The sequence below is a fragment of the Equus quagga genome, chromosome 10 (genome assembly GCF_021613505.1).
Source record: "Equus quagga isolate Etosha38 chromosome 10, UCLA_HA_Equagga_1.0, whole genome shotgun sequence".
Taxonomy (NCBI): domain Eukaryota; kingdom Metazoa; phylum Chordata; class Mammalia; order Perissodactyla; family Equidae; genus Equus; species Equus quagga.
In genome coordinates this window covers 100595066-100667154 of record NC_060276.1, presented here as the reverse complement: position 1 = coordinate 100667154, position 72089 = coordinate 100595066, and positions in this window count along the sequence as shown.

The window sequence follows — 72089 nt, the reverse complement described above, 5'->3', positions numbered from 1 at the left end:
TTGTGTAAATTAATCTTATATCAAATTGCTAAACTTACCTATTATTTCTAAGTTGTCTGAAGATTTTGGTTGTCCTGTAAATGATTGTATCATCTCTAAATAATTTCATTTCTTCCTCTCTAAGCCTTTTGTCACTAATATATCTTACCTGCGGGATTTTACTGACTACAGCCTAGGGCACAATATTTAATTGAATATAGTAGGCACCCTTATCTTATTTCTGGTTTTAAAGAAGTGTTTCTAAAATTGGCCCACTTAGAGTAATTGTTGTCTAGTTTTTTGGGCTTTGTTTTTTTATTGAACTCATAATAATTTATAACATTGTGAAATTTCAGTTGTAAATTATTATTTGTCGGTCACCATATAAATGTGCCCCTTCACCACTTGTGCCCACCCTGCAACCTCCTTCTCTCTAGTAACCACTAAACTGTTCTCTTTGTCTGTGTGTTAGTTTATCTTCCAGGTATGAGTGAAATCATATGGTGTTTGTCTTTCTCTGTCTGGCTTATTTCACTTAACGTAATACCCACAAGGTCCATCCATGTTGTTGCAAATGGGACGATTTTGTCTGTTTTTATGTCTGTGTAGTATTGCATTGTATCTATATACCACATCTTCTTTATCCATTTATCAGTCAGTGGGCACTTGGGTTGCTGCCACTTATTGGGTATAGTGAATAATGCTGCAGTGAACATAGGGGTGCATAAGTCTCTTTGAATTATTTATTTCATGTTCTTTGGATAAATACCCAGTAGTGGAATAGCTGGATCAAATGGTATCTCTACTTTTTAATTTTTTGAGAAATCACCATACTGCTTTCCACAGTGGCTGCACCAGTTTGCATTTCCACTAGCAGTGTACAAGGGTTCCCTTTTCTCCACCTCCTCCCCAACACTTGTTGTGTCTTGTCTTGTTAATTATGGCTATTCTGACAGGTGTGAGGTGATATATCATTGGAGTTTTGATTTGCATTTCCCTAATATAATGGTTTTGAACATCTTTTCATGTGCCTGTTGGCCATCTGTATATCTTCTTTGGTGAAATTTCTCTTCATAACCTCTACTCATTTTTGCATTGGGTTGTTCCTTTTTTGTTATTTAGTTGTATGAGTTCTTTATGTATTTTGGAAATTAACCCCTTGTCAGATATATGGTTTGCTAATATTTTCTCCCAGTTGGTGGGTTGTCTTTTCGTTTTGTTCATGTTTTCCTTTTCTGTGCAGCAGCTTTTTAGTCTGACATAGTCCCATTTGTTTATTTTTTCTTTTGTTTCCCTTGTCCAAGTACCCATGATATTCAAAAAGATACACGTAAGATCAATGTCAAAGAGTGTACTGCCTATATTTTCTTCTAGGATTTTTATGGTTTAAGGTCTTATATTCAAGTCTTTAATCCATTTTGAGTTAATTTTTGTGCATAATGTCTTTCATTCTTTTACACGCGGCTGTCCAGTTTTCCTGACACCATTTACTGAAGAGCCATTCCTTTCTCCATTGTATGTTTGTGGCTCCTTCATTGAAGATTAGCTGTCCATAAATGTGTGGATTCATTTCTTTGCTCTCAGTTCTGTTCCATTGATCCATGTGCCTGTTTTTCTGCCAGTACCATGCTGCTTTGATTACTATAGGTTTCTATATTTTGAATGCAGGGAATGTGACACCTCCAGCTTTGATCTTTTTTCTCAGGATTGCTTTGGCTATTCAGGGTCTTGTGTGGTCCCATATAAAGTTTAGGATTATTTGTTCTATTTCTATGAAGAATGTCATTGGGATTCTGATTGGGATTGCACTTAATCTGTAGATTGCTTTAGGTAATATGGACATTTTAACTATGTTTATTCTTCAATCCATGAGCATGGAATATATTTCCATTTGTTTGTTTTTTATTTCTTTCAATAATGTCTTAGAGTTTTCAGTGTATAGGTCTTTCACTTCCTTGGTTAAATTTAGTCCTAGATATTTTATTCTTTTTGTTGTAATTGTAAATGGAATTGTATTCTTGATTTCTCTTTCTGCTAGTTCGTTGTTGGTGTATAGAAATGCAACTGAGTTTTGTATGTTGATTTTTTACCCTGCAACTTTACTGTATTCATGGATTATCTCTAATAGTTTCTAGGTGGATTCTTCTAGGGTTTTCTATATATAGAATCATGTCATCTGAAAATAGTAACAGTTTTACTTCTTCCTTTCCTATTTGGATCCCTTTTATTTATTTTTCTTTCTTTTTTTTTTTAAAGATTGGCGCCTGAGCTAACATCTGTTGCCGATCTTCTTTTCTGTCTTCTTCTTCTCTTCCTCAAAGCCCCCCAGCACATAGTTGTATATTCTAGTTGTAGGTCCTTCTGGTTGTGCTATGTGGGGCGCTGCATCAGCATGGCTTGATGAGCAGTGCCATGTGCGCACCCAGGCCCCAAACCAACAAAATCCAGGGCTGCCAAAACAGAGCACACAAACTTAGCCATTTGGGCACGGGGCTGGCCCCCTGTTTCTTCTTCTTGTCTAATTGTTCTGCCTAAAACTTCCAGTACTATGTTGACTAAGAGTGGTGAAAGTGAGCATTCTTCTCTTGTTCCTGTTCTCAGAGGAATAGCTTTCAGTTTTTCACTGTTAAGTATGACATTGGATGTGTGTCATATATGGCCTTTATTATATTGAGGTAATTTACTTATATACACATTTTATTCAGAGTTTTTATCATAAATGGATGTTGGATCTTGTCAGATGCTTTCTCTGCATCTCTTGAGATGATCATGTGATTTTTCTTCTTTATTTTGTTAATATGGTATGTCACATTGATTGGCAGAAGTTGAACCATCCCTACATCTGTGCAATAAATCCTACTTGATCATGGTATATGATCCTTTCAATGTGGTGTTGTATTCGGTCTGTTGAGATTTTGTTGAGGATTTTTGCATCTATGTTCATCAGTGATATTGGCCTGTAATTTTACTTTTCTGTGTTGTTCCTGTCTTGTTTTGGTATCACAGTGCTGTTGGCCTCATAATATGCTTTAGAAAGTATCCTATTCTCTTCAGTTTTTCAGAAGAGTTCAAGAAGGATATGTATTATATCTTCTTTGAATCTTTGGTAGAATTCACCAGGGAAGCCATCTGGTCCTGGACTTCTGTTTTTTGGGAGGCTTTTGATTACTGTATCAGTCTCCTTACTGGTGATTGGTCTGTTTAAATTCTCTACTTCTTCTTGATCCAGTTTTGGAAGATTGTATGTTTCTAAAAATTTATCCATTTTTCTAGATTATCCAATTTGTTCGTGTATAGCTTGTCATAGTATTCTCTTATAATCTTTCGTATTTCCAAGGTGTCCATTGTAATTTCTCCTCTTTCATTTCTGATTTTATTTAGTTGAGCCTTCTCTTTTTCTTAGTGAGTCTAGCTAAAGGGTTGTCAATTTTGTTTATCTTTTCGGAAAACCAGCTCTTGGTTTCATTAAACTTCTCTATTTTTTTTTTTTTAGTCTCTGTTTTGTTTGTTTCTGCTCTGATTTTTATTATTTCCTTCCTTCTGCTGATTTGGGGCTTTTTTTGTACTTCTTTTTCCAGTTCCTTTAGATGCACTGTTAGATTGTTTATTTGGGATTTTTCTTCTTTGTTGACATAGGCCTGAATTATGAAAAACTTCCCTCTTAGAACCACTTTTGCTGTATGCCATAGATTTTGGCATGTCGTATTTTCATTTTCCTTTGTCTCGAGGTATTTTTTTATTTCTCCTTTGATTTCTTCCTTGACCCATTCATTGTTCTGTAGCATTTTGTTTAATCTCCACATTTTTGTGGCTTTTCTGATTTTCTTCCTGTAGTTGATTTCTAGTTTCACACCTTTGAGGTCAGAAAAGATGCTTGGTATTATTTCTGTCTTAAATTTATTGAGACATGTTTTGTGGAATAATATGTGATCAATCCTGGAGAATGTTCCATGTGCATTTAAAAAGAATGTGTATTCTGTGGTTTTTTCATGGAATGTTCTATATATATCTACTAAATCCATCTGATCTAATGTATCATTCAATACCAATGTTTCCTTATTGATCTTCTGTTTGGATGATCTATCCATTGGTGTAATTGGAGTGTTAAAGTTCCCTAGTATTATTGTGTTACTGTCTATTTATCCTTTTATGTCTGTTAATAATTGCTTTATATATTTAGGTGCTCCTATGTTGGGTGCAAAAATATTTACAAGTGTTATATCCTCTTGTGCATTGTTCCCTTTATCATTATGTAGTGTCCTTTTTTGTCTCATTACAGTTTTTTTTAAAGGCTGTTTTGTCTGATATAAGTATTGCTACCCCCGCTTTCTTTCCTTTCCCATTTGCATGGAGCATCTTTTTCCATCCTTTCACTTTCAGTTTGTGAGTGTCTTTAGGTCTGAAGTGTGTCTCTTGTATGCAGAATATATATGGGTCTTGTTTTTTTATCCAATCAGCCACCCTATATCTTTTAATTGGAGCATTTAGTCCATTGGCATTTAAAGTAGCTATTGATAAAAATGTATTTACTGCCATTTTGTTACGTTTTTTTTAAGATTTTATTTTTTCCTTTTTCTCCCCAAAGTCCCCCACTGCATAGTTGTATATTCTTCATTGTGGGTCCTTCTAGTTGTGGCATGTGGGATGCCGCCTCAGCGTGGTTTGACGAGCAGTGCCATGTTCGCGCCCAGAATTTGAACCAACGAAACTGGGCCACCTGCAGCGGAGCGCGCGAACTTAACCACTCGGCCACAGTGCCGGCCCCTTGTTACTTTTTTTCTGGGTGTTTTAGTAGTTCTTCTCTGTTCCTTTCTTCTTCTCTTTCTCTCTTCCTTTGTTGTTTGATGGCTTTCTTTAGTAGTATGTTTGATTTCTTTCCTCTTACTTATCTGTTTACTTATTATAGGTTTTTAGTTTGTGATTACCGTGAGGTTCCTATATAATATTCTACTTATATAGCAATCTATATTGCGTTGATAGTCTATTTAGTTTGACCTCTTTCTAAAATATCTACTCTTTTACTCCCCTCTTCCCATATTTTATGTTTTTGAAATCGTATCTAATCTTTTGTTTTGTGTGTGTCTATCCATTACCTTCTTATCGTTGAAATAGGTAATTTCAGTACTTTTGTCTTTTAAACCACATATTATCTTCATAGGTGGTTGATCTGCTACCTTTACTGTATTTTTGCCTTTACAAATGATTTCATTGCCTGCTTTGGTTTTTTTTTTTGATAATTTGCTTATCCCTATGTGGTCTTCTCTTTCCCACTTAAATAAGTCCCTTCAGCTTTTCTTGAAGAACTGGTTTTTTTGTGATAAACTCCTTTAATTTTTGCTCATCTGGGAAGCTCTTTTCTCTCCTTCCGTTCTGAATGATAACCTTGCTGGATAGAGTATTCTTGGCTGCAGGCTTTTGCCTTTCAGCACTTTAAATATGTCATGCCACTCTGTTCTAGCATGTAGGGTTTTGGCTGAGAAGTCCGCCAATAGCCCCATGCACTTTCCTTTCTATGTCACTTGTTGCCTTTCTCTTGCTGCTTTTAGGATTCTCTCTTTATCTTTAATTTTCAACATTTTAATTATAATCTATCTTGGTGTGAACCTTTTGGTGTTCATCTTGTTTGGTGCTCTCTGTGCTTCCTGTACTTGGATGTCTGTTTCCTTCCTCACGTTAGGAAAGTTTTCAGCTATTATTTCTTCGAGTAGATTGTCTTCCCCTTTGTCTCTCTCTTCTCCTTCTGGGACACCTATAATACGAATGTTAGTGCACTTGATGTTGTCCCAAAGTTCCCTTAGACTGTTCTCATTTTGTCTAATTCTTTTTTCTTTTATCTGTTCAGCTTGGGTGATTTCCTCTAGTCTTTCTTCCAGCTCTCTGATCTGTTCTTCTGTATCATCTACTCTGCTATTGAGTCCCTGTAGTGAATTTTCATTTCCAGTATTGTATGCTTCATTTCTGATTGGTTCTCTTTTATATTTTCCAATTCTTTGTTGACATTCTCACTGTGTTCATCCAGTCTTCTCCCAAGATCAGTGAGCATCCTTATGAGTTTTTCTTTGAACTCTTTGTCAGGTAGATTGTTCATTTCTGATTAATTTAGTTCTTTTTCTGGGGTTTTGTCCTGTTCCCTTACTTGAAATGTATTCCTTTGCCTCCTCATTATGCCACTGTCTCTATGCTTATATCTATCTATGTATTAGGTGAGTCAGCTGTATCTCCTGATCTTGGAGAGTTGGCCTTATGTAAGAAATACCTTATAAGGCCCAGCAATGTGCTTCCCTCTCATCACCAATCCAAATGATCCAGGAGTGACTCCTGTGTCCTTGTGTCCTGCTGTGTCAGGGTTGCTCTTACTGAAGGTAACCAGGGAGTTTAGCCTTTCTTTCCCTTGCTGGGTAAATTGGGTTTGGGAAGCCCCAGCACCATTGGCTACAACGTCTAATAGCACACTCCTGTTGCAGTTTTCCTGTTAATTGAGTAGGTATCCAGTGTAGTTGGTTGCTAGGCTCAGGGGCTTACAGCCGCTGTAGTTCTCAGGCCTGTTAAGCTGTTGTCAGCTCTCTCAGGATTGCAGCTGAGTGGGGCTGGCCCTAGGCATGGGAGCACCCAATTGTTTCAGGCTTTGGAAGGTAGGGCCGATCCTCTTTGTGGCTGTTTGTGAAGCACAGGTCTTCTGCCACTGAAAAGCCCCACCCCCCACTGGTCCACAAACACAGTGAACACAGCCCTGGTCCATGCACGCTTCCCAATCCCCTGGAACATACCCAGTCACCCCACTGCAGAGGCCCCCACCTCACTGCCAGTGCCACCCACAGTTCACCTGGTCCTCACACAGGCCCTGTCCCACAGAAGTGGACACACTCGCTTGCCTCTAGAGGATCAAGGCACCCAGTCTATGCAGGCCGACAAGTAGCCTGAGGGCTTGCTGTTGGGTGGGGCTGGTCCATAGTGCAGGCTGCCTACCCTGGCTGAACTGGATTAAATCTGTACTCTAGTGGATGTGGCAGACCTCTGGGCTAATAGGCCACGGGAAGAACTTCACTGGTGTCTGCCAGGGTCTGTGTAAGCATCCCCATACTAGATTATAACAATTGCCACCGCCAATGTCTCAGTCTCTGGAGAGATGTCATCTTTCACCGAGCTGTACCTATAGCCTACCAGAGGAACCTCTTTGGCCAAAGGATTGTGCAGCCTTCTTTCTGGTGATTTTAGGTTGCTCCCATAGACAGGTGAATTTGTGCGTTGGCCCTATAAGAGCTGAGTTTTTCAGTTTTCGTCTGATAGCTTTTCTGTGTGTATCCCTCATTGCTGTTAATAGCCAGTGAAGCCAGATAGGATACTCATCTCAGTTGTGCTGAGTCTGAAGGATGCTTATAGGGGTAATGTGGCCCTGCTAAGGTCCCCACTTCACCAGGGAGGGCTGCGTACCTTAGGGTGGCTCCTGCCTGGCTGGCTGTGAAGCTCTGCAGCTAGTGAAGGGGGCGTTTTTCTCTGCAGAAGGAATTTCTGCCTCTTCTCCCTCCATCAAGATTGTCTCTTGTTGTGGGGATTCTTTTTATCCAGTTTTCAATTTTCTCTCCAGGGCAATTTTTCCAAGAATAGTTGTAACCTGGTTGTGTTTGTGGGAGGTGGTGAGTTTAGAGTCTACCTACCCTGCCATCTTGATGAGATCCCAAATGAGATTTATTTTAAATCAAATTATCCCCAAAGATAAAAATGATATAATTAAATTTTCCAGAAATGTTTGACATCAGAAAATGTTCACTATGCATTTTGCCTTTAAAGAATTAATATTTCAGATTGTATGCTGCAAAAAATGGTGAAGTCAAGATATTTTGACTGACTTTATTTCTCAGTACTATAACAAGTGGTTCTTGAAATATTTCCCTCCACAATCCAAAAATCTTTGTTTTATTGTATGTTAATTCTATAACCAGAAATTAGTTTTAAATTAATTTTAATAACCTAATAAATACATATTTTATAATACATATTATAAAATTATTTCCAGAGACTTGTGTAAATCTGGAGTTTGTCAAAGATATTATTGTATTCTGATCAGAGTGTTTTAATCCATGAAGCAAGATAGTTTGATTATCTTTCTTAATTTGTGGACACTAATGTCTTATATAAAGAAAATTTCTGTCCAAAACAAAAGTAGTAAGCATGTCATCTACACATGCTATGGGAAAAGCAAAGAAGTAATTGAATCTATGCAAGTTAAACATTAGTTACTGTGCCTAGCATCTTTATTTTGTAGGGGTGGGGAGAGTGGAGTAATAGTGTTCAAAAGCTCTTGGGATAATTTTTAATAGAAAAATATTAGAAACAACCTAAATATCCATTACTTTGGGAGTGAATAAAGTATTATGTATTTGTACAAATATTATGTATTTTCTGCATTTAAATTTTAAAACATATATAATGTGTGTAAAACGTGTGTGTGTGTATATATATATATATATAAATGTCAGCGAAAAATCATTGTTAGGATAAAGGTGAATTTATCAGTTAATCATTAGTTGTATCATATCTTTGAGAATAAATTTTAGGCACATATATACTTAAAATTTTTATCTTTCTGGTGACTTGTAACTATATTTTTGACGAAGATTAGCTCTGAGCTAACTGCTGCCAATCCTCCTCTTTTTGCTGAGGAAGACTGGCCCTGAGCTAATATCCATGCCCGCCTTCCTCTACTTCATATGTGGGACGCCTGCCACATCATGGCCTGACAAGCAGTTCATAGGTCCACAGCCAGGATCCAAACCCGCGAACCCTGGGCCACCGAAGTGAAGCATGCAAACTTAACCACTGTGCCACTGGGCTGGCCCCAAGGCGAGTTGTAACTTTTATTGTCAATCTATCTCTATCTCTAATTACCCACTCCATCTCTAATAATGCCTTTTTCCTTAAGTTCTATCTTTTTTTGATAGTAATATAGATATGTCAAGCCTTTTGCTGTTGTTGTTGTTAGCATTTGGCTAATATGGCTTGCCTATACTTTTACTTTAAACATTTGCTTTTCCTAATGCTTTAGCTTTCATTCTTGTTAATAGCATAAACATGGACTTTTAAAGCCAGTCTGATAATCTATTTTAACTAGCCCATTTTCATTTTTGATATATTTGGTCCTGCTTCTACCACATCACCATGTCTTACTTTTCTATAGTTCTTTTATATATACGTGACTTTTGTCCTCAGAAAGTTCCTGCTCCTGCTAGAGATATGATTTTTTTAATAAGTATTTAAATAAACATTAAAATAATCTTATAGAAACCAACAGAATATTGTATCTTTAGGCCATACGTTTCCTTACCAAAGGAATGTATCCAGAGAAAATGCTTATAAGGGTATAGAGGGGAGAGAGTCCGCCATCCTAAGCTAGGTGTTCAGTGAACAAGGATTGATTTAGGGAATGGGTTTTAATTTGCTTCTTATACACTGTTATAGAAATGGGAATCCAGCTAAGTTACCATGATTTTTTTTCTTAGATTCTCAATATTTCAATATATATTTGTTTTATTGAATTGTAACTGGCCAGTAATGAAGTACTCTCTACAGTCTATCTGAAAAAGAATTTGGGAGTGATGTCACCAAGATCGCAACATAGGTCATTCCTGACTTTGCTTCCCCTCATGAGAAGAACAACTAACAACTACTCATGAACCATACACCACTTAGAAAATCCTACAACATGAGGGTGAGACTGAAAGCACCCCTGACACCACAGAGACCAAGACAGACAGCATTCCAAGGGTAAAAGAAGCAGCTACACACTGATGGTGCTGCCCCTCCCCAAGGCCAGCACAGAGCACCGCCAGAGAGGTCTCCCTTGAGCCTTCAGTTTCTCCAGAGGGAAAACAAGGCCCAGGGGAACAGCCAGATCCCCCAGCATTGTGGGTCACTTTGTGGGAATCCCTACACTGATCTCCCCCCAGGGGGACTGCAGGGGACTCTGTGAGGCTCAACCACTGGAAGTCCGACTATAGCCAAGAAGGTGGGAGGGCCTTGCAACAGCCAGCACACAGATCTTGGCAGAGCAAATCCATACCTAAGGTGCCCAAAGCATAGTACCAACTGGCAGCCCTGCTCCTCGACAGAACCGAGTTGGTGGCACACTCTGACCAAGAACTCACTGAAGTGCAGATCTGCCTGATTTATGTCCTCAAATGAGGAGTTTTGCCAGCCCTAGAGACTAGTTTGCCCATGTCCGGCCAAGGAGCTGAGCCATGGCCCCACCCAATGGGGAGAGTGTCTCCCAGCAACATCTGGACATAGGGGCTAGTGAGAGCACCTGGAAGGGTGTAACCCAGTAGTGCTTGAGCTGAGAGGCAAGTGGGCAAACTAATCACCCCCAGAGCATAACCAATGTCGAGGGTAGAAGGTTCCCGTGCTACGCCTGGACAGTGGGGTTAATTCATAGCCAAAGCTAAGGGTTGCTTCTGGCCCCTCCCAACTGAGAAGTCTGCTTGACAAAAAAAATGAGTGTTGCCTGGAATGACGCCTCCCTATCCCACTCAGGCAAGTGAGCTAAAACATAGCCCCAACCACTGTGACTCCAGGGCCCCATCTGACCAGAAGGGCTGGCAAAAATACCTGGAAGCTGTGTAACCAACAATGCTGGAGCTGAAAGACAGGCAGGAAGAGGTGATAGTTTGCAGAGCAAAGCCCAGTGGCTCTTTTCAGCCAGGGAGCTTGGGGTGTGGATTGGCTGAGTTAAGATAACAAAGAGCTTTACCAGCTTTAGAGCTGCTTCTCCTGCTGTTCCAGGGCAGGCAAACTGACTCATAACCCTACTCATTGCTGAATATAGCCTTCAGCCTGCCCAACCAGGGAACCTAACCAGAGCACACAGAAAGCTGTGTAGTTCATCCAACAGCCATACTTACAGTGGCACTTGAACAGATTGCACAGCCAATAGCTTTCCCTATTTGCAGAGCAAAAACAGTGGCTTTACCTGAGCAGGGAATTCACTGCACACTCATGCCTGATTTGGATCCCCAAACAAGCTGTATAGGCTGTGGGTCCTGTCCTACTGCCCTGTGAGGGCAGGGAAGCTAATTCATAGCCCCATCACCAACTGAATATAGTACCTAGTCCCAACCATCTTGTAAGCCTGATCAGGGAATCCAGGCAACCACAGAGCCCATCCTACAACCCCACTTGGGTAGGGAACAAGTGAACAGTTCTATCCAACTGTTTTCAGCCAGTGGCACACCTCCCCATCCCTGTCCTCAGAAGTCAAATAGCTGCCTTTCCCACAATTAAATCATAACAGCAGGCCCCACCTGCCCAAGAAGGACATGCCCACAAACCAAAATTGAGGTGACTGGTGAAGATCTGTCTCCGCCAAAGCAAATATGTAAAGTCTGGAAGTGGAACCCAATAACTCAAATGTGCAGATACCAATGTAAGAAATCAAGGATCACAAAAAACCAAGTAAATATGACACCACCAAAGGAAACTAATTAAGCTCTAATAACTGATTCTAAAGACCTTTTCAGAGATCTGTGAACTGTAGGGTAAAGAATTCAGAGGAATCCTCTTAAAAAAGTTTGGTGAATTACAACAACATACAATTAAAATTAAGAAGACAATACATGAACAACACAAGAAGTTCAACAAAGAAATAGAAACCATCAGGAAAAGAAAAACGGAAAACGTAGAGTTGAAAAGTACAATAACTGAACTAAAGACTTCAGTAAAGAGTTTCAAAAGCAACTTGACCATGCAGAAGAAAGAATCAGTGAACTGGAGGGTAGGATATTAGATATTTATCCAGTCAGAGGAGCAAGAAGAAAAAAGAATGAAAAACAGTGAAGAAAGACTTAAGGGACACAGTGGTAAGAAACAATATTGGAATTATGGGAATTCCAGAAAAGGAGAAAGAGAAAGGGAAAGTATATTTAAAGGAATAATGGCTGAAAACTTCCCAAACTTCAGGAATGAAATGGACGTTCAGATCCATGAAACCTAAAGGATCCCAAATAGGTTGAACCTGAGTAAGGCTCCACCAAGACACATTATAATTAAATTGTCAAAAGTCAAAGACAAAGAATTTTAAAAGCAGCAAAAGAATAGAAGTTACATACAAGGGGACCACCATAAGATTTTTGGCAGATTTCTTAACAGAAACTTTATAGGCCAGAGAGAATTGGATGATGTATTCAAAATATTAAAAGAAAAAATCTGTCAACCAAGAATTCCATACCCAGTGAAGATGTCCTTCTGAAATGAAGTGGAGATAAACACTTTCCCAAACAAACAAAAACTGAGGGAGTTCATTACTGCTAGACCTGCCTTATAAGAAATAATGAAGTTCTTTGAATGGAAGTAAAAGGATGCTAACGTACATCATAAAAACATAAAAAGGTGACATAAAATTCACTAGTAATGGTACTTATATAGTCAAAGTTAGATTCCATAATTCGGTAATGGTCATGCATAATTCACTTACAACTCTAATTTAAAAGTTAAAAAAGGGAGCCAGCCTCATGGCCAAGTGGTTAAGTTCCTACAATCTGCTTCAGTAGCCTGGGGTTCGCCAGTTCTGATCCTGGGCGCAGACCTACACACTGCCCATCAAGTCATGCTGTGGCAGCATCCTGCCTAGGAGAACCAGAAGGACTTACAACTAGGATATACAACGATGTACTGGGGCTTTGGGGAGGAAAAAAAAACAGAAAGATTGGCAACAGATGTTAGCTCAGGGCCAATCTTCCTCACCAAAAGCATACCTTTAAAAAAAAAGTTAAAAAAATGTGGAGTGACATCAGCATCATGACGGTTTGAGTCATTCCTTTTTTCCCCTCCCCTTTGATTTACAACTAATCAGACTGCCATAACAGAAAAAAGCATCTCTGCACAGCATACCAGGACACCCAAGAGATCCATTCAATTGTGCACCTGAAAGTGGGTGAATTGCACCATGGAGGAGGCAAGGGGAATGGTGCAGAGGCAGTGGTGGCAGAGAAGGCAGTTGGTATGGCAGTGGGCCAGCAGGACTTTTCTGGCAGAGGAGCTGGAGGGTGAAGTAGGTGAGTGGGGGGTCTGCCTAGCCACACATTCTGTGGGACCCATTGCTCTCCCTGAGGAGAGACTACTGTGAATGAGGTGAAGGAAAAGAAAGTGGCAGACCATGAGAACTGAAGGAAAGTGTCTCCTACTGTCTGCCTGGAGATTCTGGCAAGAGGACAGCCCACAGACCTCTGGTTCTTACCCAACTGAGGATCCCCCTACTGGGCCATGGGCACACCCAAAGCCTCAAGTGCTATGTACTCACCTCCTCCCATTCCTCCTCCACTCATTTTTTTTTCTCCCTCCAGCTTTTTTGTTGTTGCTATACATGCACTCCCAACTTTAGCAGCAAGTTAATTCTGGTAAGAGAAACCAGAAACTTGTGCTATAGCACCACCTTTTGGGAAACAAAAGAAAGGCTCCTAATTACCAACCTGTTGATCTGTTAGAATCAAAGTGAACAAAGCCCTCCCTAAGTAAGAAAGGTGTTCATTGCTGAAAATGCAGCATCAGAGGCACTTTTCATCAAACACCGTCAAAAAATCATGGTAACATGGTATCAGAAAAAGAAAATAATTGTCCAGCAACCAAACCCAAAGACATAGAATATTGTGATCTAGCTTACAAAGAATTCAAAGTAGCTGTTATGAAGAAATTCAGCAAGCTACAAAAACCTCAGAAAGGCCTATAATGATCCTGGGATTAAAATTAACAAACAGAAGGAGCACTTTACCAAAGTGATTGAAATTCTAAAAAGAACCAAATTCTTTAGCTGAAAACGCAATAAATGAAGTGGAAAATGGATTAGAGTGCATTGGAAATAGAGCAGATTAGATGGAAGAGAGAATTAGTGAGCTGAAAGGTAGGGATCTACAAATGATTAAGGTAGAAGAGGAGAGAGAACTAAGGTTTTAAAAGAGTGAAGAAATTCTATGAGAGCTATCCGACTCCATAGAAAAGCTAATATAAGAATAATACATTTTCCAGAAGGAGAAGAGAGGGAGAAGGGTGAAGAGAGTTTTTTTGGAGAAATAATAGCTGAGAACTTCTCAAACGTGGGGAAGGAACTGGATATACAAGTCCATGAAGCTAATAGAGCACTTTATCATCTCAATGCAAAAAGACCCAGACCTTTTCAAGACACATTATATTAAAACTGTCAAAAAGTCAGTGATAAAGAAAAAGTTTTAAAGGCAACCAGGGAAAAAAGATAGTAACCTACCAAAGAGTCCTCATTATGCTATCAGCAGATTTCTCAGCAGAAACTCTACAGGCCAGGAGAGAGTGGAATAACATGCTTAAAATATTGAAAGATAAAAACTGTGAACCAAGAATATGCTATCCAGCAAAGTTATCCATACAATATGAAGGAGAAATAAAGGCTTTCCCAAACAAACAAAAGCAGGAGTTCACCAGCACTGGACCTGCCTGACGAGAAATTGTGAAAAGAGCTCTTCAAGCTGAAACAAAATGGCAAAAGGTACACAAAACTGTGATAAAGGTGGTAAACAGTCAGAATTAGAAAACTATAACTTTTTTAATAATACGGTCATGTGTTGCTTAACAATAGGGATATTTTCTGAGAACTGTGTCCTTAGGTGATTTTATCATTGTGTGAAGATCAGAGAGTATAGTTGCAGAAACCTAAATGATATAGCCTACTACATACCTAGGCTATATTGTACTAATCTTATGGGACCGCCATTCTATATGTGGTCGATCATTTACTGAAACATCATTATGTGGCACATGACTGTAATATATTAAACTCTTAATTATAACACAAAGGTTCAAAGAAAAGAGCATTAAAATTATCTATAGCTACAACAACTTGGTAATGAAATTACAGCATAAAAGATAATTTGTGACATCAAAAATATAAAAAGGGAAGAGTAAAAGGATGGAACTTTTATAGGCAAATGAAGATAAATTGCTATCAGCAGAAAAAGGACTATTTTGGGGGCCATCCCAGTGGCATAGTGGTTAAGTTTATGCACTCTGCCTCAGGGGCCCAGGGTTCACAGGTTTGGATCCTGGGCATGGACCTACACACCACTTATCAAGTCATGCTGTGGTGGTGTCCCACATATAAAATAGAGGAAGATTGGCACAGATGTTAGCTCAGGGACAATCTTCCTCAGGCAAAAAGAGGAAGATTGGCAATAGATGTTAGCTCAGATCCAATCTTCCTCACCAAAAAAGAAGAAAGAAAGGAAAAGGAAAATTTTATCTATGAAATGTTTTGTGAAAAGCTTATGGTAACTACAAAGCTAAAATCTAGAGCAGGTACACGAAGCAAACAGTGGGAAACTGAGCAAATCACCATGGAAAACCACCAACTTACAAAGATAGACAGAAACATAAGGAAAAGGAAACAGTGGAGAAACAAAATATCCAGAAGGCAAAAGATAAAATAACAGTAGTAATTTTTTACATATCAGTAATCATCCTAAATGTAAACAGATTGAACTCACCAATCAAAAGGCCCAGAGTGGCTGGATGGATGAAAAAAACAAGACCCAACTATATGCTGTCTGCAGAGACTCATTTCAGCTCTAAAGACATATATAGGCTCAAAGTGAAATGATAGAAGATGATATTCAAGGCAAACAGAAAGTAAAAGAAGGTGAGTATAGCCATACTTATATCAGACAAAGAAACTTCAAGCCAGAAAAGGTAACAAGAGAAAAAGAAGGTCATTATATAATGATAAAGTGGTCAGTACATCAAGAAGCTATAACAACTGTAAAAATATATGCTCCCAACACCCAAGCACAAAATAATCTTAAGCAAATAATAACAGATATTAGAGGAGAAATAGACAACAATCCAATAATTGTAGGGGAATTCAATACCCCACTATCAGCAATGGGTACATCATCCAGACAGAAAATCAACAAGGAAACATTGGAATTGAGCCACACTTTAGAACAAATGGACTTAATAGACATATACAGAACAACAGCAGCAGCATACTTATTCTTCTCAAGTGCACATGAAGCATTCTCTAGGATAGATCATATGATAGACTACAAAACAAACCTTAGCAAATTTAAGAAGAGTGAAGTCATAACAACTGTCTTCTCTGACCACAATGGTATAAAACTAGACATCAGCAAGAAGAAAGTGAGAAGATCTACTAATATGTGAAAACTAAACAACAGAGTTCTAAGTAACCATTGAGTCAAAGAAGAAATCGAAAGGGAGATAAGATCAGAAAGAAGACAAGGATGCCCACTCTCACCACTCCTATTTTAACATAGTACTCGAAGTCCTAGCAAGAGCAATTATGCACAACAAAGAAATAAAAGGCATCCAAATCAGAAAGGAAGTAAAATTGTCACTGTTTGCTGATGATATACGATCTTATATAGAGAAAATCCCAAAGACTCAGTCAAAAAACTGTTGGAATTAATCAACAATTTCAGTAAAGTGGCAGGATACAAAAACAACTTATAGAAATCAATTACATTCCTTTATACTAATGATGAAGCGTCTGTAAAAAGAAATAAAGAAAACTATCCCATTCACAGTATCATCAAAAAGAATAAAATACTTAGGAAGAAATTTAACCAAGGAAGTGAACAATCTCTACAATGAAAGCTATAAGACTTTGCTGAGAGAAATTGAAGAAGATACAAACAAATGGAAGGACATCCCGTGTTCATTTATCAGAAGAATTTATACTGTTAAAGTGGCCATACTACTCAAAGCAATCTACAGATTCAGCGCAATTCCCATCAAAACACCAAAGGCATTCTTCACAGAAATAAAAGAAATGATCGTAAAATTTGTGTGGAATCACAAAAGCCCCCAAATAGCCAAAGCAATCCTTAGAAAAAAGAACCCAAAGCCAGAGATATCATGCTTCTGGATTTCAAACTATACTACAAAGCCATAGTAATAAGAACAGTATTGTACTGGCAAGAAAATAGACATATTGACAAATGGAACAGAATAGAGAACCCAGAATTAAACCCCAGTATATGCAGTCAACTAGTATTTGACAAGGAACCTAAGTAGACCCAATGGGGAAAAAGATAGTCTCTTCAGGAAATAGTGCTGGAAAATTTGGAGAAACACATGCAGAACTGTAAAATTTGACTGCTATCTCACACCATTCATGAAAATTAACTCAAAATAGATTAAAAACTTAAGCATAAGACCTCATACCATAAAACTCCTGGAAAACCTAGTGAAGAAGCTCATTGATATTGGTCTTAGCAATGATTTTTTTAACATGATGCCAAAAGCACAAACAATAAAAGCAAAAATCAACAAATTGGACTACATCAAACTCAAAAGCTTCTGTACGGCAAAATAAAGAGTTAACAAAATGAGAAGACAACCTACAGAATGGGAGAAAATTTTTGCAGACCATATATGAGACAAGTGGTTAATATCCAAAACATATACAAAACTCAGTAACTTAATAACAAAAAACAACTGATTAAAAAAAATAGGCAGAACTAAATAGACATTTTTCATTAGAGGACAGCAGTATGGCCAACAGACACATGAAAATATACTCAACATCACTAGTCATCAGGGAAATGCAAATTAAAATGACAGTGAGATATCACCTCACACATTTTAGAATGGCTTTCATCAAGAAGATAAGAGATAACCAGTGCTGGTGAGGATGTGGTGAAAAGGGAACCCATATATATTGTTGGTGGGGATGTAAATTGGTCCAAACACTATGGAAAACAATATGGAGGGTCCTCAAAAAATTAAAAATCTACCATACAATCCAGCAGTTCCACTTTGTGTGTATACCCAAAGGAAATGCAAACAGGATTTCAATGAGATATATGCACTCTCATGTTTATTGTAGCATTATTCATAATAGCCAAGATATGGAAACAACCCAAATGCCCATCATTGGATGAATGGATAAAAACTATGTGGTACTTGTACACAGTGGAATATTATTTAGCCATGAGAAAGGAAGACATCCTCCCATTTTCAACAACACAGATGGACCTTGAGCCTATTATGCTAAGCGAGATAAGTCAGAGTACTCTATGATTATCACTTGTGTGTGGAATCTAAAAAAGTTAATAAGCCTTTGAAAAATGGAGTAAGATGATGGATACCAGGGTTTGGGGTGGGCACAAAAGTGATGATGTTTAAAAAATACTAATTTTCAAGAGTATAAATAAGCCATAGAGATCTAATGCACAGTATAATGAATATAGACAATAATATACTATACTTATGTGATAAATATTGCTACATTGGCAATTATATTACAATATATAAATTATCAAAGTAACATGCTGTACACCTTAAACTTATGCAATATTAAATACCAAATTTATTCAATTAAAAAAAGTCACAATGAGACGGTACAATATATATATATATCTCTCTTTAGGAAAATCCGTCATGGTTTGCTGATGGATTGGATGTGAAGCAAGTGAGGAAGAAAGGAGTCAATATTTGGATGACTTCCAATATTTTTTGCCTGAGGAACTGGGTGAATGAAAACATTCACTATAGTTTGTATGCAAAAAATAATAATTCTTTTAAATTTAAAAAAGTAATGTAGTAAATGTAGTATGTAGTAAATGTAGCCAAAATGTAGTAAAAATAACTTTACCTGCAATAATCTTATTAGTTACACAATATAAAAAATATAACAAATATATGAAAAATAAACAAAAATGTGAAGGGGAGGAGAAGCAAAAGGGCAGAAATTATATTGAAGTTATCAGCTTAAAAGAGGGTATTATAATTTTAAGGTATTTTTATGTAAGCCTCATGGTAATCACAAGGAAAAACCTTTAGCAATTTCACAAAAAAACATAAGAAAGAAGTCAAAGCATACTGATAACAAAAGACGTCAAAACAGGAAAAAACAGGATATGAAACAAGGAACAATAGATCTACAAAATAAACAGAAAACAATTAACAAAATGGCAATAGTAAGTCATTACCTATCAATAATTACTTTAAATGTAGACAGATTAAATTCTCCAATCAAAAGACATAGAAGGGCTGAATGAATAAAAAAAACAAGATTCAAAATATGCTGCCTACAAGAGACTCACTTTAGCCTTAAAGACACTCATAGACTGAGAGTGAAGGAATGGAAGAAGACATTCAAACAAATTGTGACCCAAAAAAAGCAGAGGTAGCTATACCTATATCAAACAAAATAGGCTTTAAATTAAAAATGGTAAAAAGAGACAAAAAAGGTCATTATACAATGATATAGGAGTTAATCCATCAAGAACATATAACCATTGAAAACATTTATACGCCCAATATTGGAGCAACTAAATATATAAAGCAAAAACTAATAGAGCTAAAAGGAGTTACTTCTCCTTTGTACAGCTGTACAATAATAGTTGGGGAATTTAATACCCCAATCTCAACAATGGATAGATCATCAGGACAAAGAATCAATAAGGAACAGCAGATTTGAACAACACTATAGACCAAATGGACCTAACAGATATATACAGAACATTCTATCCAACAACAGCAGAATACGCATCTTTCTGAAGCACATATGGAACATTTTCTAGGATACACCATATGCTAGGCCACAAAACAAGTCAGCAAATTCAAGAAGATTGAAATCATACCAAGTATCTCCTCTGACCACAATGGCATGAAACTAGAAATCAATCAATAACGAGGAAAAATGAAAAATTCGTGACTACATGGAAATTAAACAACAGTCTCCTTAACAACCATTGAATAAAAGAATAAATTAAAGGGAAAATATAAAAGTTTCTTGAGAAACATAAAAATGGAAATACAATATACCAGAATTTATGCGATGCAGCAAAAGCATTCTAAGGAGGAAGTTTATAGCAATAACCACCTACAGTAAGAAGCAAGAGAGATCCCAAATAAACATCCTAACTCTATACCTTAAGGAACTAGAAAAAGAAGAACAAACTGAGCCCAAACTTAGCAGAAGGAAATAATAAAGATTAGAAAAGAAATAAATGAAGAACAGAAAAACAGTAGAAAAGATTAACCAAACTAAAAATTGGTTCTTTGAGAAGATAAACAAAATTGACAAACCCCTACTAAACTAACCAAGGAAAAAAGACCACCCAAATCAACAAAATTATAAATGAAAATGGAGACATTACAATTGGTAACACAGAAATACAAAGGATCACAAAAGATTACTATGAACAACTATATGCCAACAAACTGGACAACCTAGAAGAAATCTCTTAGACCAAATGGCTTTACTGGTAAAATTTACAAAACATTTTAAGGAGGAATTAACACCAATCCTTCTCAAACTGTTCTGAAATATCAATGAAGAGGGAACACCTCCAAGCTCATTTTACGAGGCCAGCATTACCCTGATACCAAAGCCAGATAAGGACACTACTGGAAAAGAAAACTACAAGCCAATATCCCTGATGAATATAGATGCAAAATTTCTCAACAAAGTACTAGCAAACCAAATTGAATAGCACATTAAAAGGATTATTCACCATGATCAAATTGGATTTATCTCTGGGATGCAACATATGCAAATCAATCAATGTGATACATCACATTAGTAGAATGAAAGAATCATATGATCATCTCAATAGATACAGAAAAAGCATTTGACAAAATTCAACATCCATTCATGATGGAAACACTTAAATTAGGCATAGAAAGGACATAGCATAAATGCCATATATGACAAGCTCACAGCTAACATCATACTCTTTGGTGAAAGAATGAAAGCTTTTCCTCTAAATCAGGAAAAAGACAAAGGTGCACACTCTCACCACTCATATCCAGCATACCACTGGAAGTCCTAGCTGGAGCAATCAGGTAAAAAATAGAAACAAAAGACATGAGAATTGGAAACAAAGAAGTAAAATTTATCTCTCTTTGCAGATGAATGATTTTATATATAGAAAATCCTAACGACTCAACCAAAAGACTGTTAGATCTAATCAATGAATACAATAAAGTTTCAAGATACAGAATTAACATACAAAAACCAATAGCCTTCCCATATATTAACAATGAATTCTCTGAAAAAGAAATAATTAATTTCCATTTACAAGAGCATTAAAAGCAATAAAATACTTAGGAATAAATTTAGCCAAGGAGGTGAAAGCTCTCTAGTCTGAAATACAAGACATTCGTGAAAGAAATTGAAGAAGACACAAAATAAGTGGGAAGGTATCACTTGTTCACGTATTGGAAGAATTAATATTGTTAAAATGTCAAAACTACCAAAGCCATCTATAGATTCAATGCAATCCCTACTAAGATTCCAATGGCATTTTTTATAGAAATAGGAAAAAATCTTCTAAAATATATATGGAACCACAAATAGCCAAAGAAATCCTGAGAAAGAACAAAGCTGGAGGCATTACACTTCCTGATTTCAAGCTATACTGTAAAACTAGTCATCAAAAGAGTATGGTCCTGGCATAAAAGCAGACAAATAGACAAAGAACAGAATTGAGAGCCCAGAAATAAACCCAAGCATATACAGTCAACTAATATTTGACAAGGGAGCCAAGAACCTCAATGGAGTAAAGACAGTCTCTTAAATAAATGGTGCTGGGAAAACTGGCTATTCCCTTGTAAAAGAGTGAAACTTGACCCCTATCTTACCTCACTCACAAAAATTAACACAAAATGGATTAAAGACATAAATGGTAACACCTGAAACCATGAAACTCCTAGAAGAAAACATAGGGAAAAATCTCCTTGACAGGGGTCTTTGTAATGATTTTTTGGAAATCACACCTAAAGCACAAGCACCAAAATAAAAAATAAGTAAGTAGGGCTACATCAATCTAAAAGCTTCTGTACTGCAAAAGAAATCATCAAAAAAGTGAAAAGACAGTCAACAGAATGGGAAAAAATATATGCAAACTATAAATCTGATAGGGGGTTAGTATCCAAAGTATATAAGGAACTCATAAACTCAATAGCAAAAAAACAACTAATCCAATTAAAAAAATGGCCAAAGGACCTCAACAGATATTTTTCCAAAGAAGATACACAACTGGCCAACAGGTACATGAAAAGATGTTCAGCATCACTAGTCGTTAGGGAAATGCAAATTAAACTCACAATGAAAGATCATCTCTTGCCGGTTATAATGGCCATCATTAAAAAGACAAGAGATAACAAATGCTGGCATGGATGTGGAGAAAAGAGACCCCTTGTGCACTGTTGGTTGGAACATAAATTGGTATAGCCACTGTGAAAAACAATATGGAGCTTTCTCAAAAAATTAAAAATAGAACTACCATATGATCCAGCAATTCCACTTCTGGGGATATATCCAAAGGAAACAAAAATACTAACTTAAAAAGACATCTGCACCCCCATGTTCATAGCAGCATTATTTACACCAGCCAAGACCTGGAATCAACCTAAGTGTCCATTGATGGATGAATGGATAAAGAAGTTGTAGTACATATATACAATGGAATATTATTCAGTCATGAAAAATGAGGAAATACTACCATTTGGGACAATAGGGATAGACCTTGAAAGCATTATGCTAAGTGAAATAAGTCAGACAGAGAAAGACAAATATTGTATGATTTCAATTATATGTGGAAGCTAAAAAATGTCAAACTCATAGAAGACTTGTGCTTACCAGACGTGGAGAGGGGTAGCGGGGGAATTGGAGGAAGGTGGCAAAAAGGTACAAATTTCCAGTTGTAAGATAAATAAGTACTAGGGATATAATGTACAACATGGAGACTATAGTTAACACTGCTGTATGATATATAGGAAAGTTGTTAAGAGAGTAAATCCTAAGGGTTCTCATCACAAAGAGATTTTTTCTTTCTTTTTATTGTATCTAAATGAGATGATGGATATTAACTAACCCTATTGTGGTAATCATTTCACAATATATGTGAATCAAACCATCATGCTGTACACCTTAAGCTTATACAGTCGTGTATGTTAATTATTTCTCAATAAAATGAAAAAAATTAAAAACTTTAAAAATCAAATAAAAATTTGACTTCTCCTTCCACTTCTTTGGCCTCTTCAAAAGTGATTTTTCAAAAGGCTTCTTTGAGAAGATTTTAAAGTTCCTTTGCATTCAAATTTTATTTAAAAACAATCTATATCTGAAAAACAAATACACCTGGATAAAGAATTACATTTCCAAGATGATTTCTTAGGATTAAGTCTTGTCTTAAAATGCCGGTGTGCATGATTATGATTCTGCAAACATATTCACCACATGCCTCCATTCATTGTACCTTTATCCCTGTCCGCAAGAGCTCATGGAAGCAGATGGAAACTGATGGCAGAAACTGGGCTCAAAATAGCAGTAGAAGTGAAGGAGCAAGAGAAAGAAAGACTCTTGAAAAACTAGTTTTAGAAATCAGCTATAAACTGAAAGAATGTCTTTAATTTCTAAAAGAAACATATACAAATATTTAATGAAAATTTATCCAATCATTAATCGATCGGTGTAAGCACATAGTTTTGGGTTGCAAAAGCTGTTGGTGATAGGATAATTCAGTTTATTATTGGTATTAAATTCCCAGAATATAATGTAAAGTTTGAGGTCAGAAAAACACCAAGACATTAAAAAGGGAACAATGAAATGGAGCAAAGTTTCTAAAAGCCACTCATTTTTATCAAAATAAACAGGATGAAGCAATGGGTGTCTGTCATTTTTATGGAGTTCGTTGAAAATGTTCACATAATTCCTAGGTCCTAAACTGTGATATTTACTATTTTTCTGATTTTCTAGATAAAGGACAATATAATGCATAGAAGCTGAATATAAAGTATGGACAAACTGAGATCATTCATCTGACACACTAATTATCCCTAAAGCAAGAGCTCCGCTAGGGTATTCCCTTTGCAGCAGAGGGGTCATTTTATCTTAAGGTCATGCCTACCTAAATTTCCCCATTCCCTGATATTAACATCAATAACCCATGCTGGGATTAATACAGCGTATCTTCCTAAAATAACCTTCTATTACAAGGTTGGATAGTTCTCAAAACCGCCTTCAATATCAATCTTATGTAATGATGAAAACACAAGGTTAGAAAGTTTAGGTTTAATATGAATCTCTGAGATTCTTCTTCATAACATGGGATGATAATGACTCGAGGTAATAGGAGAATCTATACCTTACTATTGATTTCTTCAAACTGCAGATAAAATATAAAACTCACAAAGTAGGCAAACGCTTCATGAACAAATAACACAGACCTCAGCTCATTACGGTGCTGGAGGTATAAGTAAGCTCGCCTCAGGTTCTGTATTGTTTCAGAATTTTATTTGACAGTGTAGTAGAAATGGTTTACTTCATCTAATCTGGATAATTATTTATTTTATGCCTGTTTTGGGAAAGGTATACTACCAGTTATTCCTCATATATAAAAGAAAATGTTACATAAACCATGCTGGGATAGCAATATAGTACAATGCGAAGAGATCAAATTTGAAGCAAACACATTTGGGTTCAAATCCTGGCAAGACTTCAGACAAGGTGATTATCCAAGTAATTATAACCCATTTCTAAAGGGTTATAATGATATGTCTCTCACAGGAGTGATGTGAGGATTCAGTGAGATTATTTACATAAATCACCAAGCAGGTAATTGGTGCTCAAATATCTTGTTCTTTTTTAATATCATCAGTAACGCTGTAAGTTATTTGAAAGAGTAAATGGGTGTTACTATTTAAAACCTGTTGACAATTTAGAATTTAAGACTTTTTTGAAATGCAGAGGCAGTCTAAAAACTTTGAAGTGAATTGTGATTAGAATTCTTTCATATAATGTCAAAATGAGAGAATGAAAGAGCATCATCTGTAAGTCATGTTTATATACAAAAATATATACTATATCTGATCTGATTGTGAAAAAATTATGAACACAAAGATAGAAATACATTATATAAAATATTCTGTTTTGTGTATCACTTTCTATATACCACATATACACATTATATAAAACATACATTCCACATAATGTATTGTTATAATTTTATATTATATACAAAATATACATTATTATATACTATATAATCATGAATATATTATCTACCATATGGTATATAATTTTGTTTATTACTATATATCATACATTATTTTTATCACTTCTAAGTTATATTATGTCACATTTTACATTATATATTACATGTTATATATTATATACTATATATATTTGTATGTATACATATAGATTTGTATATATGTGTGTAAAATAACCACTTATTGCAGTATTTGCTCTTATTTTCCCCAATTAAAGAAGGATCCTTTATTGAGTGAGAAAGTACATTAATAGATGTTCAAATATTTTTCTTACACTAGTAGCTGCCATGTGTTAGAAAAAATAGGTTGAACATTTCTTAGAATTAAATGAAAAGAGTATCAGAATAGAATTAAGAAAGTTAAAATATATTTTAAATATATTTTAGTGATATATATTAATACAAAAGTGTTTTTATTATTTGAAAACAACACTTCTACTTTATATGGTTCTACTTTATATCTCTCATTTATTTTTTTTGTCCCTAATTCCACATTTTATACTTGATTTTAAATAGGAGTGGTGGAGTGGAATCTAGTCTGTCCATCGATCACAAAAATTCTCCCTGGTTGATGTGAAGATTTTCCATATTTGTGTATCAGAAGTGATAACTCTGTGAGCATCCTGTCTGTTTGAATCATTTTAATATTACCAAGTGCTGTCTGTGATTACAGAACATCTAGATAAATTTAGTGTTATGAACACAGACATTGTGTTCCTAAAACAGTATGTAGTGATAAAGCACTCATATTTCTGCCTTATTAATTTATTGAGCCATTAAAATCACACTTTTTAATATTATAATGTACAAACTTTATTTTAGTCTAACTTTCTAATGTGATTACACAAAAGCTTTCTCTTGCTGCTTCAGCATTGTACTTGCAGGCTTTCAGAATGGCTCTGACCCTAGAAAGGGTCAAATGTTAGCTTCCTGTACAAAAAGAAGACACTAATATATATCTAAAGATAGTGAATATAATCAAGAAAAATGAACAAGTGAGAATAGTTCTTCCAAACTACTGTGATTATCAGCTCACAGAGCTTCTCCCCTGCATCTCTGCAAACTCACAGTACTTACATAGGAGGGAACAGAGTGAGGTGGGAGAAGCACAGGCTGAGCGGTCAAACGGACGGGTGTTAGAATCTCATTCTGGCACTTGGAGGCTATGTGACCTTGAGCAAGTTATATCACCTCCGTAAGCCTCGGGGTGTATGTTTCTTTGTTCATTTCTTTTTCTGCAAAATTGAGATAATAACTACCTGAAATCTTTTATAGAGATAAAAAATGTGCAAAATATATGGCATAGATCCGGGCCTATAATCCTCAATGCATAAATTACTGTTTATACTCATTGTACAGTAGACTTCCACCTGGTCTCTGTGCCTCTACTCCTCCTCAACAATCCATCCTTTGCTGAAACTCCTTACTCTATAGTGAATTCTTAATAAATTTGAACCAACCAGCCACAATCTTTCTAACTTTATCTTTAAACATTCTTTTCCCCACAATAAACTTTAGATTGAACTACACGGGCCTACTCACTTTTCTTTCATTCAAGTAGGCAGTCATGGCTCATGCAATTCAGATATAAATATTTAGAAATTCCCCAAAAGGAATTTATGGAAATGAATTCAATGTACTAGCTCCATGCTGGATGCTGAGAGATGATAAACATGCATCAGAAACAGATCCTATTTTCAGGGACAGGGAGCTTTCTGTCTGTGGAGGACAGTTGTGTGTGTGTTTTTTTTTTTTTTTTTTTTACTTAATTTTGTTTTAACTTGGATTGTTTAGAACCAAAAAGCAAATATAGTAATTGTCCAGGTCTCATTTTTATTCATCTGAATAATATTAAAAGCAAGAATGTCTAAAGGATTGAACTTGATTGTCCCTTTAGTCTTTAAGCCAAAATGCATACAGAACTTTTATTTCACAGCAGCAATCCCCATAAGGAAGTAGCAATGATGAGCTTTCAGTGAACAGTAACGTAAACAATATATGCATGAAGCTATATGGATTCATAAAGACACTGTAAAATGAGATTAAGCTCTCTCTTTATTAAGCCATTTGCTCCATATAGTCCAAGAAAACAAGTAAAAGCAGCAAAAATAAAAATTCCAGAGTTAATATTTTCAACCCTGAGATACACATACAATGTGGAGTGCTGTGAAGGGAGAGATTGTTTGTAATCATGTACCATTTTTAAATGTGTTTCCAAAAATTCCCATGTGTCCAACAACATGTGTGTGCCGTCCATAGCAGAGAGAAGGAAGGCAGAGCACAGTGCAGAGGAAGCTTATATATGTGTATTTTGCGTGTTGACAATAAATAAATTGAAAGGCCAGATCCATTTATTACAATATAGGTAAATTACCCAAAGAGTTTGGGAATTGGATTCCTAACTCTTGCCAAAAATGTTGTAAAATGTATCCAGATTGCTCCAAATTAGCAAGAAGATTTGTTGGAGATACTGTACTGTCTTTCCATATGCTGAGGCTGCCCTCTTAGCAGCTCAACAGAATCAAGGAGGAGGCATAGAAATTGGGTTAAAAGGAGCTGTTCAACTGGGTTCTGCTTTCTGCTCATTTCCTTGTTCTCTAGTGCTCTGAAATCAATCGAAAAACTGATAGGCCTTCTCTGCTAATGGAATTCTTTCCTAATTGTTTATTCTCCCCTGGACCATGTCAAAACAGTTTATAGTACCTTGAGCATTCCCAAGGGCAGCTTTAGCTTTTGCTACCTGCAGTCCCTGAAATTCCATTAATTAGACAGGTAGCCTAAAGTGTACAAGAGAATCAGGCTTCTGTCCTAGGGAATTGTGCAATCTATAAGGATCACCAAGTCAAACTTTTCTGACAAAAGGATTAAAAGTCAGAAGAGTCATAAGAGCTCATCTAGTCTAACCACCCAACAAAATTAGCATCTCTATTTACAAATCCCAAGAAGATGATAAACCCACCGGTGATTGTACCTTTCCAGAGAGGAAACGTTCAGTTCCTCATTTAATTATTGCATATCTTGAGTTACTAGAAAATGCTAGCTTACACTGAGCAGAAATTAGCCTTCCTGTAACTTCTACCCTTTGTACCCTCTCACATGTCAAAGGATCATTTCCCTTTCTATATAATAAAAAAAACATAGCCTCAGGTATATATATTTATACATGCAAAAGCATGTTCATTAACATCTCAAATGTTTAATGTCATGGAGTAATCTGGAATCAAAATTACATTATTTTTTAAGGAAATATTTTTATATCAAATAGAAATTCAACATCTTAAATAGTATTCTGAACATAATTTATATTTTGCTCAATGGCTGTAGGTTATCACCATTATTAAAAGAAATTATTGTATTGTGTTCTCATATGTTGGTGCCTTCAGGGTTTGTAGGAGTTGGTAGGAAAATTTGTCCCTATGCTACATGTTCTTAGGATGTTTATCTTTGGGGCCTTGTATATTTTTTCTGTAGATTTTTCCCTTTTGCTTCTTACTATCAGATTGTGTGATCTCGATCCTGCCACTGTGCTTGCCTCTAGCTGAAACTCTATGCTTCTAATCTTATGTGACTTTAGAAATAAGATAGGCAAGCTCATTACAAAGGTGTCTAAAAGCGCCTCTGAGTGAGAGTTTCTTGTAAATAAAATACAAACAGTTGGGGCCGTCCCTGTGGCATAGTGGTTAAAGTTCCGCACATTCCACTTCAGCGGCCTGGGTTTGAGGGTTCGGATCCCGAGTGCAGACCTACTCCACTCATGGGCCATGCTTTGGAGGCATCCCACATACATCAAATAGAGGAGGGGGCCGATCCGGTGGCCAAGTGGTTAAGTTCATGCACTCCGCTTTGGCGGCCCAGGATTTTGCCGGTTCAGATCCTGGGCACGGACATGACACTGCTCATCAGGCCATGCTAAGGCAGCGTCCCACATGCCACAACTAGAAGGAGCCACAACTAAGAATATATAACTATGTACCAGGGGGCTTTGGGGAGAAAAAGGAAAAACAAAATTAAAAAAAAAAAAAGATTGGTGCAGATGTTAGCTCAGGGCAAATTTTCCTCACCAAAAATAATAATTTTTTAAAAATACAGTTAAATGCATGCTGCAGTGGACATACTCTGAGGTGGTCCCCATGATCCCTGCCCCATGATGTCCAAGCCTTTGTGTATTCCCTTCCTCTTGAGCATGAGCAGAACTTGCGACTTGCTTCTAAATAATAGGATATGGCACAGGTGATAGGATGGCACTCTCTTGATTAAATTACATTAATGGCACTGTGAAGGGGTTTTGTAGATGTGATTAAGGATTGTAAATCAGTTGATTTGTGGCTATCAAAAGGGAGATTATCCTGGCTGGGCCTTACTTAATCAGTTGAAATCCCCTAAAAGAGGAAGTGGGCCCTCCATGAAGTTAGAGACTCTCCAATGCTGGCTTTGAAGAAGCAAGCTGCCATATAATGTGAGAGGGCCTATGGTGAGGACCATGTGGCAAGGACCTGCAGGTGGCCCATAGGACCTGAGGGCAACTGACAGCCTGCAAAAATCCTAGGGCTGTCAGTCTTACAGCTGTGAGAAAATGAATTGTTCCAACAACTTGAAGGAGCTTGGAAGCAGATCTTTCCTCAGGCAACCTTGTGATGAAACCAAAGTTCTAGACACCTTGATTGCAGCCTTGTGAGACCCAAGGCACAGGACACAGCTAAACCTTGTCCAGACCCATACCCCACTGAAACTGTGAGATAATTATGTTGGTTTAAGTTGCTAAGTTTGTGGTAACGCATTCAGCAATAGATGAGTGATACATATGTGCTACATGACATTCATTTTGTGTGTACAGAGAAACTTGGTCAATTCCTTATCGTTTCCTGTATTCAAGTTGGTTAAACTTAACTTCACTGATTAAAGTATTAACAAAAATGTTTAATATACACATGTATGTTGTTCAAATGAATGTATCCATATTAAGCATCTTTTCCCACTGACATATGTATCATGAAAACAAGGATGTTCTGAATGTGCTTTAATTACTTAAGGGATATACATTGATGGAGTGAAAACAAAGAGGCTCTTTTGAACACAGATATACATAACTACAAAGTCCCTTATACAAAGGTACTCAATAAGAAGATAAAACATGCATAATAAGAGAGCTGAATTTAGAACGTAAAAATTGTGTCATAACTTTAATTGTCTATCCAGGCCAGGCATTTCACTGAAGTGAGTGAATCTGGCCATAGAGTAAAGAATAAGGAGTGGTGGAGACTGGGGTGAAAATATCCCAGCCCAAAGAGGCAGCTATTATTTTGCCCTTAGCAGGTAATTGTCATGTGGGTATCTAAACAGTGTTTCCAGATACACTATTTTTCAAAAAGAAGGTAAAAATTTGGATGCTCATGTGGTACCTCCATATTTCTAAGTTTACAAATGCAAATTTAAAAAAATAAACGTGTACTGGCCGAATCATACAGGACTGTAGGCCATATCTGTCTTCCAATTGGTGATTTGAATTAAAATAAATGACTTATAAGCAAGAATAATGGAGCATACATGTCTAATTTCATTAGATCAGCGGTAGTGAATGTCAGTGGACTAGAGAAAGTCTACATGGGCTAGTCCAGATATTCTAATGAGGGATACAGTATCCTCTGCCTTTTGTTATCTCCATGTGTTCTATTTCCATTGGAATGCTTGAGTAAAGAGAAAGTTTGTATCTGACAAAACTTTGTCCATTCTCAATTTAATATTTTCTAATGGTAAATGGGGAGAAGTGAGAGGGAATTAGTAGGAGCAATGAGGAGAAATATAAGGTTAAGTATTCTTAATTCAGTTCCAGAAAATGGTGGTCAACACCTGACTCCTTTTCCAATAAGTTTTTACACTAAATGGAACTACAAATTAATGGATTTCAGACAGCGATTTGCAAGGAGAGGATAACCTGTGTTTCTTTTTTTTTAATTGAGATTCATAATAGTTTGCATCATTGTGAAATTTTAATTGTACATTATTTCTTGTCTGTCACCACATAAGTGCTCCCCTTCATACACTGTGCCCACCCTCCACCCCCCTTCCTGGTAACCACTGAACTATTTTCTTTGTCCAGATGTTTGTTTATATTCTTCATATAAGTGAAATCATATGGTATTTGTCTTTCTCAGTCTGGCTTATTTTGCTTAGCATAATACCCTCCAGCTCCATCCATGTTGTTGCAAATGGGATGATTTTGTCTTTTTTATGGTTGAGTAGTATTCCATTGTATATATATATATACCACATCTTCTTTATCCAATCATTGGTGATGGGCACTTGGATTGTTTCCATGTCTTGGCTATTGTGAATAGTTCTGCAATGAACATAGGGGTACGTATGTTATTTTAGATTGTTGATTTCAAGTTGTTTGGGGAGATACCCAGTAGTGGGATAGCTGAGTCATATGGTATTTCTATTTTCAGTCTTTTGAGGAATCTCCGTACTGTTTTCCATAGTGGCTTCACCAGTTTGCATTCCCACCAGCAGTATATAAGCATTCCTTTTTCTCTACACCCTCTCCAACATTTGTTGTTTTTGGTCTGGGTAATTACAGCCATTCTGACTGGTGTAAGGTGATATCTCATTGTAGTTTTGATTTGCATTTCCCTAACAATTAGTGATGTTGAGCATCTTTTCCTGTGCCTGTTGGCCATCTGTATATCTTCCTTTGAAAAATGTCTGTTCTTAGATGCAAAATTCCTCAACAAAATATTGGCCAACTGAATAAAGCAATACATTAAAAGAATCGTACACTACAATCAAGTGGGATTCATTCCAGGGATGCAGGGATGGTTCAACATCGCAACTCAATGTGATACACCACATTAACAAAATGAGGAATAAAAATCACATGATTATCTCAATAGATGCAGAGAAAGCATTTGACGAAATCCAACATCCATTTATGATTAAAAACAAACTCTCAATAAAATTGGTATTGAAGGAAAGTACCTCAGCATAATAAAGGCCATATATGACAAACCCACTGCCAACATCATACTCAATGGGGAAAAACTAAAAGCCCTCCCTCTGAGAACAGGAACAAGATAAGGGTGCCTACTCTCGCCACTCTTATTCAACATAGTACTAGTGGTATTGGCCAGAGCAATTAGGCAAGAAAAAGAAAGAAAAGGAATCCAAATTGGAAAGGAATAAGTGAAATTTTTGCTATTTGTAGGTGATATGATTCTATGTAGAGAAAACCGTAAAGAATCCAGCAGAAAACCACTAGAAATAACAACTACAGCAAAGTTGCAAGGTACAAAATCAATTTAAAAAAATCACTTGCGGGGCCAGCCCTGTGGCCAAGTGATTAAGTTCGTGCACTCCACTTCAGCGGCCAAGGGTTTCACTGGTTCGGATCCTGGGCGCAGACATGGCACCACTCATCAGGCCATGCTGAGGTGGCATCCCACATGCCACAACTAGAAGGACCCACAACTAAAATATACAACTATGTACCAGGAGAATTTGGGGAGAAAAGGCAGAAAAAATTTTTTTGAAAATCAGTTGCATTCCTATACACCAACAATGAACTAGCTGGAAAAGAAATCAAGAATACAATCCCATTTACAATCACAACAAAAAGAATAAAATACCTAGGAATAAATTTAACCAAAGAGGTGAAAGACCTGTATACTGAAAACTATAAGTCACTATTGAAAGAAATTGAGGAAGAAATGGAAAGATATTCTATGTTCATGGGTCAGAAGAATAAACATAGTTGAAATGTCCATACTACCTAAAGCAATATACAGATTCAATGCAATTCCAATCAGAATCTCAATGACATTCTTCAAAGAAATAGAACAAAGAATCCAAAAATTTATATGGAACGAAAGACCCTGAACAGCCAAAGCAATCCTGAGAAAAAAGAACAAAGCTGGAGGTATCACAATCCCTGACTTCAGAACATACTATAAAGCTATAGTAATCAAAACAGCATGATACTGGCACAAAAACAGACAAATAGATCAATGGATCAAACCTGAAAGCCCATAAATAAAACCACAGATCAGTGGACAGTTGATCTTTGACAAAGGAGCCAAGAACATACAGTGGAGAAAGGAAAGTCTCTTCAATAAATGGTGCTGGGAAAAGTGGACAGCCACATGCAAAAGAATGAAAGTAGACCATTATCTTGTACCATACACAAAAATTAACTCCAAATGGATTAAAGATTTGAATGTAAGAAGTGAAACCATAAAAATCTTAGAAGAAAATATAGGCAGTACACTCTTTGACATTGGTCTTAGCAACATCTTTTTGAATACCATGAATACCTTACTCAGGTAAGGGAAACAAAAGAAAAAGTTAACAAATGGAACTACATCAGACTAAAAAGCTTTTACAAAGCAAAGGAAACTGTCAACAAAATGGAAAGACAACCCACCAACTGGGAGAAAATATTTGCAAATCATTTATCAGACAAGGGGTTGATATCCAAAGTATATAAAGAACTCACACAACTCAGCAACAACAACAACAACAACAACAAAAACAACCCAATCAAAAAATGGACAGAGGATATGAACCTGTGTTTCTTGAAGTCATATTTGCTCTGGGCTTAGATGGTATCAGAATAGCAGTAACTACTCATATTTCTACAACCCTTGCCACAAGCTCCTGTTATAGACATCCAGCCTGCTACAAAATTCCACTGTCTCTCCCTACTCCAAGTTATATATGGAGTTCCATACGGCTCTTTTATGTGAGATCACACAAATGCTCCGTCAGCAACCACAGAGTGTCTTCCAAGTCCTTCTCCTCTTACTTCAAGGGCATCTCACCCTAGGCCCAAGAAGCCTATTATGTTATTTGAACACATATAAGCCACAGTTACCACTGTCATCTCCTAATGCTGGTGCTAATACCAATCATTGTGATCTACAATTGGTATTGTGCCAATGACACAATGAGATGTTTGTAGCTTGGAACCCTACCTGACAGTGCTCCCTAAGGAGTGCTCCCTAAGGAGTAATTGCAAATCACAATTAGTGCTTCACATTCCTCTTGAGTTAGAAAGCAACTTCTGATCCATGAAGGTTGGCTAAAGCCTCACCCCCAGCAGCATCTGCATCACCTGGGAGCTTCTTAGAAATGCAGAACCTCAGGTCATATTCTGGACCTGCAGGCTCAGAACCCGAATTTTTTTTTTTTTCGGGGAAGATTAGCCCTGAGCTAACTGCTGCCAATCCTCCTCTTTTCACTGAGGAAGACTGGCCCTGAGCTAACATCCATTCCCATCTTCCTCTACTTTATATATGGGACGCCTACTACAGCATGGCATGCCAAGCGGTGCCATGTCTGCACCCAGGATCCAAACCGGCAAACCCCAGGCCGCCGAAGCAGAATGCACGCACTTAAACACTGGGCCACCGGGCCAGAACCTCAGAACCCAAATTTTAACAGGTGATTTGTATGCATCTAAAAGTCTGGGCTAAAGGACTAATACCTGAAACAGATATATTAGCATCCTCTAAATCTGTCGTAAATATGTATGCTCCTCCTGCAACCTGTATTCCTCCTACCCCTTTAGATCTTCCTATATCTTCCAGAATTTTACAAACATCCCTTTTGAAACAAAACTTGCATTTCGTTTTTCACTATGCAGTGTTATACTAGAAGCTTTTGAATTTTTCACTAGAAACTTCCCTTTGTATCTAATATAAAATTGGACATATTACCTCCCATTATAATTGCAAAACCACTTTTTATCTCTCTTTAAATCCCCATTAAGAAGATTTAAAATGTGCGTACCTTTTAATCCAGCAATTACACTTCAAGGAATTTAACCTGAAGATATACTCACACAAGTGCAAATGGATATATATTCTAGGATATTCACTGTAGCACATTGATAATAGTGCTGACATCTAAATATATAACTGCCCATCAATCAGGAACTGGTTAAAATAATTATGACATATCCATATAATCTGCACCTTCGCAAAATATAAAGAAAATCTGCATGTGACTGATAAGGAAAGATGTCTAATACATATTTAAGGGTACAAACCAAGTTATAGAATTACATATTGTATGCTATCATTTGAATAAGTTATATATTTAAATGAACATATCTACATATGTATGTGTTTTTGTGGAGAGAGAGAGAAGCTGTATAGTTGTTGTTGTATGTTGGCTTATCTGACCTCATCTTCAGCTCGCTTCTCTCCTGTCTTTCCTGTGGAGACTGTAAAAGATAACAACTGTCTCCCACACTTCTTTGCAGCTAAGGTTGAGCATGTGAAATTTTCATGGCTAATGATCTATAATCAGAAGTCTACTGTTGCTACCTCTTCCTCTTCTTTTACCCTGCCTAGAATGCCACTGTGAAGCCTGGAGGTGCAGCAGCCATTTGGTGACCATGAGACAGCAACCATGAGGACTAGAACCAACACAATAGAGAAAAAAATAATGTCCTTGAGTCTCTCCTGGCATCTTAGAGCAACAACACCAGCACTGGGCTACCTACCTCACTTTTTGCTATGAAGACAATTGAATCCCTGGATATTTAAGCTACCATATAGGGTGTTTTTGGTGGTGGTGGTTACTATTATAATTATTATTAGGCATCCCTGATACAAGTGTTAACTCTGGAGAGTGGGATGAGAGGCAGAGATGCTATTTTTACTTTTTAAAACTTCTACTCTTTGTGATGTATGAATTCTGTGGTCAAAGAAATGACACACACACAACACACAAACATAAAACAAACTGATTTTAAAATACAACTAAAGTCAATGAGTTTTATGCATAGTTGTTTCAAGCCTTGGCTTGAAAGAGAACTATTTTTTCACAAAATTGTTTGTGGTATTTGTACTGGGTGTATAATAACAGAAGCAATTTAATATGTCATCCCACAACAGAGTTGCTGCTAAAAGGACACATATAATTGCATTAGTGATTATACAACTTAGCTGACCAATGGTTACTCTTCTCCAGAAGAAGAGGTAGCTTCTCTTGTTTTAAAGAAGATTGGTTAACCATCCCTGTTTATAGAAAAATGATGGTGATAGGGTTGAATGATAATGCCCTTCCTCTTTCTGTTCTTCTTGCTTTTTGATGTTTAGAGAAAGATGAAAAGAGAACTCAGATGAAGAAATGAGCTAAATATTTAGGGGATTGTTCTTCACGAAGCTGTTTTTGAAAGCAGTGGTCACAGAATGTGTTCCTGTGTAGAAAAGACTAACTCAGTGGATCTGGATTGCTCAAGCTCTGCACATTCCCAAGAAAGGCCTGTTTTCAGGACCAGCCCATGGCCAGCTTCTGAACTCTTGGAATGTTCTACCTGTACCATTTTGACCCTATAGTTTATACCAGCAATGTGATTTATGGTAAACACTGTTTTTGCTCTGGGAGCGTGGAGTCTGAGTAACTGAGGTCAGTTGTGCAGGTAGTACCTTACTATGTGACTTACTTCCAGTAAAAAACCCAGACATCAAGGCTTGGGTGAGCTTTCCTGGTTGGCAACACGTTGTATGTGTTGTCACACACTGTTGTTGGGAGAATTAAGTGCATCCCATGCAACTCCTCTGGGGGTGTGGAGGGAGGAAGGACTTGGAAACTTGTACCTGCTTTCTGCTGGACTTCACCTTGTGAATCTTTTCCCTTTCATCATCATCTGTATTACTTTCACTGTAATAAACCATAACTGTGACTATAACAGCTTCTGAGTCCTGTGAATCCTTCTAGTGAATCATTGAGTATGAAGGTGGTCTTGAAAACCCCCAACACAGTTCTCTAAAGTTAAAGAGCCAGAGCTGTAAACAACTGTAGAGTTGTTTGATGCTAAGTAATTGTGAAGTTATAAATATTCCCTCAAAATAGCCTTTCATTCCAGAAAATGGATAGAGGTATAAAGGCATTTTAAAATAAAATATATAAGTAAATGTGAGGTAGAAACAGGAGTCAGCAATTAATGATTATTGAGATTGATACCAATTTTCTAATATTTTGGTTTCACTCTTAATAAAACATTTAATTTGGCATTAAAGAAAATAATTGTGTGGGAAAATACATTATTCCTTTAGTCAGTCGTGTCAATGGAAAGTAATAGAGAGTTTCTTTCCAACATAGTTAAGACAATGAATTTTTCCAAAGAAGACATACAGATGACCATCAGGTACATGAAAAAATAATCAGCATTATTAATCAGGGTAATGCAAATCAAAACCACAATAAGATATCACCTCACACCTCTTAGAATGGCTATTATCAAAAAGACAAGAAATAACAAGTGTTGATGAGGATGTGGAGAAAAGGGAACCCTTGTGCACTATTGGTAGGAACATAAATTGGAACAGCCACTATGGAAAACAATATTGAGGTCCCTCAAAAAATTGAAAATTCAACCACCATATGATCTCACAATTCCATTTCTGGGTATGTATCCAAAGAAAATGAAAACACTAACTTAAAAAAATACGTTAACCCCCATGTTCATTGTAGCATTATTTAAAATAGCCAAGATAAGTGTCCATCAATGGATGAATGGACAAAGAGAATGTGGTATATATACATAATCAAATATTATTCAGCAATAAAAAAGAATGAAATCTCACCATTTGCAACTACTTGGTTGGACCTTGAGGGCATTATGCTAAGTGAAATAAGTCAGATAGAGAAAGACAAAAACCATATGACCTCACTTATATGTGAGAATCTGAAAAAAAAGCTCATAGATACAGAGAACAGAAGACTGGTGGTTGCCAGAGGTGGGGGTCGGGGGATGGGCGAAATGGGTAAAGGGGGTCAAAGGGTACAAACCTCCAGTTATAAAATAAGTCATAGAGATGTAATGTACAGCACGGTGACTACGGTTAACAATACTGTATTGCATATTTGAAAGTTGCTGAGAGAATAGATCTTAAAAGTCCTCATCAGACAAAAAAATATATAACTGTATGGTGACGGATGTTAGCTAGACTTACTTTGGTGATCATTTCACAATGTATACAATATCGAATCATTATGCTGTACACCTAACGCTAATATAAAGTTATATGTCAATTATACCTCAATAAAAAAAATACGAGACAAAAGTGAGAAACAATTTCAAGAGGTAAAACTTTGTGCCTAAATGAAAAATAACTTCATAAATAGTTTGAAAATATTATGTGTGAATAAAAACACTTAGATCTCTTTTAAATTTTGTCATTTTTTTTACCCTGCTGGCAATCTCATTTTGCTTTCTATTCATGGATTGACACGTTTGTTTTAAAAATATATACATTTAGCAAGAGAAAATCTGCATAAACATAATCTTTAAAATAGGGGATACTGGGAATATTAAGAATATCTTCACCTTAAGCTTAATAAAATTATTTACTTGTTATTTTATTTGTGGTTTATTTGTATTTCTATCTGGCTTTGTTCCAGAAAGTTTAGCACTTGGCTAAAACATTTTCAAAGGGAAAAATTGTATTTTTACTCTGAAAGTGGGGAAACTGAGACATATGATCCTTTAATGAGAAATATTAAAATTCCTGGAAAGAACATTACATTGTTGGTTGTAAACTGTAGAAATAAATAATTTTCCAGCATGTTCACAAAGGCTGGTATAAAACTGGCAAAAGCCTAGAAAGAATTATCTTGGGAATCAAAACGTAAAGGAGTCAAGGCATGCATGGACATTCATCAGTTCCTATTGTGTGCCCAACTTTGCTCTAGCATTAAAGATACCAGTAAAAAGATTTTCCTTCATGGAGTTTACATTCTATAGGGGGAAACAGTCAATGAATAACTCCACAAGGAAAACATTCTGTATATGAGATGGTGCAAAGTACTATCAAGAAAAATAAAGCAAGAAAGAGCTTTAGATACATGGTGATGTGGTTTGCAAGTTTAAATAACATTAAGATAGTGGTGAACGTGATGCAATCTACACAGAATTCGAAATATGTTATGATGTACATCTGAAAGCTGTATAATGGTATAATCTAATGTTACTGCAATAAAAAAATAACATTAAGATAGACTTGGTTATGCTGATGTATATGAATATACTTGCTTGTAAGGTTATCAGAAACTATATTTATAGTCTCAGTTTAAAATGAACTTGACATTACAATGTATGGTAAGTTTGTACTGTGGATCGGGTCAAGTTTGGTATAATATAATTCACCAGTAGAATCTGTAAGATGAGAAGACAGTTAAACAGATTTGTTGGAAGAGAGGTAGAGAAGTATTGCTTGTTAGAAAGCTAAGTCCGCTGCTTTGTGATTTGTACTGAAATAACACAAAAGCATCTTTTTTTAAATCAGAGCAATGTCAATACATATATCCTCAAATAACAACTACGTAGCAACTGAGTCATTTGAAAAAGAAGTAATTTGATTCAAAGCAAATTCCAATAAATGAACCCACTTACATTGTTATTCAACTGAAAAATAAAAAGCGATGTCTCTGATAGACTGCCTTCTAAAATGGTGCCTAATGCCCTCTCTCCCATATCCTAATATTTAAGCCCTTGTGTAATCCCTTCCCCTTGGGTGTGGGCTGAACCTAATGATTCACTGCTAAAAACAGAATAGAGCAAAAGTGATGCCATGCCTCTTGTAAGATTGACTTACAAGACTGTGACTTCTGTCTTGCTGGTGCTCTTACTCTCACTTGTGCACTTTGATAAAGCAAGCTGCTATGTTATGAGGTGTCCTACAGAAAGGCCCATATGGCAAGGGACTGAGGGCAGCCTCCACCCAAAATCCAGCAAGAAATCGAGACCTTCAGCTCAACAGCCTGCAAGACAGTGAATCCTGCCAACAACACTAAGCCAGCTTGGAAGCAGGTAATAAATGCCCCACATGTACCCTGAGATGAATAAGGCCCCAGCTGAGACCTTCATTGCAGCCCTGTGAGAGTCTAAGCTGTAGACGCAGCTAAACCATGCCCAAATTTCTGATCCACAGAAATAAGAGATAGTAAGTATCATTTTTAAGTGACTATGTTTTGGGGGTCATCTGTTAGCAGCAATAGATAACTAAGGTATTATTGTTGTCTTAGATTTCTAAGGCAATGTCTATTTTCTTACACCTGGAAATTTAATATGGTATTTGTGCTGGCTATTACAATGGTTCAAAAGGTCATTTGTTCAAAAGCACTTAAGCCTGATCAAGATTTTGGTGTATGAAACAGTTGGTAAATTAGAGCCTGTGGCTCCCACTAAATTATCTAATCGAGATTGGAATATTAACAAAGTTTAGAATATTAAGTCAAAAGATTTTTATTAAATCCATTCTACAAATTCAGGAAAGGGGAGATTAGCACAGGAATAGTGATCAATTGGTAGAAGCCTTTCACTTTGTAAAGTCAAAAATAATAGCAGCTTATAATTTTTATTTTTTAATATATTCTATAAAATCTACATGAAAATTCAGTCATTTTGAAGTGTACATACACTGAAAAAATATTGTGGTGATAATAAATAGAGGAAACAGGAATGATAGAGTAGTATATATATGCTGCAGACTATGAACATAGAGGAATTGAAAGGATTTTTCCTGACAGACCACAAAACTGACGACAAGCTATGGTAGTGTTGATTACTTTAATGTGCATAGAGTGCCCACTATTTTATATTTTTGAAAGGAAAGATTCCTTCTTTCCTTGCATTCTTATTTCCAAATATTCTTACCTGCCTTGCTACCTATGCCTGTTACCAGGGAAACAAATTTGGCCTTTGCACAAAATGTATAAAATCTCTCATACAAGATGAGCATGGGATCTCCATTCATCCTATGATCCATCTGTCCTCTGCATCCATTCATGTTTTCTCCTTCCAGCTGTGATAGTTTCCAAACGATAGAAGACCCTACTGCTACTTGCTCCTTGTTATCCCTTCTCTCTCATACCCAAGGTTGGAACAATCATTAGTAATGGACTTCAGTGTCCCCAACTCACCATTGGGGCATTATTCACAATAGTCACGCCAAGATATGGAAACAACCTGTGTACATAAGCAGGTGAATGGATAAAGAAATCATGGTATATATACACAATGGAATATTGTTCAGCCTTAAAAAGGAGATCTATCATTTTCACGAACATAAATGGACCTGGAGGACTTTATGCTAAGTGAAATATGCCAGACACAGAAAGAAAAAAACTGTGTGATCTAACATATATGGAATCTACAAAAAGTTGAATACATAGAAATAAAGAGCAGAATGGTGGTTACAAGTGGTGGGGAGGCAGGGGGAATAGGGAGATATCAAAGGGTACAAAGTCATCCTTAAGTAAGATGAATGTCTAGAGAGCTAAGGTACAGCATGATGACTATAGTTAAAAATACTGCATTGAACACTGGAATTTTGCTGAGAGTAGATTTCAGGTGCTCTCATCACAAAAAAAATGGTCACTATGTGAGGAGATGATATGTTAATTAGCTTGACTGTAGTAATCATTTTATGAAGTATATCAAATCATCATGTTGTATACCTTAAAATATGCACTTTTTATTAAAAAATAAAAATGTCTTACAAAGCATAGTGTGATTTCCAACAAATCACCCTATATTAAACATGCTTTTATTTTATTTTCAGGAGTTATCATCAATTTTCTAGAATAAGTGTACCTGCTAAGCTCCTGGGTGGATGCATGAAAATTTATAACATCAACTGTATTAATTTTCTATAGGTGCTGTAATAAATTACCACAAATTTCGTGGCTTAAAATAACAGATATCTATTCTTTCACAGTTCTGGAGGCTAGACGTCTAAAATCACTATCACTAGGAAGAAATGTTGACGGGTGTTCAGAAATGTTGGGAGTGTTGATGGGGTCACACTCTGGAGGTTCTAGGGAAAAATCTGTTCTTCTCCTCTTCCAGCTTCTCACGGCTGCTCGAATTCCTGAGGCATTTCTGGACTTGCAGCTACATCACTCCAATCTCTGCCTCCATAGTCACAATGCTGCCTTCTCTTCCTCTGTGTCAAATCTCCCTCTACTTTTCCTTATAATGCCTGTGATTGCATTTAGGTTCCACCTGAATAAACCAGGATAATCTCCCCATCTCAACATCCTTAACTTAATCACATATGCAAAGACTACTTTTCCGTATTTACAGCTTCCAGAGATTAAGACTTGATATCTTTAGGAGCCATCATTCAGCCTACCACATCAACCAACTTCAAATTATAAAATAGTACTCTTTAACAGTCTGATCCATCGCACACTTACATCACTGACTAATAGAATAAATGTGGAGGCTACAAGCTTTAAAATAGATCTGGCTTTCATCAATTCAGAGAAAAAGTGATTTCCATAAATGGAAACACTTCATGGGAAACACCTGATATTGAAGGTTAATCGTTATCACCTTAAATACCACAGTTATTTCAACTGCTGAATCAGTGCCCAAGAGACAGATTAACTGGAATGCAACCAAGCCCGTAAGCTTCTGAATCGCTAAATTAAGATCATCAACTTTTATCAGAACGCAGAAGCAAACAGGTAACTTCCTCATTCTTAGAAAACCAAAACTGAAAAAATAGTGATTAGATATAAATATCTATATATTAAAAGCTGGCTGTTTACATTCACCTTTTATTGAGTCATATAATTCTTCACCACACACTTTCTTTAAATGATAAATTCCGTTAATTTTATTCTTGGTCATTGTAGTAATACATGATTGACATTTTTATGAAAAATTACCAGTGCTAAACTTGATGTCTCCTCTCATGTTGAAAAATGTTTTAAACTTTTCTTAAGTTATATCTTTTCCTGGTATCAAGTTTTAATTTTAAGATAATTTTCTGCAGAATTATTAAAACAGTTTTCCATTGTCTTCTAAATTTTTAAATATAATGTTTACATCCAAATGTATAAATTAAACTAGTCTAGTATGATTTTTATTGGTACTATTTTATTAGATTTTTGTGTAAAAATTTCCTTTGCTTCATAAAACCAGGGGATTTCCAACTATTCTATGGTCTGCAATTTTAAAATTGACATTCGAACAAAAATAAAGACATCTGAATAATCTATTTTTTCATGGTGAGTTGTGAACTGATCTAATGCCCAGTGTTCTTTCAAAGAATACATTTCTAAGAAATTTCTCAATGTCTTCCATGACAAGTGGTTTAAATAATTTTCATAATTTATGTTCTGTTAAAGAATAATCCACCTCATTTTGGTTATCAAATTTATCAGTTTCATGTAACATTTTTCTCTAATTAAGCTCTTCAGTATAGCTGATAGGTTTCTATTATTAGATTATAAATTGAGAATGGGTTGATTTGGGGAACACCTAGCAGACTTACAGCCCAACTATCCATGAGCAACCCTCTCTCATATAAAATCATATCAACCTATTCCCAAGAGAACACATTCCCATGTACCATACAGTTACTGCATCTCAAAATCCGAGCTCTGTGGGTGATAACCATCTTCTCCCTCAGATTCATATATGGTACTTGTTTTCCAGGCATGTTTTATGACCTCTGATTATTTAATATTAAATGATGAAGTATTAATAGAACAACCAAAACGAAGCTCTCATTCAAAAAAGGGAAAATAGGGAAAACACACACCAGTCACTGATTCTCAGCCATTATCAAACCTTCCAGGGCAGGGACTGCAAAAATTACATATCATAGCAGTGCAGTAATTGGAAGTCCCTCTGATTGTGTCTTCTGGAAGGATTTTAAAGATTTTCCTCTGTGGTGTCTTTCTTTGCCCTTTGGGAGGCTCTTTTTTTTCTTTTCCATTATCTTCCATAGCTATATTTGAAGTATAGTGGCAGAGCTTTTGCAACTAGCTTCATGCTGGAGGCCTGGGAATTGCTTTATGGGTTAAACAGTTATAAGATTTAGCTTGTATTTTGTGTTTGTTTTCTTTGGGATTTTTTCTTTACAGTAAAAAATGTACTTCAAAAATGTACTTGATTTCTGGGCTGTGCACTACAGGCCAGTTCTCTATCTAGACATGTATTTAAGCCTGAAGACTCTGGTCTTTCATTTACTGGCCTCTAAGTTTTACTCAACCCCTGTCTCTCAGCTTAATAGCAGCTCCTTTGGCCATCTGAAACCCTAGACTTTGATGAGCAGGAAACATCCTTAATGCCTTCCTTGATTAAAGGTTCTCCACTCTTGGGGCCGGCCTGGTGGCACAGGGGTTAAGTTCACATGGTCTTCTTCTCAGCAGTCGGGGGTTTACGAGTTCAGATCCCAGGTGCAGACATGGCACCGCTTGGCAAAAGCCATGCTGTGGTAGGCATCCCACGTGTAAAGTAGAGGAAGTCTGTTGCAGGTTAGTTTTCTACCATTTTATGTGGGGAAAAAAAAAAGTCTTTTTTCCCTCCCTTGAAGATTTTTTAGGATTTTCTTATTATCATTGCAGGACAAAAAGTTCATCAGGATAAATCTTTAGCTTTTTAATTGTTTTTATTTTGAGATAACTGTAGGTTCATATGCAACTGTAAGAAATAATATATCATCACAAGCATCCCTCATGTTGTCCTTTTGTTCTCACACATAATTCCCTTCCCCCGAACCCTACCCATTCCTAGTCCCCGGCAGCAATTAGTCTGTTCTCCATTTCAGTAATTTTGTCATTTCAAGATTGTTATGTAAATGGACTATTATAGCAGGTAATCTTAGGGATTGACTTTGTTCACTAAGCTAATTCCATGGAGATACATCCAAACTGTTGTGTATATCAATAATTTGTTCCTTTTAATTGCTGAGTCGTAGTTCATACAGACTTACCATAGTTTGTTTAACCACTCATTGAAAGATATCTGGGTTGTTTGATTTTTTTGCTATTATGAATAAAGGTTCTATAAACATTTGGGTACAGATTTTTGTGTGAATGTAAATTTTCAATTTTCGGGGATAAATGCTCATGAGTGCAATTGCTGAGTCATATGATTGTTGCACATTTAATTTTATAAGAAATTACCAAACTGTTTTCCAGAGGGGCTGCACCATTTTACGTTTCCACCAGTAATGTATAAGTGATCCAGTTTCTCTGCATACTCATCAACATTTGTTGGTGTCATTGTTTTGTTTATTTTAACCATTCTGATAGGTATGTAGTGAAATCTCATTGTGGTTTTAATTTGCGTTTCCTTAATAGTGTATGATGTTGAACAGCTTTTTTGTCATCCTCTTCCTCTTTGGTGAAATGTCTCTTCATGTCTTCTCAGTTTCTAATTGTCTTTTTTTTAACTGATAAGTTTTGAGAGTTCCTCACGTATTCTAGATACTAGTTCTTTGTCAGATATGTGGTCTGCAGATATTTTGTTTCCATGTATATCTTTCACTTTCTTATTAGGGTCATTCACAGAACAAATGTTTTTAATTTTGGTGAGGCCCAATTTATCAATTTTACTTTTATTGATAGTGCATTTGGTGTCCAGTCTGAGAATTTGTTGCCTAGCCCGAGATCCAGAAGATTTTCTTTTTTGTTTTATTCTAAAAGTTTAATAGTTTTATGTTTTACATTCGTGTGTTTGATTCATTTGAGTTAATTTTTGCATAAAGGTATGAGGTTTAGGTCAAGGTTACTATTATTATCATTATTATTTTGGCTTATTGGTGTCCAATTGCTCTAGCACCATTTGTTGAAAACCTGTCCTTCCTTCATTAAATTCTTATTGCACTTTTGTCAAAAATCAGTTGGTCGTACCTGGAAGGGGATATTTCTGGATTCCAGATTCTTTTCCATTGATCAGTGTGTCTCTCTGCCAATGCCACACTATCTTGATTACCAGAGCTATATAGCAAGCCTTAATATCAGGTAGAAGGTTTCCTCTCACTTTATTATATATCAAGATTCTTTTTAGCTATTCTAAGGCCTATTTGTTTCCATATAAATTTTAGAGTAAGCTTGGCTATGTATGCAAAATATCTTGCTAAGATTTTGATAAGAATTGCATTAAACCTATAGATCAGTTTGCAGAGAATTGATGTCTTTACTATGTTGAGTTTCTAATCCATGAGTGTGGTAAACCTCTCCAGTTATTTATCTCCTCTTTGATTCCTTTCATCAGGATTTTTAAATTTTCAACATATAGATCCCGTATGTGTTTTATTGGGTTTATATTTAAATATTTCACTTTCTTTGGAGTGATTGTAAACGGTATTGTGTTTTTAATTTCAGTTTTCACGTGTTTTGGGTAAACATATTTTTCATGTTTATTGTTAGCATATAGAAATATGATGGATTTTTGTGTGTTTATCTAGTATCCTGTAACATTTCCTAATTCATGTATTAGTTCTAGGAGATTTTTTTGTGGATCTTTTGGGTTTGTCTGTGTAAACAATCATGTCATCTGACAATACAGACAGTTTTATGTCTTACTTTCTAATCTGTATGCCTTTTCTTTTCTTTTGTTTTTCTTGTCTTATTGCCCTGACCAGAACTCCCAGTACTGTGTTGAATAAGAGCAGTGAGAGTAAACATGCTTGCCTTGTATATGATCTTAGAGGGAGAATATTCAGTCTTTCACCACTAAATATGACATTAGCTTCAGGGTTTTATAGATGCTCGTTATCAAGTTGAGGAAATTCCTCTCTATTCCTAACTTACTGTTTTTATCACGAATAAGCATTGGATTTTGTCAAATGTTTTTTCTGCCTCAGTTGATATGATTATATGACATTTCTTCTTTAGCCTATTGTTATAGTGGGTTATAGTGATTTTCTGTGTTGAACCAGCCTTCCATACCTAGAACAAATCCCACTTGGTCAGGATGTATACTTTTTTCTTTGATTTGCGATTATTTTATTTAGGACTTTTACATTTAAGTTCATGAGAGATATTGGTCTATAGTTTTCTCTTTTATATTGTCTTTTACTTGTTTTAGTATCATGGTAATACTGGCTTCATAAAATGAGTTGGGAAGTCTTCCTTCCTCTTCTATTTTTTGGAAGAGTTTGCTTCTTTGGCTGTAGCTGCTTGTTATAGCATGATCACCCTTACCAGGTCCTCCCATATGTGTGTGGTGTGTCTGTGAGTAGGAGGGGAGTATCGGGCCCGCAGAGATAAAGGGGCTTTCCAGGCAACATGCTTGTTGTAGTGCAACCCTTCCTGGTGCTTTCCCCACCCATGCCCAGTGTCTGGTGGCAGCCGGGTGGGGAGGTGTCTCAGTCCTGGCAAGGAAAGAGGAGAGTTCTTCCACTGGCAACTTATTGTTAGCTGGAAAACTTTGTGGGTTCTGCTGGGCTTGTCTAGTGTTTTTGGTGACACTCCAATTAGATACAAGGGAGGAATGAGCCTCCCTGAGCCACCTTTTGTTTCTAGATTAGGGCCTAAGAAATGTTGGACCTGGGTTGCCTTCTTATGATGGGTGGTGGGGAAGGCATAAGACACCCTGCCACTCTGTTGTTTCTCCATTCCCTAACCAGTTTGCCTTCTTTCCGTCTGTCAGGGTTCTCCTTTTGTCATACATAGCAGAGAAGAATCTATGCCATTTTCTCTGGACCAGAAGTTAATCTTTGCTTTTGTTAATTAAATTTTCCTGCTTTGTCCTCAGTGGGAAAATATTGGATCTCCTTAATTCAGCACTGTCCAATATAAATATAATGTGAGGCACATAGGTAATTTTAAATTTTCTAACAGCCACATATTAAAAATGTAGAAAAAACAAGTGAAATTATTTTAATAACACACTTTATTTAACCCAATATATCCCAAATCTTGTCACTTTAGGATGAAATAAATATAAAAAATATTAATAAGCTATTTTACATTTTTTTCCATAGTAAGTTTTCAAAATCTGGCCTTTTGCTTATAGCAGATCTCAATTTGGATGTTGAGTCTTCATCAGAAATACTTGATCTGTATTTAGATTTTACAAAATTAACCCAAGTTCTTCCAAAATAGTTTCCCAATAACTGAATCAAGTGCCAGTTTTAAGTTTTAAATTCAAATTAAGTAAAATTTAATAAAATTTAAAATTCAGCTCCTCAGTCACATATGTGGCTCTTGTGGCTCAATAGCTACTCAATTGGACAGCAGCATAAGTTAAATATATCCTCCATCTCAGTTTTTTCTCTTCTCCTCTCATCCCCTCTTTTCTTCTCCCCAACAAAAGCTGCTGTCCCAGTAGAGGGGATCAGTCCTACCAAACCCTCATGTTAGCAAGGTGGAAGCCCGGGGAATAAAATCCCCAAATTCACTCTTTCCTCATCCTTCAGTCTTATGCCATTACTCTCCATTGGCTGAATCCAGCTGAAAGCCAGAGAGGATAGGAACCTGGTTGAAGCCAACCATAGAATTCAGCCTCCCTAGCCTGTGGTCAGGACAGAGAACAGTAGAGAGCAGCTCTAAAAGGGCACAGCTCTATCAGTAAACAATTATGTTTGAGTACACAACCCCATTATAAGTGTATTTAAATATATACACAATTAAATATATCTGTCAATCTATATATTAAATATAAGTAAAGCTTAATCTCTTTCTTATTTTTAAATAAAAGTAAATATTCTAAGATATTCTTTCCATATTCCAGTGGAAGGTTTAAGTTTCCCTAGGGTATGTTCATTCCATTTGAGGGATCACTATTCTAAGTGATATTTCTGCCACCAGGATCTTTATTTTCTATTTCATCTTTCATACTGTTAACTAAGTTACCATATACCTTCCTTTGCTTAAAATCTTTAGTTTCTCCTCACTACCTAAAGGATAAAACTCAAACTCTTTTTTTCCCAGTTTTATTGAGAAATAATTGACATATATCACTGTATAAGTTTAAGGTGTACAGCATGATGGTTTGATTTACATATATTGTGAAATGATTACCCCAATAGGGTTAGTTAACATCCATCATTTCATATAGATACAAAAAAAAATTTGTCCTTGTGATGAGAACTCTTAGGATTTACTCTTGATAACTCTCCTATATATCATACAGCAGTGTTAACTGTAGTCACAATGCTGTATGTTACATCCTTAGTACATATCTTTCTTATGACTGGAAGTTTGTACCTTTTGACCACCTTCCTCTAATTCTCCCTCCCCTGACCCACCACCTCTGGTAACCACAAAACTGATCTCTTTCCATGAGGTTGTTTCTTTTTAAATTAGATTCCACATATAAGTGAGATAATACAGTACCTTTCTTTCTCTGTCTGACTTATTTAACTTAGCATAATACTTTCAAGGTCCATCCATGTTGTGGCAAATGGTAGGATTTCCTCATTTTTTATGGCTGAGTAATATTCCATTGTATGCATATATATGTGTGTGTGTGTGTGTATACATACTACAATTTCTTTATCCATTCATCCATTGATGGACTTAGATTGTTTACATGTCTTGCCCATTGCAAATAATGCTGCTATGAACATGGAAGTGCAGATATCTTTTTGAGTCAGTGTTTTCATTTCCTTCAGATAAATACCCAGAAGTGTAATAGCTTGATCATATGCTAGTTCTATTTTTTTTTTTCAAAGATTTTATTTTTTCCTTTTTCTCCCCAAAGCCCCCCGGTACATAGTTGTGTATTCTTCGTTGTGGGTTCTTCTAGTTGTGGCATGTGGGACGCTGCCTCAGCGTGGTCTGATGAGCAGTGCCATGTCCGCGCCCAGGATTCGAACTAACGAAACACTGGGCCACCTGCAGCGGAGCGTGCGAACTTAACCACTCGGCCACGGGGCCAGCCCCTAGTTCTATTTTTTTTTTGAGGGACCTCCATATTGTTTTCCACAGTGGCCGTACCAATTTACAATCCCACCAGCAGTGCACAAGGATTCCCTTTTCTCCACATCCACACCAGAAACTCAAACTCTTAGACATGATATACAAAGCTCTTTATAGCCTAGAATCCCAAATTTTTCTCCTTTCGGGCTGTCCAACCTCACCAAATGATTCATCTCTCCCTAATCTAGATGTACCTCATCGTAATCCTACTTTTGCCTTTGTCGTTATTTCTTCCTGGAGTAGTCTTGTTCTTGCCCATCTCTCCAATTCATTTTCCTACTCATCTTTCAAGACATATTCAAATGTTATTACTTTCTCAGTAAAAGTCTTCTTAAGGTACTCTGGGCAATAACAGACAGTTCTCTTTTTCTCTGTGCTCCTATAGCATTTTCCATATTATTTTTATTGTTTATTACTGGGTACTGAAATGGTTTATTTGTGTGACAATCCTAATAGATTGAGAGCAAGGCTCTTATCTTTGTATATTCAGGGTATAGTTCAATGCTTGATATATATTCAGGACTCAATAATTAATTAATTAATTAATAATCAAGCCATGCATTGCCTCAGTCATCATTTTGAATATCCATCTCTTACTTAATACAACTATATCTGTAAAATGTGAAATAAATTGAACTGAATCTTTATTTCTGAAACTTTTTTTTTCAATCAGCAATGGGGAATGCTGTTAGGTTTTTTTCTACCTCTGTTGGACATCTAGTATCTTTCTAGAGTGCTACTTGAAGGTGTCACATCTTAATGAGGACAAGGTGAAAAGTACTCTGTTTAATCAGTGTTAACTGTTATTGGTATGAGGAGGTTAATAGTTGGATTTCTGTTATCAATTTGCCATCCTCAGTCTTATTTGTTTTCCTAAATTTGTGATATCAATTTCTTTCATGTCATGTCTGCATTTCTGTGGAAGCCAAATGCAAGAGACAACAGAGAAGGGAATGGTACAGATAGATAGGAATTTCTTTTCTTTTTTTAAGATTGGCACCTGAGATAACAACTGTTGCCAATATTTTCTTTTTCTTCCCTTTCTTCTCTCCAAAGCCCCCAGTACATAGTTGTATATTCTAGTTGCGAGTGCCTCTGGTTGTGCTATGTGGGACGCCACATCTGCACGGCCTGATGAGTGCCAGGTCCGTGCCCAGGATCAGAACCAGGGAAACCCTGGGTCGCTGAAGCATAAACTTAACCACTCAGCCACGGGGCCGGCTTCCAGATAGGAATTTCTGATCAAAAAAATGTTTAAAGTGAATTTTGCTAATATGCAAACTCTGTATATACTGTAAAACATGCACAAAATGCACAGTTTGCAATCAAATTGTGCTGTAGTGATTTCTGTTCTTAAGTGATTGATCTTTTTAACATCATAAAATTTTAAATGTTTTCTTTCCAAGTGATGGTTTGTGAAAACCGAAAGCATATTGAAATAATAATTTCTTATGTTCTTACTTTTCAAAAGTAAAAGTAGGAAAAGGAAGCCACGTAGAAACCAAGAAACTGACATGAAAAGAAAAAGCATGACATGCCCATAGGTCAGTAACTTTTCATAGTCATTTAAATGCCATAAGGGATGGATGAATTATTTATAAGTACTCAAAATCCCTTATCTGTAGGTTTTTCAGTTTATACTCCCTTGATTCACTGCCTAAAGGGAGTTTGATAGCAAAAGAGGAAAATCCCTGGATCTATAGTCACACAATAGTTCACACAGATAACCTGCGCACTCCTTATGGGTAACATCAATGGAAGTCTCAAAAGACTACCTCTTGTGAGTGCATTTTGATTTCCATCCACTCACTTCACAATCTAAGTTGACAACAAAACGTTATCTCTTCAGCAATATTTAGAATGTGTCCTTACACTTAACATTTGCTTTTCTTTCTTGCTTTTAACATACTACTAAGGAAAATGGAGAAAATCTTAAAAAGCAATGTTTCTAGTTATCAAAAAGTGAATGGAAGGGCATTTGACAACATTTGTAAATTTGGAATAAATATTAAAAGGATATGCCTGCTAAGTGAAGAAATATTTGTAATGGAAGGATTAAATGAGGCTCCTTCTCATTCATTTCCCCAAGTAAAATATTAATTTTGAAATACATCTAATTCTCAGTAATATAGTATTTATTAACCATTTTTTAAACACCAATAATGTCATAGTACTATTCTAGATAGTACACATGTAAAGAAATAAAAGATCTATAAAAAACATAAAAAGTAGCTGTATTTATAATTGGTGCTCACCTAAACATACTCCACATACCCAAAAGCCTGATGGAAACTTGCAAATTGAACATGTTTACAATCTGCTGACCTCGAAATCTCTGCTTACTCTGAGGTCTTAGGCACTAACCTCACTGCAATCAAGTTTGAAGTTCCTAATAATAAAGTCACTATTTCTACCAAAACAACAATCACAAGGATACTGTATTTGATTATATTTAAATGATTCAGGACAAACATAATAGACTGGGCCTGGTGATAATTCCTCCTCCAAAAATATATTAATCTTATGGATTATTTTATTAGTCTATCCAGTTGTGGCTTGAAAATTATAGAAAATAGCCCTAAATTGATCATACCCAAAGGAAATCATTTTTGATGGTCAGAGAAAAAAAGAGGATGAGGCAATGAATTATGTCTTTGAAAAGCAATCTAAGGAGGATTATTTAGAGAGATAGAGTCTTGCATGGTCCTATTTTGAAAAGTGGACTAGATAAGTATTGCAAAAGAAAATGTGCATGTGCTTGGAAATTTTGCCTATCTGCATACATTTGTCTACATGTCTTCCAGTATGCATTTTCTAGGCTAAAGGTGACCATGTTAACACTGCAGGGTAGACATTAAAAGTCTACACTTCATTAATGATCCATACCTCATAAGATCTTACATCTGGGAAAAATACTTCACATTATTCAATCAAACTCTCCCATTTCACACATGGGACAGTCATCTTAACATTGTCCTTATAACCACAAAGGCCCATTATTTTCAGCTGTTACAGACATCCTTTAGCAGATACAAAATATGGAAGAAGAAAGCAAAAGACATGAAAATCCCTAGTCTAAATAAATATCCTTAAAAAATGAATGTTTCTATGATATCAGATGTATCAAAAACATCTCATTAAAACTATTTCTCATTTATTATTATTAAACAAACATTCTTTGTGATTAAATGTTTACTGTGTCAGGCAAGGTGCTAAATTCTAGAGATTTCATTTGATTACATTAGATTTTCTTCCATCATTAAGCTCATAATTTATAAAGAAAAATAAACTTGTATCCACCTATGATTTTTTAAAGTGCTACAAGAATTCAGATGATGTAACATTTAATTTCATAAAATATATTTGGTAACTTTGTATTGCTTTATGATGTGCAAAAAACTTCCACATACATATACCCATGAAATTCTTACCAGTCTGTGAGGTTGGTACTATTGTCATCACAAGAATAATAATTATAGATAACCAAGAATGTGATTTAAGAATACACACCTATGTAATTAAGAAGACCATGCTCTTGTAATAAAAATGTTGTATATTTAACAGAAAAAGAAGTGTTTAATGTCTAAGTGGTTTATATTGTTAAACATTTAGTTAATCTTATATCATATGGATTATGACATTATTTTAGAAGGCTATCCTTTATTAAAAGAAAGAAGTTTCAACAATTATCAAGTCAGTTTTATTGCATTCTAGGAAATGGTTACAGAATGAAGTTTTAGTTAAACTGAATTTACTGTTTAACTAGAAATCCCCAGAGTGTTAAATAGAACAGCCAAAGGCAAGGACACTGATGCATAAGCTATGAGAACATGTGGCCCAAAAACCTCTCCTGAGTGGACAATTACATTGCTTACTCTAACAAGTTACTTCTTTTTAGAAATATAGCACTTACCAACCACAAATCATTTAATATAGTGAACACGGCATCAACTACAAAGTTGAAAGAGAGGTCAGAAATCATAAAGTTCAAGTTATTGCTTCTGGCATCCTCACAAACTAAGTAATCTGAACAACCCTGTCAATGGAAAAAGAACAACAAAAATGCTGGACAAAATATTTAAAAATATTTTTAACAGCATCCAAGAGTTGAAAAATTTGTAAAGAAACACTCAGAGGCCAAAAGATAAATGTAAGCTGGAACCCAGAGGAAAAATAAGTTGAAGGATGACTTTCAACTTGATAACATTTGACAAAAATGTAGACTTGAACTTTGGTTTTCAGACCCTCTCAAGACCCAGCGGAGAACAGGCAAAGTCCAGGAGTCAGCCCAGTTGGGGTGTCTAATAGAAAATATCCCCAACATAGAGCTGAGGTCCCAAGGAACTATACCTTCAAAATAAGAATATACTAGAAGCAAGTCTGCCTTGCTCCCTCTCTGCCTCCAGAATAATTCAAGGAGAAATATCCGACTGAACTTTGGCATTGAATGCAAGGAAAGAAAAATAAATCCTCCTTGAAAATTTATAGCCAAATCCACCCCTTATGTGCATTTACAACCTGAATTCCCACTAGATGAGTAGTTTGAAAAACCTCTAGCCACAAATATAGTTTAAAGTGTCCAAAGCTGGTAAAACCTCCTGGTAGCCTGAAAAAGAAAATGAAAATACTCTCTGGAGAAACTCACCAAAAACCCAGGCTTCAAAGGATTCCCAGAGGTAAAGTTTCTGGAATTATGAACTTAAATTCAAAAACACAATATGAAATAAAGCATCATATATAAAAGCCAGCAAAAACATCAGACAGTGGAACGAGACCTGCAGATACTCCATATATCTGAATTATTAGAAAGAAAAGATACAAATAAGTATAATGTTAGATTTAAAAAATAAGTGATTAAATATGAGAAAACTAAGGACATATAAAAGAAACAGATCCAAAAAGTATCCATAATGAACTTGAAGAACTAAAAAATATAATATTGGATATTAAGAGCTCAGTTGGTGAGGAAAACATGTTTGATAAAATTTAACATCAATTTTTAATTTAAAAATGATTTGAAAAAAGTGATAGAAGAGAACTTCCTTAGTTTGATAAAAGATATCTCTACAAATCCTATGGTAAAAATCACAATTAATGGAAAAACATTAAGAATGTTTCCTTTAAGTTCAGCAACATGATGTGACTTCTATTTAACATTATACTGAAGGTAAAAGCCAGAATAATGTCAAGAAAAATAAATCAAATAACTGGAAAGGGGGAAATAAGATTGTAATTTTTCTCAGCTAATACCATTGTATTTTTAAAATTCACCATCTATAGATTATTTAACTACACATATGAAAGTTTTTAAAAAGTTGCTTGATAAAAAAATCAATGTATAAAAATCAATTGCGTTTCTAATCAATAGTAGGAAGCAGATGGAAAGTGTAACTTTTTCAAATTTGTGTTCAGAGGAGAGCATACACCTATATGCAGTTAAACAAATATTAATGGAGTTGAGAACCATGTAACCAATGCTTGGTCACAGGTTAGAATTTTGTCAGCACCATATCAACCCCCTACCTACATGCTCCTCCTTAACCATAACTACTTCCTTCCTTCTAAATGTCAACACTACCCTGCTTTTGGGGGATAATAATTCCCTTACTTTTACTACTAGTTTTAAGATATATGTGGTCACGCATAGACAATATAAATTAATTTTGCTTGTTTTTCATCTTTATGTAAATGTAATCAGGGAGTGACATCAGCATCATGGTGGCGTAAGTTGCTCCCTTTGTCTCTCCCCTCTAAGTTACAACCAGTAGGACATCCATAGACCAACAACGGACTCTGCACAGCACGCCAGAATGCCTGAGAGATTCATATATCTATACATCCAAAGGGGGTTGGACTGGACCTCCTGGAGGCAGTGGAACCAGGGAGCAGTGGTGGTAGCTCCAGAGACTGGAAGCTCCAGGAACTGAGGCTGCACCTACAAACAGAGGCTCCAGGAACTGTGGCAGTGCCCATGAAGGGAGGCCCCAGGAATCCAGGAAGTTCATATTCCTGAAGGCTCCAGGAACTGCGGTCAGGTCATGACCAGAGGCTCCAAGAACCAGGATGATACCTGTGACCCAGCCCTCACCCCCTCTCCAAGTGGCAGTGCCTTCAACCCTGGCCATCCCAGCAGCGAGGACTGCATCCTGGTGGCAGCAGCAGTGCCCATGACCTGAAGTTCCAAGAATCATGCCAGTGCCTGAGACCAGAGGCTGCAGGAATTGCCATGGCACTCGTGACTCAGTCCCTCCTCCTCCCCAGCAGTGGCATGTGGTGCTTACAACCAGGGGCTTCAGAAACCACATTGATGCCTGCAAACCAGCCCTCTCCCCCTTCCTGGTGGCATCATCTCCCACACCAGCCCTTCTGGCAGCAGAGGCTGCATATAAGACCCTGGGCCCCAGGCAGAGGCAGCGGTGCCCATGACCTAAGATTCCAGGAACCGTATTGGTGCCCAAGACCAGAGGATTTAGGAACCTCTGCAGCACTCACAACCCAAGTACCCCTCCTCCATGGTGGTGGTAGTGTCACCAATGACCCTGGCCAACTCAGCAGTGGTGGTGACACCCGTGAACTCAGTGGCCCTGGCAGCAGTGGTGCCAGCACCCTCAGAAAACCCGGGGGCAGCAGTGCATGTTGCACATGTGGCAGCAGCACCAAGACTGTGGAGAGCCAGGTAACAGTGACAGGGGAGCCCATGACCCCAGTCCCCCCCACCTGCAGTGGTGCCCACAACTTCAGCCCCCTGCCCATAGCATCAGCACTTGCAGACCCAACAAACCTGGATGTGGCAGAGGTGCCCATGACCCTGGCTCCTACCTATTCTCCCCCTCCCCTTGCCACAGTGGGGGAACCCATGACACAGGTGACTCCAGAAGCAGCAGAGGTGCTTTCCAGCCCAGTGTCCCCAGTGGTGACACCCACAACTGCAGTGACATCATAAGCAGCAAGGCACCAGCAACCTCAGAGGTATAAGCAGCACAAGGAGTGTGCTGATGACACCTCTGGCAGAGGCAGTGGAGGGTGGAAAGTGCAGACTCTCAAATAAAACCAGAAGTAGCCTAGAATCAAGGCAAACAAAATCCTTACCCAAATAAGAAAGGTATTTGCTACCACAAATGCACCAGCAGAGGAACAACTCATCAAGCACCATGAAAAAATACAGTTAACACAGTATCATAAAAAGAAAATGACAGTTGTCCAGAAATCAAATTTAAAGTCATGGAAAATTGCAATCTAACTGACAAAGAATTCAAAATAGCTGTCATGAAGAAACTCAATGAATTACAAGAAAACTCAGAAAGACAGTTCAATAAGCTCATGGATAAAATGAATAAACAGAAAGAGTACTTCACAAAAGAGATTGAAACTCTAAAAAAGAACCAAGCAGAAATTCTGGAGCTGAAGAATACACAAACGAGATAAAATATATAGTAGAAAACATTGGAAATAAAGCAGACCATATGAAAGAGAAGTAGTGGCTTGAAGATAGAAATCTAGAAATGATTCAGGTAGAAGAGGAGAGAGAACTAAGATTTTTTTAAAATGGAGAAATTCTACAAGAAATATCTGACTATCTGTAGGAAAAGCAACATAAGAATAATGGGTATCCCAGAAAGAGAAGAGAGGGAGAAGGGAGCAGAGAGCTTATTTAAAGAAATAACAGCTAAGAACTTCCCAAACTTGAAGAAAGAACTGGATATACAAGTACATGAAGCTAATAGAACAGCTAATTATGTCAATGCAAAAAGACTTTCTCCAAGAAACACTATATTAAAATTGTCAAAGTCAATGACAAAGAAAGAATATTAAGGGTGGCCAGAGAGAAGAAAATAATAACCCACAAGGAATTTCCATTAGGCTATGTGTGGATTTCTCAGCAGAAACCCTGCAGGCCAGGAGAGAGTGGAATTATATATTCAAAATATTGAAAGATAAAAACTGTTAGCCAAGAATATTCTATCCAGCAAAGTTACATTTCATATATGAAGGAGAAATAAAAACTTCTCCAGACAAACAAATGCTGAGGGAGTTCATGGCCGCTAGACCTGCCTTACAAGAAATGCTGAAAGGAGCTCTCCTACCTGAAACAGAAAGGCAAAGGTATACAAAGCTTTAAGCAAGGTGATAGACAGATAGAATCAGAAAATTGCAACTCTATACTAGAATAGGTTAGTAAACACTTAATTATAACCTAAAGGCTAAAGGGAAAGAAAGCATTAAAATAACTATAACCGCTTCAATTTGGTAACAAACTCAAAATAAAAAAGGGCTAATTTGTGACAACAAAACATAAAAGGGGAAGAGGAAAAGGAGAAAACCTGCACAGGCTAATGGGGATAAGATGCTATCAGCAGAAAAAGAACTATCTCATCTATGAGATCTTTTATACCAACCTCATAGTAACCACAAAACAAAAATTCAGAGCAGAGTCATGAAACATAAAAGAAGAAGAAACTCAGAAACACATCACAGAAAACCACCAAACTGAAACGGCAGACAGAAACACAAGGAAAAAAACAATGGAAACATAGAACAACCAGAAAACAAAAGATAAAATGGCAGTGTTAAGCCCTCATATGTCAATAATCACCCTAAATGTAAATAGATTGAATTCACCAATCAAAAGACACAGAGTGGTTGGATGGACTGAAAAACTAAGACCCTGGGTCCAGTCCAGTGGCATAGTGGTTAAGTTTACACACTCTGCTTCAGTGGCCCAGGTTTGTGGGTTCAGATCCTGGGCACGGACCTACATACTACTCATCAAGCCATGCTGTGGTGTCCCACATACAAAAACAATAGAGGAAGATTGGCATAGATGTTAGCTGAGCAACAATCTTCCTCAAGCAAAAAGAGGAAGATTGGCAACAGATGTTAGCTCAGGGCCAAATTTCCTCACCAACAAAAAGGAAAAAGGGGGCTGGCCCCATGGCCGAGTGGTTAAGTTTGCACACTCTGCTTCAGCAGCCCAGGGTTTGGACATGGCACCACTCGTTAGGCCATGTTGAGGTGGCATCCCACATGCCACAACTAGAAGGACCCACAACTAAAATATACACCCATATACTGGGGGGATTTGGGGAGAAAAAAGCAGGAACAAAAAGAAGATTGGCAACAGTTGTTAGTTCAGGTGCCAATCTTTAAAAACAAAAAAGGGGGTAGAAGATGATACTCCAAGCAAATGGCAACCAAAAGAAAGTGGGTGTAGCCATACTTAGACAAAATAAACTTCAAGGCAAAAAAGGATGACAAGAGACAAAGATAGACATTATATAGTGATAAAGGGGACAATCTACCAAGAAGACATAACATTTCTTAATATATATGCACCTAACATAGGAGCACCAAAGTATACGAAGCAACTATTAACAGACCTAAAGGGAGAAATTGACAGCAACACAGTAATAGTAGGGGACTTGAATGTAAAACCTGAAACCATAAAGCTCCTAGAAGAAAATGGGCAGCATACTCTTTGACATTGATCTTAGCAGCGTATTTTCAAGTACCATGTCCTACCAGGCAAGGGAAACAAAAGAAAAAATAAATAAATGGGACTACATCAAACTAAAAAGCTTCTGCATGGCAAAGGAAACCAACCAAACAAAAAGACAACCTAACAATTAGGAGAAGACATTTGTAAATCATATATCTGATAAGGGGTTAATATCCAAAATATATAAATAACTTATACAACTCAACAACAAAAAAACAAACAACCTGATCAAGAAATGGGCAGAGGATCTGAAAAGAGATTTTTCCGAAGAAGATATACAGACGGCCAACAGGAACATGATGAGATGCTCAACATCACTAATTATTAGGGAGATGCAAATCAAAACTACAGTGTGATATCACCTCATGCCCGTCAGAATAGCTGTTATTAAAAAGGCAAGAAATAACAAGTGTTGGAGAGGATGTGGAGTAAAGGGAACACTAGTACACTGCTGGTGGGAATGCAAACTGGTGTGGCCACTATGGACAACAGTATGGAGATTTCTCAAAAAATTAAAAATAGAAATACCATACAATCCAGCAATTCCACTTCTGGGTATTTATCCAAAGAACACTAAAACACTAATTCAAAAAGATATATGCACCCCTATGTTCATTGCAGCATTATTCACAATAGCCAAGACATGGAAGCAACCTAAGTGCCCATCAATGGATGAATGGATAAAGAAGACGTGGTATATATACACAATGGAATACTATTCAGCCATGAAAAAACGATGAAATCCTGCCATTTGCAACAACATGGAGGGACCTTGAGGGTATTATGCTAAGGGAAATAAGTCTGACAGAGAAAGACAATTACCATATGATTTCACTCATAGGTGGAAAATAAATACATAGATATGGAGAACAGACTGGTGGTTATCAGAGGGGAAGGGGTGGAGGAGGGCGAAAGGAGTAAAGGGGCACATGCGTACAGTGATGTATGGCAACTTGACTTTTGGTAGTAAACATGGTGACATCTAATCAGAAGTCAAAATATACTGATGTACAACTGAAATTTATATAATGTTATAAAGCAATGTTACCTCAATTTACAAAAAATAAATAACTAAGTAAATAGAATCATATTCAACATATTCTTTCATGTTTTACCTCTTTTGTCAAAATATCAATATGAAAAAGATAAATAATACAATAGAAAAAAATGGGCAACATAACTAAATAGGGACTTTGCAGCGGAAGAAACCCAAGTAATAAATAAACATATAGATAATCAGATAATCAGTCTCACTACTAATCAAGAAAATGCACACTAAAGCCACAATGAGATGCCATTTCATACCCAACATATTGGGGAAAAAGTTTAAAATATTAAGCATATATGGGGATGTGAAATAACTAGAATCATTATGTCCTATGGCGAGAATGTGACTTGGTACAACGACTTTGGAAAACAAATTGGCTTTATAAAGTGCAATTGGAAACACACATCTATGCTCCAGCTATTCCACTCTCAGGTAAATAAGCTAGAGAAACACTTGCGGAACTATCAGGATATATTCATATAAGTAGTTCTTAGCAGCATTGTTTTTAGAGCAAACCTTGGAACAACTCAAATGCACATCAACAGTAAGATAGATAATTGAAATAATATATGAATAAAAATATTATACAAATACTATATTATATAATACTATACAAATACTCCAAAAGTGATCAATCGTGGTTACAACTGATGAGAGTGAATACCAAATACTAACATTTCTGAACCTCAGATTCCTTATCTGTAAAATTAACTTCTCAGCCATAAAAAAAGGATGAAATCTTGCTATTTGCAACAACATGGATAGACATTGAGGGTATTATGTTAAGTAAAGTAAGTCAAACTGAGGAAGACAATTACCATATGAATTCACCCATTTGTGGAAGATAAAGAAACAAACACACACATGGATATAGAGAACAGATCAGTGGTTACCAGAGGGGAAAGCGATGGGGGGAGGGTGAAAGGGGTAAAGGGGCCCATGTGTATGGTGGTGGATGGAAACTAGACTTTTGGTGGCGAGCATGATGAAGCCCATACAAAAATTGAAATATAACGATGTATATCTGAAATTTGTATAATGTTACAAGCCAATGAAACCTCAATAAAAAAATTTTTAAATAAAATAATAAAATAAAATTAGAGGTTTTCCCAAGAGAGGAATTTGCATCGTCCCTTACAGTCAAACTGAAAAAAAAAAAAATCCCTCTAAGAACAAATTATTAATACTAAAGAAATCAGATTATTCAATAACATTTCAGGATGTATTATGTAGAACTTAGGTGATTTCATTTATGTAATTTTTCACTTAACTCTTTTTTTTCAGTTAATGGGATCTTTTGTCTGCAGAAGGAGGAAGAGTCTGAGATGCAAAGTTATGCCCAGACAGAACTATTGGCCAAGGTGGGTTAAAAATGCGACGTCACAAGATTTTACCAAGAAATATTAATCATCAGGAAAGCAGGATGAGGAGGTGCCCCATCAGGAGGGAAAATGTAAGTCCAAAGCTGAACAGAGCAAAAGTGCTGAGGGCAGAGAGAGAGGTGGTTGATGAGTAACATCTGAAGAAGGTAAGCTGCAAACACAGTATATGTTTATGTCAAAAATTACTGGAAGAGGAAGCGCAAAGTCTGAGTCGGGTGTTCCCGTTATTTCTAGTAGGAGTGTTTCTTATATTGGCAGAACAACACTGGACATCTTAAATGGCTCTATAAACATAAAATCAACTACATCCACTTGAGAGATTGGGGTGGGAGGGGGATGGATTTTCACCAGCATTACAAACTGAAAATTCATTTCCAATTACTTCTCCATTTTTGAGAAAGTGGTTACATAATCAGTAGCAGAAGGGGAGGCACTAGAATGACATAATAAAGTGGAGATTATATTTAAACATGGGAACAGGAATCATTGCCTGTAAGTGTATGCTTTTTCCTTCATGACTTTTTGTGGGTGTGTGTGTGAGGAAGATTGGCCCTGAGCTAACATCTGTTGCTAATTTTCCTCTTTTTGCTTGAGGAAGATTGTTGCTGAGCTAATATCTGTGCCAAACTTCCTCTGTTTTATGTGGGATGCTGTGACAGTGTGGCTTGCCGAATGGTGCTAGGTCCGTGCCTGGGATCCAAACCTGCAAATCGCAGGCTGCCGAAGTGGAGCGTGCAAACTTAACTATGACACAACCAGGCTGGTCCCATGACTTATTTTTAAGGAAAAATCAAAAACTGGACACTCAGGTCAATTTGATTCCATCTACTAGGAGATAGGGATCTCTGTATTTTTACACTCTAGGGAATCCCAAATTGAGTTTCTCAGATGCTGGCTGTTGGATTAACAGGCCATATTTTTATTTCTTTGCACCTACAACCATGTTTGGCCCCTTATCACTGTGACAGAAGTTGGTCTCTCTACCTTCCTCATTCTTCCTCTCATTCCTGGATCCATAGCAAAGAGGTTGTCTTAAAGCTCACCATTCTGGACCATTTTTGTAAACTGATGATGGTTGAGTCAAATGATTCAAAATCTTTCAACAGATACTGTGATGTATCAATTCTAATTTATTATTGTCCTTATTCTAGGTAGTCAGTAAAGGTATAGTAATTCAATATCTTCATCTTTGCAATACAACATTGGAAGATAAAAGCCAAACTTAGGTCATAAATAATTTAATATGCAATTTCTGGAATGTCAAACCAAACTTTTTGGTTTCCCTAAAGACAGAAACTGAGATGGGGATTCCTGAACAAGTGGTTTATTGAGAGAGTACTCTCAAGAGAAAGGAAGTGAAGGAAGCAGACACAACAGGTGAAAAGTCAAGCAGATATGTGGTCCCACTTGGAGTCTAGATTGAGCCTGCCCCTATAGGCAGCTCTGGAGCATAAATTACACTACGGGGTAGGTACTGCGTTTTGTATGCCCATACCAGTTAGTCATTGGCCAATGGCTGCCCCTGGGAGCAGTGGTGGCATTAAGGGGGAGAGGAGTGGTTTTCTTCCAGGCAAGCTGAGGGCCATTCTGTGGAGAGGGGCCAGTTATGAATGTTAGCAGCCAAAACTCACAGCAACTGAAGGATGGGAACAATAGCCAGATAAAGGGGATGTTGGTATGGTGCCAAGAAGGTATACTAGAAGCAGAAAGAAATTTTCTAGAAATACTTTCAGTGCTTATTGGACTATGGAATTGGTATGATAAAGGTTGCCAAGTTTGAATTCTGTACAATATATTGCTGGATACTTCACAAGCATATTTCAATTTACTAGAACAAAAGAGGTTGGGTTTTTAGAATGACTTCAGTTTAAAATGAGACGGGATCTACACTTTTAGGGCATAACTACTGATAAGATTTCACTGAGCAACAATACTTATAAACTGAATCACTGATGATTGTCAACTGGAAGAAACTACACCAATACAAATTGCAACATTTTGAAATATTTGACAGAATAATGAGGATTTGGGGCATTTCAAGACTTTCATATAGTCTTTGAAATATCATATTTACAAAATAAAAGTAAATCATATTTATCTGACCAAAAAAGGGGAAAACGTCATAACGGGAGATATTTCCCCAGAGAACTCTGAACAGAAACATATAGCTTTTCCCTCAAAAAAACATTCTAAAATCAGCATTTATCACCCATCCCAAATCAGAAATAATTTTAAAAAGACCTACTGCTAATAAGTTTTATTATCATTTATAAGTAGAAGAGAGCACTAATTATTATAATTGGCATCCATTAGCCTAAAAGCCAATCAACATCTTAAGCTGCAGCCCGGGCTCCAGCTGCTACCCAGTCTTAATACAAGGACCTTAACTCTTAGCAGCTTCCCTTCCTCCCCCTTCATGGAAATGAGAATGGCCATCTTTCTGTGCTACCTAATGTAGGATCTGGCAACTTTACACTTCTAGTTCTGATAACACACTAAGCACTGCTCCACTCCGCTGTTCTCACTTCCTCTCATTATTGAAGGCAGTAGTAATTTTATTGCAAGGGGAAAGAGGAGGGCATCAATATTTGTTGTGTATCTTTTAGAAAACAGGAAATTTACACATGTTTTAGTGAAGTAGTAAATTTTCACATCCATGATCTTTTAAAGTAACCCTATAAAATATTTATTCTCATTCTATAGCCAAAGTAACTTGAGTTAAAAGCTTCTAAATAACTTTCCAGGAGTCTCACAAATAATAAATGGCTGGACAGGTATTTGAACCAAAAGATTGGCCTTTTAAGAAATTTGTGCCCTTCTATTATACCAGTTGTTCTCAAAGTGTGGTCCCTGGACCAGCAGCATTGGCATCACCTTGGACTTGTTGGAAGTACAAATTCTTGTACCTTATTCTAGACCTGCTGACCTAGATACTGCCAGAGTTGTGCCCAGAAATCTGTATTTTAGCAAGTCCTTCAGTTGATTATGGTGCATGCTAAAGTGAGAATCTCTGTCCCATACTATCTTTCTTTTTTTCAGTGGAAAGAAACAGATTATGTCTTTGATTCAGCTTTAGATACTTTTCCTCTTGGAAATTATAGGTCCTATAGACCCCAAAGATAGCCCTGAACTTTAACTTTAAACACTGTTTCTGTGAACAAGTTTATTCAAGGTTTTGTTCACTTTGCTTTCTCTTGAGGCTGGTAAATAGGTCTATTTCCTGGACCTCATCCTGAGTCTCTCCAACATTACCACACCTTTCACTTAATACTTATTTATGCATTCATTCACCCATGCAGTCTTTCATGTGATGACTATTATTTGAAAACCTTTGTGCCAGGTACTGTGCTAGGAAGATTAATGGCTCCCCCAAAGATATCCGTGTCCTAATCCCCAGAAACTTTGAATGTGTTATGTTACATGGGAAGGGAAAAGGAAAAGGAAGTTAAGATTGCAGATAGAATTAAGGCTGTTAATCAACTGAGCTTAAAATTGTGATATTATCCTAGATTACTATTAGTACCCCCAAAATGAAATACTTAGGTATAAATCTAAAAAATATGTATACAAGATCTATATGAGAAAAGCTACTGATTTGATTTTGTTCTGATGAACAAAATCAAAAAATAGGTATGTAAGTGGAGAGATATTCCATGTTCATGGATAGAAAGACTCAATATTGTCAAGATGTCAGTTCTTCCCAATTTGAGCCAGAGATTCAATGCAATCTCAATCAAAATCTCAGCAGGTTGTTTCATAGATATTGACAAACTGATTCTAAAGTTCCTATGGAGAGACAAAAGACTCCAAATAAGCTAACACAATGTTGAAGGAGAAGAACAAAGTTGGAGGACAGATGCTACCTGACTTCAAGACATACCATAAACCTACAGTAAAGAAGACAATATGGTATTGGTGAAAGAATAGACAAATACATCAATGGAGCAAAATAGGGAGTGCAGAAACAGACCCACATAAATATAGTCAACTGATATTTCACAAAGGAGCAAAGGCAATACAATGGAGCAAAAATAGTCTCTTCAACAAATATTGCTGGAACGACTGGACATCCACATGCAAAAAAATGAATCTAGACACAAACCTTACACTCTTCACAATAATTAACTCAAAATGGATCATAGACTTAAATATAAAAAGCAAAATTATAAACCTCTTAGAAGGTTACATAGGAGAAAACCTAGGTGACTTTGGGTATGGTTATTCCTTTTTGGATATAACACCAAAGACACAATCCATGAAAAAATAACTGATAAGCTGGATTTCATTAAAATCAAAAAGTTCTGCCCTGTGAAACACATTGTCAAAACAATAGGAAAGTAAGCCATAGACTGGGGGAAAATATTTGCAAAAGACACATCTGATAAAGGACTGTTATGGAAAATATACAAAGAGCTTTTAAAACTCAATAATAAGAAAAAAAACACCTGATTAAAAAATGGGCCAACGACCTTAATAGACCCCTTGCCTAAGAAGATATACAGATGGCAAATAAGCATATGAAAAGAAGCTCCACATCATATGTCATTAGTGAAATGCACATTAAAACAAGATACCACTAGACAACTATTAGAATGGCCAAAATTTAGAAGACTGACAACACCAAATGCTGACTGGTGGAGCATCAGGAACTCATACATTGCTGGTGGGACTGCAGAATGGTTCAGCTACTTTGAGAGACAGTTTGGTGGTGTTTTATAAAATTAAACTTTCTCTTACCATATGATCTAGCAATTGTACTCCTTGGTGTTTACCCAAAGGAGTTGAAAACTTATGTCCACACAAAAACCTGCACATGGCAGCTTTAGTCATAATTGCCAAAACTTGGAAACAGCCAAGATGTCCTTCAGTAGGTGAGTGGATAAATAAACTGTGGCAATCCAGATAATGGAATATTTTCAGTGTTAAAAAGAAATGAGCTGTCCAACTGCAAAAAGACATGAAGGAATACTATATTCATGTTACTGAGTGAAAGAAACCAATCCAAGAAGGCTACAACTGTATGATTCCAATGATGTGACATTCTGGAAAAGGCAAAACTGTGGAGACCACAAAAAGATCAGTGGTTGGGGGCTGGCCCCATGGCCAAGTGGTTAAGTTTGTGCACTCTGCTGCAGGTGGCCCAGTGTTTCGTTGGTTCGAATCCTGGGCGCGGACATGGCACTGCTCATCAAACCGTGCTGAGGCAGCGTCCCACATGCCACAACTAGAAGGACCCACAATGAAGAATATACAGCTATGTACTGGGGGGGCTTTGGGGAGAAAAAGGAAAAAAATAAAATCTTTAAAAAAAAAAATCAGTGGTTGCCAGGGGTGGGTGTAGGGGAGAGATGAATAGACAGAGCAAAGAGGAGTTTTAGGGTGGTAAAAATACTCTGTATGATGTTATAATGTTGGATATATGTCATTATTCATTTGTCCAAACTCACTGAATTTAGAACACCAAGAGTGAACCCTAGGATAAACTAAGTACTTTGAGTAATTGTGATGTATCCAATGTAGGTTCATTCTTGGTAAAAAAAGGTACCATTCTGTTGAGTGATCTTGATAATAGGGGAGGATATGCATGTGTGTGGTCGGGGGATATATGGGAAATCTCTGCAAGTTCTTCTCATTTTATTGTAAACCTAAAACTGCTCTAAAAAATAAAAGACTTTTAAAAAATAAAAGTAAAAAGTTCTATTTAAAAAGCAACTTAAGTCCCTTCAACATAAGTTTCTTCCTTAGCATTTCTTTCACCAATGTGAGTGTGCGGGACGAGAAGCTGTTTTTCTAAAAGACTTCTAAATGATGATTTTTTCTAGCTACAGATTTCAAAAAGCATGTAAAAACAGTTTCACAGTGTACTGTCCTGGATGACATCTTTCCTTTGATGCAGAGGAATGACTTTTTCCAAAAGTATTTTTAAATAGCTGCTCTCCTCAAGGCAAAGGTACCTCACTCTAATGTCTTTTCAGCCTCTTGCCCCTCTTCACCCTCTATTATTTTTCAAATCTTTCAGCACTACTGATACAATTTCCAAATATTTTATTAAGTGGGCTGGACCAAATGAAACATTTTATTCTGTGTTGCCATCCATTTCAAAATCACAAAGAAAACTATTCTAGGTAATAGGACTCGAGTTTTGTCTGGGTTTAATTTTTATTACATGTTCTAACTAACTCAACCATTTCTGCCTGTTTTTCTTTTCTTTTTAATAAAAGAAACACAAAAAGCTCAAATCTACATGATTGGAAGCAGAGATAAAAAGATTAAAAATCGATTTGCTTTAAGTGTTCAACAATTAAAAATAAAGAAAATAAACAGTGTCCTGGAGTTTTACTGAAACACCCACGGTAGCAAGAGAGAGGTGTCATATTTACTATGAACTTCCTTGGTATTTCACCAAACTCTATAATGTAATTTGAATTTCACAGGCCTTGTTAATAATGCAGAAACTTCATATTTGTATATAAACTTCCTTCTGGAGAGTTCAAATCTCCATAACATTTTCTCTAACCATGCCAATATCCTACTGGCAAGGCTTAGAGTTATTTGCTTCCTTCCCAATGCTACAAATGAGAAAATGAGACATAAAGACTCAGGATATCTGGCATGCATTCATAGAGAGAAGCTGTTGAATCAAAACTATGACGCATCTCTTAAATTCCAAACTAATTATCAATTCAGCTTTGATTCTTTCCTAGATGAAAAGTAAACATTTATTCTTTAGGGTAAGAAACTTCTTCTATCCATGACTAAATTTACCTTCCTGTATGAAACATAAACAAAATATATATTAAAAATGGTTTAGATATTGTACAGCTGGTAGCACAGCACAATGATCCCTAAGATAAGGAAAACCAATGGGGTGAGTCTATGATTACACCAGCTCACTGCCTAGAGAGAGTTTCTAGGCCCTAGCACAGAGATGGAGAGCCTAGGCAGAACCTGGAGGTCACCCTGCATTGAGGAGATGGAGCTAGAATCTGGGGACACCAAGAAAACTAGAGTTTTCAGGGCAGTATACCAGAAAGGAAAAAGCTGCACAAAGAGAGCACTCCAGAGATCTGCAGAGGGGCCCCACGTCTTCCTCTAAGTATATACTGATGCACATGGAGGAAATTACCTGATGTCGGAGAGAACTGTTCAGAGACAATTCTCTGTGGGTCTCTGTATTAGTCTGCCAGGGCTGCCATAACAAAATACCACAGACTTGGTGAGTTAAACAATGGAAATTTATTTCCTCACAATTCTGGTGATTGGAAGTGCAAGATCAAAGTGCTAGCAGGGTTGCTTTCTCCTGAGGCCTCTCTCTTGACTTGCAGATGGCCACCTTCTTGCTGTGTCCTCCTGTGGTCTTTTCTCTGGAATCTCTTCCTCTTCTCATAAGAACATAAGTCACATTGGATTAGAGCTCCACCCTTATGACCTCATTTAATCTTTATTACCTCTTTAAAGGCCCTATCTCCAAATATAGTCACATTGGGGATTATGAGTTTTGAGGGGTCATAATTCAGTCCATAACTGTCTCTTTTGTTTCTGTATGACTTACAAGCAGATTCACTAACTGTCTTTGTTCTGGTGTATCTTTTCAAGAGTATTTTTATAGTGAACTGTCTTAGAAGTAGATATAATGTTTCCCTTGGAAGTAAAGGACAAGCATGCTTACTGTCCAGTATAAAAGATCTAGATTCACTAAGCTTAGGGTTCCCTTCCTATAACATAACCTACTGCATGTGCAGAAGACACCCGGTCCTCTTCACATTACTCTGTGAGAACCGGGGATCATGGAACTGGTGAACTCTTGTTCTTGTCTTCTGTCAGCATCCATGACACTGTGGCACCTAAGTTGTTAGCTTGTAAGTAGAGCAAAAGTTCAGACTCTTTGTAGATCTTCAAAAGAACCACCCTAAAGAATCAGAACAATCACCATCTCTCTCACAGGACCAGCAATAATTTGTAGTCCCACCAGTCAAAATGGAAAACCTTATAAGCCACAGGGTATAGGGGAGAGGCCTCAGAATGACATTGCTACAGTGAAGGAGAAAATTTAGCCCTAAAGGCTGCTCTAGTCCCACCAAGCAAAGCTTAAAAGCAAGCCTTGAAAGGATGAGTGTTCCAAAATAACTTAACTGCAACTCAGAAGAAAGTTCAAGAATATCCAGGGTCTAACAAGGTAACATTTAGCATTTCTCGCATTCAATAAAAAAAAATGACTAAGCATGCAAAGAAGAAGGAAAATATTACTCATAATAAGGAGAAAAACAAACAGTAACAGATCTAGAAATTACACAAATGTTATAAGTAGTAAATAAGGACTTTAAAGCAATTATCATAACTATATTCCATATGTCCAAGAAGGTAGAAGTACGATTGAGCATATTAAGCATAGATAAACTCTTAGAAATTAAAAATACAATGTCTGCGACGAAAAATACATTGCATAACATTAACAGGAGATATGCCACTGCAGAAAAAAAAGTAGTGAACTGGAAGACATGCCAATAGGAACTGTCCAAAATAAAAGAGAAAAAGACAGAAGAAAAATGAACAGAGCATCAGTGAGCCGTGGGATAGTATCAAGTTGTCTAACATATATGTAATTGGAGACTTCAAATGTGGGGAGGGGGTAGGGTGAACAGAATAAAAATATTTGAAGAAACAATGGCTGAAAATTTTCTAAATTTGATAAAAACTATAAACCCAAGATTCACAAAGCTCAACAACCCACAAGCACAAGAAACATGAAGAAAAATATACCATGGTACCTCACAACCAAGTTGTTTAAAACCAGTGATAAAGAGAAAAATCTTAAAAGGACCCAGAGACAAAAAGACACATTATATACAGGTGAACAAAGATAAGAATTACAGTAGACTTCTCACTGGATTCAATGCAAGTGAGAAAACACTGGAGCAGCATCTTTAAAGCAATGGTAAAAAAAAAAAGAAAGAAAACTAGAAAACTTGAATTATATAAGCAGTGAAAATATCTTTCAAAAACAAAAATGAAGTTCTTTTTCATATTTACAAAAGCTGAAATAATTCCTCACCAAGTCTTGCATCACAAAAAGTATTAAAAGAATTCTTCAGGTAGGATAAAAATGATACTCGATGAAAATTCTGGATTTTCACAAAGGAATGAAGAGCACCAGAAATGGCAAATACAAAGACTTTTAAATTATTTTTTAACACCCTTTAAAATATAATTAAAAGTTTAAAGCCAAAATAATAATAATGCAGTGTGTGGTTTATAGCATATATAGAAGTACAATGCATAATGACCATAGCACAAGAGCTGAGAGGGGGGAAATGCTCGTAAGGCTCTTATATCATAGGTGAAGTAGTATAATGTTAGCTTAAGGACTATGATAACTTAAATACGTGTCCTATAAACCCTAAAGCAATCACTGAAAAAGAAGAATTATAGCTGATTAGCCAACAAAGGAAATAAAATTAAATCATAAAAAATACTCCTTCCAAAGAAAAAAAAGGCAGAATAGAAGGGAAAAAAGGAAACAAATAATTGATGCATTTATTAGAATAATAAATAGGTCTAAATACTCCCAATAAAAGGTAGAAATTGTCAGATTGAGTAATATAAAAAGGAAGACCCAACCATAGGCCAAACCAAGAAACCCATTTGAATATCAGAAAAAAGTAGATTTCAGAACTAAGAATATTCTTTAGAGTGAATAAGAGGCTACTTTTAATAACATAACTCCTGAAAAACAACAAAATATGGTGAATTAGTAACTCAAACCTGAATTCTGGTCACTATCCATCTTTTTTTATGACCTTTATTTTCCTCAGATATGTGATAAGAGATTTGGACTAGAAGATTCTTAATTCTTGAACATTATTAGAAGTCTAGATTTTAGTAAGTTTTCCATCACTGAAAATTGTCAAACTATTTGACAACTCATGGGTAATGATTTTGGTGGTACTTATGAATGGTGTAAAAGATGACCACTAACAAGCATCAGGTCTCTTATAAAACTGGAATTCTAGGGTTTTATTTCAATATCTGTACTTGGTATTTTACAAAAGTTCATGAATTATTGAATATAATAAAGATCTCATAACAACTCAATGGGAGTTTTTTTCGGTGGGTCCAAAAGAACTTCTTCCTTGAAAGTCCGATTAAACATTTTTAAAAGAGTGTTCACTTTTAAATTTCTACATTGGTAGATAGACCTAGAGGGAGATGAGGAAAATCTGTTTCAATGCTTAGCAACAGATGGCAGATAAAAGATATTATCATATACCTTCAACTAGGCAGGAGAAATTGTTCAAATATATTTAGCAACTGCTAAAGCAAATAGAGATACAGAGGTGGTAAAACAAATAAACAAAAAAAAGATCCTATGGAGACTAATTAAGGAATTGTGTGGTTTTAAAGCTATGTATTTCTGTATATTCCAGCCTTGGCTCAGTCCTTAATTGTTTTCTTTTAAAGTGTTAACACATCTG